Source organism: Zingiber officinale, chromosome 7B, assembly GCF_018446385.1.
Source record: "Zingiber officinale cultivar Zhangliang chromosome 7B, Zo_v1.1, whole genome shotgun sequence".
In the NCBI taxonomy this organism is placed as follows: domain Eukaryota; kingdom Viridiplantae; phylum Streptophyta; class Magnoliopsida; order Zingiberales; family Zingiberaceae; genus Zingiber; species Zingiber officinale.
The window spans coordinates 95,583,886-95,655,974 of NC_055999.1; the positions used below are offsets into that span (position 1 = coordinate 95,583,886).

General features: G+C 38.2%; 5 protein-coding genes across 11 annotated transcripts; 2 read left to right on the forward strand and 3 right to left on the reverse strand.

The window, feature by feature from the left end:
• Positions 1–14,815: 14,815 nt before the first annotated feature.
• Positions 14,816–16,545, forward strand: LOC122006381. 7 transcript variants are annotated; one of them, XR_006118688.1, is made up of 5 exons: positions 14,816–15,131; positions 15,225–15,343; positions 15,417–15,469; positions 15,698–15,767; positions 16,408–16,545. XR_006118688.1 is itself a non-coding variant. In XM_042561864.1 (4 exons), exons 1-4 carry the CDS (start codon positions 14,955–14,957, stop codon positions 15,709–15,711), a joined length of 363 nt encoding a protein of 120 aa, XP_042417798.1. In that variant the 5' UTR covers positions 14,816–14,954; the 3' UTR covers positions 15,712–16,073. The 7 variants fall into 7 exon arrangements, 3 of the variants coding, with proteins under 3 accessions (XP_042417798.1, XP_042417799.1, XP_042417797.1); XR_006118690.1 differs by having other exon boundaries at positions 15,703–15,767; XR_006118687.1 differs by lacking the exon at positions 16,408–16,545 and adding an exon at positions 15,871–16,073.
• Positions 16,195–17,338, reverse strand: LOC122006380 (E3 ubiquitin-protein ligase EL5-like). Its single transcript, XM_042561862.1, has one exon. The coding sequence runs from the start codon at positions 17,277–17,279 to the stop codon at positions 16,410–16,412; it is 870 nt and encodes a 289-aa protein (XP_042417796.1). The 5' UTR covers positions 17,280–17,338; the 3' UTR covers positions 16,195–16,409.
• Positions 17,339–21,929: 4,591 nt separating this feature from the next.
• LOC122006382 lies at positions 21,930–23,617 on the forward strand. Its single transcript, XM_042561866.1, has 3 exons — positions 21,930–22,158; positions 22,991–23,143; positions 23,224–23,617. The coding sequence occupies exons 2-3, from the start codon at positions 23,063–23,065 to the stop codon at positions 23,596–23,598; spliced, it is 456 nt and encodes a 151-aa protein (XP_042417800.1). The 5' UTR covers positions 21,930–22,158; positions 22,991–23,062; the 3' UTR covers positions 23,599–23,617.
• A 141-nt stretch (positions 23,618–23,758) lies between these two features.
• Positions 23,759–24,202, reverse strand: LOC122004565. The gene has a single exon (XM_042559430.1). It carries the CDS (start codon positions 24,200–24,202, stop codon positions 23,759–23,761), a length of 444 nt encoding a protein of 147 aa, XP_042415364.1.
• Positions 24,203–69,880: 45,678 nt separating this feature from the next.
• On the reverse strand, positions 69,881–70,716 carry LOC122004566 (LEAF RUST 10 DISEASE-RESISTANCE LOCUS RECEPTOR-LIKE PROTEIN KINASE-like 2.2). The gene is made up of 3 exons (XM_042559431.1): positions 70,689–70,716; positions 70,546–70,614; positions 69,881–70,320 (listed from the first exon to the last, which is right to left on the reverse strand). The coding sequence occupies exons 1-3, from the start codon at positions 70,714–70,716 to the stop codon at positions 69,881–69,883; spliced, it is 537 nt and encodes a 178-aa protein (XP_042415365.1).
• Between the last annotated feature and the right edge of the window lie 1,373 nt (positions 70,717–72,089).

The window sequence follows — 72,089 nt, forward strand, 5'->3', positions numbered from 1 at the left end:
TAAAAGGAGACCATGAGCAGATGCTTTGATACAACTCATCTTCGCGATCTTTCTCTTGCATGCTCCTCCAAAAGACGATCCAATAAAGTCATAACGCTGCTTCGACGACCGAAAGATCTACTTTCAGGATTCCACGTTGTTGGTATAATTTTAAATTACTGTAATAAAATTCTACACTTATAATTCTGTAATTTGTAAAGTTTTTTCAAAATTATAGTGATTTCCCAATGAAAGCGATCAACGATCGCGGGCCTTGGAGTAGGAGCCATCATAGGCTCCGAACCAAGTAAAACTTGGTCTTGTTAGCATTGTTTCTCTTTTCTTTCTTTCCGCTGCATTATTCTCTATTTTCCGAAAAGTGTGAAAAAGTCATAAGCCCTATTCATCCTCCTCTAGCACATCTCGATCGTATAATTGGTATCAGAATGAGGTCATTCTGAATTGGTGAAACTACCAATCAAGCAAGGAATTCCTTTTTTTGAAAAAGAAAAGTGTATATCGTTTTTGGTTAAAAAATATTCTTACGCCTTTCATCTTTTTTCCCTTCATTTTTTTAAAAAAAAATCAATTTCATTTTTTTACCATTAGTTAGAGTTGGTGAAATATTACATTTAACAAAATTTGTCATAATATTATTTTATTATTTTTTCTCAAAATTAGTGAAACACCCTTATTTTATTTTTCTACAGCACTATTAATCCAAAACCAAGTCTTGAGACATTTATCATTTTTTTATTGTGTGCAAGATTTTTCTAAATGGCCTACCAAGAAGGCTACAACACCACTCATCCACCTCTTTTCTCTGGTGAAGACTTCGGGTACTGGAAGAGTCGAATGGAGTATCATCTTAAAACGCAAGTGGAAATGTGGATAATTATCCAAACGGGATTCACATATCCCACCAAAGATGGAGCTCTCATTCCCTGCGACAAATAGGGCGCACCAAACTATAAGAAGATTGAAGCTAATGCAAAGTCAACCCAAACTCTTCAATGTGGCTTAGCCAAAGAAGAGCTGAACCGGGTCGGCCCCTTCAACAACACGAAGGAATTATGAGAAAAGCTAATCGAACTACATGAGGGCACCTCCAACACTAAGGTAAGAAAACACAACTTGATTTTAAATAAGTTATACAATATTAATATATAGGATGGTGAGTCTGCAAGTCAACTCCATGCTCGAATCCAAGACCTGCTTAACAGACTACACACAATTGGCTAAAAGGTAGAGAATCGTGACATTATCAAGTATGCACTTAATATCTTTCTAAGGAATACTCTGTGGGCATCCATGGTAGATGCTTACAAAGCATCTAAGGATCTTTCATTAATTAAATTTGATGAGCTATTTGTTGGTGCAACATCCCTCAGGTCAAGGTTGACCTGGTTGACCAAGCTGAGTCTTGGTTTGAGTTTAGATGTTTGACAATAAGAAATTGATTGAAGAAGAGTCAAGTAGGTCTAGGTTGACCGGATACTTGACTGGGAAGTCCTAACTGGGATGTTAGGTAGAATGGAAGTCCTGGTGAGTGAAGCCAGGCAGAAGGAAAGTCCTAGTGAGTGAAGCTAGGCAGATTGAAAAACCCTAGTGAGTGAAGCTAGGTGAAAGTCCCGGTGAGTGAAGCCAGGCAAGGGAAAATCCAGATGGATAAAGGATGATCGGACATCTGGTATTGGGAAGTCCAAGTAGGTCAAAGGATTGACTGGATACTTGGCACGAGGAAATACAGATAGGTCAAAGGGATTGACCAGACATCTGGTGGAAGTCCAAGTAGGTCAAGGGAGTGACCAGATACTTGGCATGAATAGAAAAGTCCAAGTGGGTCAAAGGGATTGACCAGACACTTGGTGGGAAGTCCTAGCAGGTCAAAGGAGTGACCGGATGCTAGGCATGATGTACCAACAGGTCAAGGTTGACCGGATGTTGGTTTGAGAGGCTTGGGACTTGGTTTTGGGCAAAAACCAAGTGCTGGATCGATCAGTGGATCGATCCAGGATCTGGATCGATCAGTGGGTCGATCCAGACCTTTCCCAGTGAACAGAAAGCCTCTGGATCGATCAGTGGATCGATCCAGATGTCCCAATCGATCAGTGAATCGATTGGGACGCTGCTGCTTCGCGCGATAAGCACTGGATCGATCCGTGGATCGATCCAGGCATTTTTCCAGAGCACAGAGGCGCTCTGGATCGATCCGTGGATCGATCCAAGGCCTCCCCGATCGATTGGGAATAATCGAATCGATCGGGATCCGACCGTTGGCGTCGATAAAAGCCGCAGGCGCACGATTCCTTCGGCATCTCTTCGCAGAGTCATCTCAGATCTCTCGCCAGCTTCTCCACAGCACTCACAAAGCTCAGATCGCCAGTTCTTGAAGGATCTTGGAAGGTTTCCAAGTCAAGAGGCGGATCAAAGTCAAGAAGAGAAGCTAGGGTTAGAGTTTGTACTCATTGTAAGCTTGTAAGCTTGTATTTCTTGTATCCTTTCCCTCTCTTCTTGTGTTGAGTCTTGTAGGGCTTCTCCGCCCTTGGTAGTTACCATAAATGAGAGTTTTACTTAGTGGAGGGTGTGTATGTTGGTGTGGATCATTGGATTAGTCACCTCTTGTGAGGTGGATACCAAGTAAACCAACCGTGTTAGCGTTGTGTGATTGTTTCTTTGTATTTCCGCTGCACATCTTTGAAGGAACAAGCAACGCCGACCACCGAGCGAACGCGACGAGCTATTCACCCCCCTCTAGCTACTTTTGGTCCTAACAAGTGGTATCAGAGCGAGGCCGCTCTTCACCGGAATCATCGCCGGAAGGGTCAAACATAACAAGAAAAGCTAGAGGGTGAAGAAGTTGGAGCAAATTCTTCAAGTTCAAGAATTTATCAAGCTCAACTTCAAAATGGAATTCCGAGATGGGCTCGGATTCGACACAAGGGTGGCTCCACCATACACTTCCACGAGCTTCGATTCTTGGAAATCAAGAATCAAAAATTTTCTTATGATGGAGATAGAGCAATGGTTTGCTCTTCTGGAAGACTTCAAGGCTCCAACAAACTCCAAGGGCAAACTTCTCAAGAAAAGCAAATGGAGCTCGGAGCAAGTTCAAAGGTGCGAGGCCAATGACAAAGTGACCAAGCTTTTGGTAAATTTATTGTCAAGCACCATCCTTTGCAAAATTGGAGAATTTGAAGATGCAAAGGATTTATGGAGCAAATTGGCCAAGCTTCATGAAGAGATCCCCTCCACTGTACAAGAGCAAGAAGTATCTAGAGAGGGTGACTCTTTGGAGCAAGACCAAGAGGAGGACTCCAAGGTTGAGAGATGCTCAACCTCCGAAGAAGAAGTCCAAGAAGAAGCTTCATCCTCAAGGGAATGCATCGAAGGGAACAAGGAGGGAGCATACTCCTTGTTTCATATTCAAGATGATGAAGCCTCCACCTCTAGGATTGAGGGGGAGAGATCCTTGGTGACGCCGGATCAAGAAGAAGGAGAAGCCTCTACATCCGGGTCAAGAGACGAAGAGGAGGAAGAAGATTCTACCTCCACAAGTCAAGAAAAATCAAATGGAGGGGAATCAAGGTCCGATCAAGAGGAAGATTCCACCTCCGGATCCAAAGGAAAAGATGCCACCACTACAAGCAAAGATATAAATATTTCAATTAATAATAAAAACCATATTATATGCTTTGAATGTAGGGAACATGAGCACTACAAAAGCAAGTGCCCTAAATTGGCCAAGAAGAAGGGTCAAGTGACACCAAAGGGCAAGGAGAAGCCAAAGGAGACCATTCCCGGAACAAAGAAGAGCAAGGAGCACATTGTGTGCTTCTTGTGCAACCAAAAGGGGCATTACCGAAGTCAATGCCCCAAGGGGAAGAAGATGGTCAAGGCTCAAGGAGGCATTAGTCAAGGGGGAGCCTCTAAGGTAAAGAAGAAGGTAACATTTATTGAGCCTACCCCTTTACACTATGGTAAAAAGCATGATAGTTCAAATTTTTATCATTTTAATGCAATTTACCATAAGAATAGAAAGCATGAGGGCTTTAAGGAAAAGCATGTGGCCCTACATGCCAAGACTACACCTAAGGTTAGGAATGTAGGTAAAAATCTAGGCAATAACTCTAAGGATTTTAGATACAAGCCTAGAAACAAAAATGCTCATGGACCAAACACTAAGAATTTAATGATAGAAAATCAAGTCTTGAGATCAAGACTTGATAAGATGGAAAAGACCCTAAAAAGGATGGAAAATATCCTAAAAGGGCAAAATGAGCAATACCTAGGGCTAGGAAAATCAAAGCCATCAAATGGCCATAGAGGTTTGGGATACAAACCAAAGGCTAAGAAGGATGTGCCCTCTTACCATAGAGTTTCATATAGTTATGGAACAAACCCTAGGTCTAGTGGTCAAGCCAAGAATACTAGGGAAGTCATCCCTAAGAGAATTTTTGCAATAAATGTGACTAAGACTTTTAAGAAGTCTAAGAAAGTCACTAACAAGGTCACAAGGGAGGCTATCCCTAGAGTTGACCTAGAAAATGTGACCAAGGCTTCTAAGAAGCCTAACAAGGTCACTAGGAAGGTATCTAGGGAAGTTATCCCTAGTGAGTACCTAGAGCATCCAAGGAGCACCAATAGGTGTTGGGTTCCTAGGAGCATCTTCTCTATCCCATAGATGAGTTAGAGAGTGTCAACTCCGATTAGAAGGGTAGTTAACCCAACTTTGAGGAAATTGACACTCAAGGAGCATTTTCAAGGTTTGTGTTAACCTTTGAAAATGGAATGGAACTAATGTTTACTCCTTGAAAGAGTAAAAGTGCCCAATGGTGGAAAAATTGATTTAATCTTAAATGACACATATTGGGAAATTCATAAGAACTACCAAGTTGGGATTTTGGTATGTTCTTAGGAAATTTAAGGCGATCCGGGCCTTAATTTAAAGGTGCTCCTCTTGTGGAAAAATGAAATATGCCAACATTTGAGGATATGCTTATTTTCAATTGACATACATTAATCAAGGGAATTAGAAATGCCAATTTAGGCTTTGGCATTTTCTTGAAGCACTTTAGGGCAATCTAGGTTTAAGTTGTAAGTTTAGCTAAGATTTTAAGGATACTTAGATAGTTAATCTAGGTATATTTTATTTATGCTAAATCTTGCCATGATTGTTTGTCCATCATATGCCATGACATCATGTCTATTTTTGCATTCATGTTTTATTATGAAAAATCCAAAAATACCATGTCATGACATTCATACATCATGTAGTTATAGGAATCTTTCTTTTGAAAATTATTTTATTTTGATGTATGCCATAACATTATCATGCACTAGTTTAATTCCATGTAATTAAGGACAAATGACATTTAACAACACTTATTAACAAGTGACATCCTAGGTGGATGTCTAGTATCTCTAAAATGCCTAGATAGATATGCATGATCCCTAGATTAGGGCAAAACCAAATCTACATCTCACAAAGACTATAAGGTGACTTGTATGTGTTTTAGTGCACATTAGATACAAGTGAGATGTTAGGATGATGAACAAAGCTCAAGATGTTGATTTAGTGCATTCTTTTGAGTTTTTAGGTTCATCAAAACACATAGTTATGTGTTTTCCCATCATTGGGAAAGCTAATGTACAAGTCATGTGCATTATGCCCAAGGAACATGATGGGATATTAGTTTTGAAAATGTTTTTTAAAAATGCTTTTGGAAAACCATGGTGAAGGCTATCTTTTGATAGTAATCACCATTGAATAGTTAGACACAAACTTGAAGAAAACGCTAAAGTTTTAGCAAGTTTTCAAGCTTATGTCAATCTTTGAAAATATGATGTATTTTCATAGAAAACTATTTTTCCATGATTAAGTATGCCCTAAATAATGTCTACACGAAATTTCATGTTTTTGGATTTTTGTGGAATTTTCTAGGGGTTTCTAAAGTTGACTGAAATAGAATTTCAGCAACTATCAGAGCTCCGATCGATCCATGGATCGATTGGAGTGCCTGAATCGATCCGTGGATCGATTCAGAAGACAAGTCTCCCGCGAGCAGAAGCTCGCTGGATCGATCAGCCGATCGATCTAGGTAGTCTAAATCGATCAGTGGATCGATTCAGAAAGGTTTAATCGATTGGAACCCAACTCCAATCGATCCAAGTTGCTGACTTTGGCTGGGAAGGTCTGATTTCAGCATCTTTGAACCTCTTTGAGTCTAGGTAACCATTCCAAACTCCTAAAATACATTTATATACATACAAAGGGTGTTTTCATGTGAAAACTAGGATGGATTGGTTAAGGAAGGCTTCATTGAAGTTTAGGTTGAGGTTTGTTTCAAATTTTGAGTATTTGAACCTCAAAACTTCTAAATTTGGGTTTCCTAAAGGTTTAGGGATTTTAAGTCATTGTTGGTGCAATGACAGAAGTTACCACCATGTCTTTACGGGGAGGGACTCTTTAAAGACATGAAAAATTATTTTTCATGAACCTTGGAAGGTGGTTAACCTTCTTTAAAGAAAATGCTCATGTATGAGCTTTTGAACTTGAAATGGGGAGTGGATATCCTCATTATTTCAAGTGGGAACTCAAGTGGTTAGAAAATGCTCAAGGTTGGGTATTTGTCTACATTGAGAGAGAAGTTAAGGAAAAATGAAGGGTATGGGACCTTCATTATCGTGTTGATCACAATGAGTGATGTTGTGAACAACGATGAGCAACTCTTCAGGGGAGAGTCGTCAACAAATGGATTTGTTGATGTGTACCCAAAATTGGGGCATGGGTTGATGTGTGACCAAAGATGGGTTGATGTGTGTCAATAGGGGGAGAATGAAAGGACCTGTGAATGGGTGTAAGTTAGGCTTTCATTACCTAGAGGGAGTGTGCCCTCTTAGGGGGAGAATGAAGAGCTTAATTTATGTGTTCATTACCTAGTGGCATGAAGATTGAGGCTATAGGATTAGCCTAACTTACATGTGGTATTGTAAGTGTTATTGTGGTATTGTCAAACATCAAAAAGGGGGAGATTGTTGGTGCAACATCCCTCAGGTCAAGGTTGACCTGGTTGACCAAGCTGAGTCTTGGTTTGAGTTTAAATGTTTGACAATAAGAAATTGATTGAAGAAGAGTCAAGTAGGTCTAGGTTGACCGGATACTTGACTGGGAAGTCTTAACTGGGATGTTAGGTAGAATGGAAGTCCTGGTGAGTGAAGCCAGGCAGAAGGAAAGTCCTAGTGAGTGAAGCTAGGCAGATTGAAAAACCCTAGTGAGTGAAGCTAGGTGAAAGTCCTGGTGAGTGAAGCCAGGCAAGGGAAAATCCAGATGGATCAAGGATGATCGGACATCTGGCGTTGGGAAGTCCAAGTAGGTTAAAGGATTGACTGGATACTTGGCACGAGGAAATACAGATAGGTCAAAGGGATTGACCAGACATCTGGTGGAAGTCCAAGTAGGTCAAGGGAGTGACCAGATACTTGGCATGAATAGAAAAGTCCAAGTGGGTCAAAGGGATTGACCAGACACTTGGTGGGAAGTCCTAGCAGGTCAAAGGAGTGACCGGATGCTAGGCATGATGTACCAACAGGTCAAGGTTGACCGGATGTTGGTTTGAGAGGCTTGGGACTTGGTTTTGGGCAAAAACCAAGTGCTGGATCGATCAGTGGATCGATCCAGGATCTGGATCGATCAGTGGGTCGATCCAGACCTTTCCCAGCGAACAGAAAGCCTCTGGATCGATCAGTGGATCGATCAAGATGTCCCAATCGATCAGTGAATCGATTGGGACGCTGCTGCTTCGCGCGATAAGCACTGGATCGATCCGTGGATCGATCCAGGCATTTTTCCAGAGCATAGAGGCGCTCTGGATCGATCCATGGATCGATCCAAGGCCTCCCCGATCGATTGGGAATAATCGAATCGATCGGGATCCGACCGTTGGCGTCGATAAAAGCCGCAGGCGCACGATTCCTTCGACATCTCTTCGCAGATTCATCTCAGATCTCTCGCCAGCTTCTCCACAGCACTCACAAAGCTCAGATCGCCAGTTCTTGAAGGATCTTGGAAGGTTTCCAAGTCAAGAGGCGGATCAAAGTCAAGAAGAGAAGCTAGGGTTAGGGTTTGTACTCATTGTAAGCTTGTATTTCTTGTATCCTTTCCCTCTCTTCTTGTGTTGAGTCTTGTAGGGCTTCTCCGCCCTTGGTAGTTACCATAAAGGAGAGTTTTACTTAGTGGAGGGTGTGTGTGTTGGTGTGGATCCTTGGATTAGTCACCTTTTGTGAGGTGGATACCAAGTAAACCAACCGTGTTAGCGTTGTGTGATTGTTTCTTTGTATTTCCGCTGCACATCTTTGAAGGAACAAGCAACGCCGACCACCGAGAGAACGCGACGAGCTATTCACCCCCCTCTAGATACTTTTGGTCCTAACACTATTTTCAAAATTTGAACTTCATGAACAAACTAATGCACTACTGATTGAGAAAGGTATTACTTTGGTTGTAGGTACAAGCAGAACGCGGGAACCAAAAATCAAGCATCAAATCTGTTGGATCGATACACCATGAGAGGGGGAGGGGGTGAATCATGTGGTTTTCAAATCTTTATCTTTTCGTTGTTTTAAAATCAGAGTGCGAACGTAGCAAAAAAAAAAAATACAAAAGAAGGCACGAGAGGAATATAAGCAGTTTACTTGGTTCGAAGCCTTCAGTGACTCCTACTCCAAGACCCAGGTCCCGCGGAGCTATCAATGGGTAATTCACTATAAACCTCTATCGGTACCTCTAGAAGAGGGAATCAAAGTACAAGGAAAGCCAGAACAAGTGCAACACCCTACACTTGTCCTTTTGTAGCATTTAATTATATTAAAACAATTTACCGACACTTTGAAGTTCGAAGTGGGAGCATTCATATCGATGTCGGTCTGCCGGCCACGATCGGAAGTCCTTGATGTTGGGGTTGTAAGGTTACAAACATAGTCCCACATTAAAAACACATGGGAAAGATCATGAGTTTATAAGAGAAAAGATATTTCCATTGACATGAGGCCTTTTGGGGAGAGCCCAAGAGGAAAACCATGAGGGCTTAGGCCCAAAGTGGACAATATCATACCATTGTAGAGATATCTAAATTCTTTTCGATCCAACAATTGATATCAGAGCTTGGACTATCAGAAGGTTTAACCACCGACTGTGCACAAGAGCTATGATCTGATTGAGCCATGTGGGTACAATATTGACCTCGAATAAAGAAAGTGGAGACTCTTATGTTCAGATCAAGAGAACCAGACACCAGGCAGGAAGTCCTAGTTGTGGCTAAGCAAGGAAGTCCTAGTAGGTCGGGTGGACTGAGGGGCAGGAAGACCTGATGGGTCGAGGATTGGATGTGGGAAGCTTGCGGTCCTTTGTCTGAGGGGGGGATTGTTAGGGTTGCAAGATTGCAAACATAGTCCCACATTAAAAACACATGAGAAAGATCATGAGTTTATAAGAGAAAATATATCTCCATTGGCATGAGGCCTTTTGGGGAGAGTCCAAAAGCAAAACCATGAGGACTTAGGCCCAAAATGGACAATGTCATACCATTGTGGAGGTATCTAAATTCTTTTCGATCTAACACTCAGAGCAGTTGTCAGGCACAGCAGTTTTGTAGCTGAGTCATAGCAGAAGCCTGGAGCAGTCCGAAGTTCCATCAGATGCACGGTATCTCATATAGGTGTTGTTAAAGAAGCTTTGGGCGAGCAACCTTAAATAGAGAATCGAAGGCACCTCCAATGAGGCAAATTTAATCCCGAATAGTCTAGGACTTATCTGATGCGACGCCAAAATTTTATCCTATGAAAGGCACTTTTTATGAACAATACGAAGGTGCCCTCAGGCACTGTTCATCCGAAGGTAATTTTCTTATTTTTCCTTGCAAGATAATGTTAGTCCAAAAATACCCTACAAAATAAGTATTAGGGCAATTTAATAATAATGTAGAGTAGTAATTAGTTATTGTCCTCCCAGGACTAGGAACTTGTCAATATTTCAGCTTAGGTATCCCAAATGGATCTAAACTGGACTGACCCCTACTGCCCCTTCAAGCGGGACGCGTCATCACTTGGTCACTCTCCTCTAGTGACTTACCTTAACTTACCAGTTTGCCAGATATCCGGTCAGCCCGTCGACCTGTCTGGACTTCGTGCCAGCTATATGGTCGACCCATTGACCTAGCTGGTCTTCATGCCAGCTATCCGGTCGACCCGTCGACCTACCTGGACTTCGTACTAGCTATCCGATATGCCCATCGACCTAGCTGGATTTTGAACCAGCTATCCGATCGGCTCGTCAACCTAGTTGGATTTCGTACTAGCTATCCGGTCGATCCCTTGACCTAGTTGGATTTCATACCAGATATTCGGTCGGTCCGTCGACCTAGCTGGATTTCTTGCACACTTAATCAAGTGGTTAGATTACAACAGAATCTAACTTAACTTGTTTGTCATTCATTAAAACCCGGGTTAGACCGTTAGTGCAAAACCACACTAACATAATCGAACCTGAGTCTTAAGACAAATTAGACTCAGAAGACGACGACGAGATCATTGCCGAGCTCGTTAACCTTGAATGAAAATTGTACAAGAAAAAGAAGAGCTTCACAAAATGCGAGATCAAGAAGGTGACCTAATCAAAGACGGTGCAACCAAGCCACAACTCAAAATGAAGTTTGAAGTCACCTGCTATGGCTACAACAAGAAGAGACATATAAAGGAAAACTGTCTAAACTAGAAGGAAACGAAGAAACAATGAAAGAAGAAGGTGCTACAAACAACGTGGGATGAATCGTCATTAGAAGACTCCGATGAAGATCTCGAACAGACAAGCTTCCTCGCATTTCCGGCCCGAGAGCAAGTCGTCAAATTTGAGTCCAAGACAGAATCAGAAGCTGAGTCCGAGAGAAGCCACAGATATGTATCCAGTTTAGAAGGTTCCTAATCCTCGGTAAGATTTCCTTAATTAGATCTTATAACCTGATCTCATACTTGTCTAGAAAACTGGCTAAATCCAACCTCCGAGTCAAGTCACTCCAAGAGGAGGTCAAAGCACTCTTTGATCGACTCAGTTCAAGTTGGAACTTCAACTCAAGTCCAACAACTTGAGAAAGAAAATTCTAACTTGAAAAGTCAAGTCAAGGAACTTAAAGACTCATTGGAACGGTTCACTTTGTGTTTCAAGAACCTTGACATAATTCTTGGGAAACAAAGGGCTATATACAACCGATCCAAACTTGGGTATAAGGCCAAATATAAATTTAAATCCTACATGTCTCTTATTAATCTAACAAATAGAAAGGTAGTCTAAGCATGGGTCGCCAAGTCCAACTTAATTAATCAAGTTGGACTTGATTAATATTGGATCCCTATGGATCAAATTCATTACCTTGATAGATCTTATCGAGGTTACAATCCATGGGAAGCCAATGAAAAAACCATCTTTATTATTAAATAAATTTATTTAATGTTTGATTTACTGCTTTCCTTATACTTGCCTAGATTATAATGGATAAGGACTTAGGCATGATCAACATTTGTTTAGTTAGATCAAGGATTCTCAGAAAGAAAATTAAATATTTAATTTCTTTAAAAGGCTTTGTCTAGGAGTGGTTGTTGTTTCAGTATCCAAGAAGATCTAGTGCCTCGCCATAGCCTGTAAGCCAATTATTGAAATAAATGTTTAATTGACTAACTGTTAAACTTTAAGCTAACTCAAATGTAAATCAATCCTTAGATTTTAATCTAAATTGAAGATTAAATAATCATCTCACAAAACCCATAAGGTTTCCTGATTGATAATCTAGAAGAGGGTGAGATGAATTTAGGTTAAAATAGTAAAATTAAAATTAAATCTAAATTAAATTAAACTAAACTTAAAATTAAACTCAAACTTAAATTAAAATTAAACCTAACTTAAAATTAAAATTAACCTTAAATTAACCTAAATTAAAATTAAATCTAAATCAAATTAAAATTAGCCCTAGACCTAAACCAAATTAAACTTAAACTAAATTAAACCAAATTTAAAGTAAACCAAACCTAAATTAAATTTAACCAAACTTAAAATTAAAATTAAACTAAAATTAAACCTAACTTAAATTAAAATTAAACCTAAATAAAATTAAATCAAACTTAAATAAAATCAATATAAATTTAAATCTAACTTAAATTAAAATTAAATTAAATTAAATTAAATCAAAATAAACTTAAGTTAAACTCAATAAAATATCCTACAATCACCCATAAGTGTAACATACTTGATAACCTAAACCGAGTGAGATGGAAAATAAGGAATTGAATTCAATCTATCTTATAATCCATTTTTATTAGATCCAAATCAAATACTTTATATGTAGGAACATAATGATTTAGACCAATGGATGTTGGATAGTGGATGCTCCAGGCATATGACTAGAGACCGATTGAAGTTCACCAAGTTAAAGCTCAAGAACCTAGGGTCGGTTGCGTTTGACAATGATAGAAAACATAAGGTTATCGGAACAAGTAATATTGAATTAAGTTCCGATTTCATTATTAGAAAGGTCTTATCAATTGAGAAATTTAAGTTTAACTTAGTATAAGTTAACTGTGTGACTCTGGCTACTTAATAACATTTTCTGACTCTAAATGTATAATTAAAAATATCAAAAATCTTGAAATTATATTTAAAGGAATTAGGAAAAATAATAATTACACAATTGACCTACTAACTTCCTCACTCAAGTATCTCTAGACACAACAAGAGGAAACCAAATTGTGGCATAGAAGACTGAGTTACTCTCGCATTGGACTCATTTCAAAAATGAGTCAAAATGACTTAGTTAGAGGTCTACCTAAATTAAAAAATTTAGAAAATATAATTTGTAATACTTATTAACAAGGTAAACAAGCTAAGTCAACCCATAAACTAACAAACCTAAATTGAACCAATTCAATACTTGAGCTCCCACACTTAGACCTATTTAATTCACATAGAAGTTATGTTTTTCTTAATTAAGTTTTTATAAAAATCTTTTTAAAGTTGATTTATAAATCTTTATAAAGATAAGTACTTAAACTAAGTTTTTACAAGACATCCACGAAGAAGAATTCACGAAAAACAATGACTGAATCAATTGACCAATCAATTCAGCCACTACTATTTGATTGGTCAATTGATTAGGCAGTGCTTTATCGTAAGAAGAGGGAATCAATTGAAGCAATCAATTAAGAAGGCTTAATAGATTGGGCTAATCGATTAAGGCTTTTTTGCGAGCGAACAAAGAGTTGCAAAATCGATTAAGGCTCTCTGAATCGATTGGGATGACTCACCAATCGATTAGGGTTCGAAAAAAGAGTCGTTCTATAGGTGTTGGACGATCGGATGATGTGACAATCGATTAGGGAAAAGCTGAATATGTTGGGACGAGTTGAGTGAATCCTAGAAAAGTGTTTTCGTGGACATTTTGAAGATAACTATCGCTCACAACTTCTCAACGACACACGACAAATTCTTGGAGACTTAGAGTAAAGTGCTAGTGCATTTCCAAGTTGATCAAGAAGTGGTTTCAAACAAGAAGAAAGCAAGCTAGGGTTTATTGTTGCAATCTTGTAAGATTTCAATTGTATTAGCTTCTCATTTCTTCTTCTTGTATTTCTTTGTGTGTAAGCTTGTACGAGGCTTCTCCGCCTCTAGTATATTTTCAAGAAAAAACTCTTTCATAGTGTATGTATGAGAGATAGCCAGATCCTTAGATTAGTCACCTCAAGGAGGTGGATACTAAGTAAATCTTTGTGTTAGCATTGAAAGCTTTTCGCTTCAAATATTCCGTTGTAACTCATCTTCATCGAAATGAGAAAAGCTATTCACCCCCTCCCCCCTAGCTCAATCGGTCCTAACATCTAGGTCCATAGTGAGTTTCGTTTGAAACTGACTGATGAATCTATTCAAAAATTTAATATTTTTTGAATCAAGAGAGTTCTATGAACCATTAGTGGTCTTGGTTGGTGAGCATTATTATTTTAGACCTTATAATGAGTTTGTGATAAATTTTATCAAACGTTTGAAAATGTACTCATCTCAATCTATGCTATCGAATTTAAATTTGATGGTATAAATATATAAGGGAAGTTTTCAAGAATATATTGATTTTAATGTGAAGTGATTCGGAGTAAGTTAGAGACCTTATAATGAACTTGAGAGAAATAGAGGTATTTCCGATTGTTCATCATGAACGCTTTCTGATTTATTCCGATAGTTCATTAAAATATTCATAGAGTCAGACTAATCGTCCCAAGTTCAATGTTACGTACTTAACAACATTTAAATCTTACGGTCTGTTTACTAAAGATATGTTCTAACAAACTGTGTGCATAGTTACATATTCTCTACTTTGGGAAGTTTGAAAAAGATGAACATTTCTACCTGGAGACTGGTGCTGAAGTGTCTTCAAATCAATCATAACAGTCCTTATTTTGTTAGATTCGAAATGTTTTGGCTCTTTGCTTTATAATTCTAATGCAGTGCTGAGTACATTGTAGTTTGTGTTCTGTCTTAGTTGTCATCCACTTTGTAATTATACTTAGGTCGCCATCTCTTCTTTTTCTCCTTATAATTTTAATATCTTAAATTGAAAAGTTTTTCATTTTCCCCTCTTAATTAATTTCTTTCATCTTTTACATTTTTCAACATCAACCAAAAGACAATTGAAGAAGCAAGATATTAATGAATGATCAATATGTGCATGATTGTTCCACCTCTCATGAGTGACAGGATGAAGATAATATATAAAAAACAATGGAAGATGGACAATTAATGAATCATCACCATTAACAAAGGCATCGGAGCAAACAAACAAAGCCGCTTGGAAATAGAAAACTGATTTCAGATCTCCATTTTGGATAAAACCCTTGTGTTTCCCTTCTTGACTCATCCTGAAATAATTGGGGAAGGAAGAAGAATGATCAGCATGGCTGTTGCCTTCTCTCACTCCAATATCATCATTCCCAGAAGCCAAACTGAGAAGATCAGGAGAAGATCTTGCTTGTGCCGCCACCACCACCACCACCACCACCACAACAACAACACGTCTGAAGCATCGGTTTCAGTCAATAAATTTAGCAGCAGAGGTGCCAAGGTACATACATACATGTAAATGACTTTCTTTTCTCTGTGAATTCTTGGATTTTAGAGAAATGTCAGAGATGTTTCTTGTTGATCTTCTGATCAGGTTTATGAGGATCAAGAAACGGGTGTCATATGCTTCAGAGATGATAAGGGAGAAATAGTCTGTGAAGGATTCGACGAAGGACCGCGGTTCGATCAACCCATTTTGAAGCGAAGCAGGAGGTGCAGTTGACTTGAACAAAACTGATTACCATGGTTTAGTACTTTAAGTGAGTTTTTTTCCCCTTCTTCTCAGGAATAGGGAGCTTCAGAGCATTCCAAGCTTCCTTCAAATATTGATGGCTGAAGGTGATGAGTTTTATAGGTTTACTTGCAATTGAGGATATCTGAACATGTGTATTGTGATTAATAGAATCAGAAGGGAGTTTTAGTTTGTGAATGATTAATAAAACAACAGCTTTGGATTGTGGAGGAGATAATTAAGTCAATGATCTGAATATATTCAGCTTAGTTTTATCTTATCTGGTTCTTCTAAAATGATTCTTTGATTCCTATGTTTTTTTTTTTGTTGCAAAGAAAAGTATCAATAGAATGAATGGTAGAGATTCTGAAGAACCATTGAATGATGGAAAGACCTTCTGATTTGGTGAGCAACATAAAATTCTCCCTCGTTTGGTTAAATAGAAAATTCATTGTTTTAGTCAATAATTAAGAAAATTCAAGTTGAAGCCTAACCTTGTTTTGTAAAGTTTGACAGAGAACAATTCTTCAACCTTTAAGACCAACTTTTCCTGGTCTTCAAAGTCAAACTTTGATCCTTCAAGAAGTTGCTGATTTGAGACGGAATCGATTGTTCTAACTTTTTATTTAATATATTCGAAATCATCAATGTTTATTTAATATATTTCTTTCATTTTGCAAAATATTTCTGCATAGGCTCCTCTTCAGGCATAAACCTTTCTTACAAGACAGAACAATGAATGGCGATTGATACATTGGAAGTAACATTTGCTAATACTACAAACAGATTCACGAACCCAAAACGATATATTTTTTGGATCAATGAATCGAATTAAATAACTGAAAATTGATCAATTGAATGAAAGAGATGAGAAGAATTCTTCTCCATCTCAATCGAATTACAGGGGCAGAGTATCGTAATTGTTACAAGTATGTTTACTTTTTGCTTTGTATACAGCAAAGAATCAAAATTTTATAACGAGTTCCGGTGACCGGCGAGCGGCCGGTGCAACTCGGAGCCCGATCTAACATTCGATTTCCGGCAGAGTCACGGCTTCGCTGTCGGAGTCTTGGGCGGAGGAGCTCTTCCCTCGGCCACTCCCTGTTCGACGTCGACGACATCAGTCGTGGAGGGGCCGGCACCGGTCCTCCTCCCCAGGCTCCACAGTCTCCGCAGCGACCGGAACCTCGCCGAAACCGGCGACCTCAGCTCCTCCGAAGCGGACGTCGTCGGCGACGGGGAGACTTGTGGCCCGAATCCGTCGACTGCTCTCCTCGGGATCTCGATCGCCAGTGCCCCTTCCTGACCTTGGCCGCCCCAAAACAACACGTTCGTCGGGAACGCCGGCGGTTCACGGGGAGAAGCCTCCGGCAGCGGCAGTGGCGGAGGAAGAGGATTCTGCGGCTCTGTTATCGGGGAGGACGGTTCGCCGGCGACGGGGCGGCGGCAGAGCGGGCAGGTGGCGTGGGAGTGGAACCACATGTCGATGCACTCCAGGTGGAAACCGTGGCCGCAGGCGGGTAGTACCCGCGCCGTCTCGCCTTCGGAGAGCTCGGTAAGGCAGACCGCGCACTCGAGGCCGCCGGCCTCCTTGAAGTCGGCGGAGCGGTAGACAGTGGTGGGCAGGGCGGCGAGCGCGGCGGCGTCGAGGCCACGGCGGCCGACGTCAGTAGAGGCAGAGAAGACGAAGCGGACGCCGTTGGAGCGAAGGCGGTGGCGGGCGTAGAGGTAGAGGAAGAAGGCGAAGACGACGACCATGAAGAGGAAGGCGACGGCGGCCACCATGACCTCGGTGCTGATCCTTACGGCTTCGACGGATCCGTCGTCCGCGCCGTCCATCGCCGGTACAAACGATGACTTGCATAAAAATCCAATCGATGCTGTGAATCGATGGAATCCATGCTTAATAGAAGGCATCGGAACGTGGAATGGATCAAAGATTGAGACATGAGAGGCTGCGGTCAACGAAAGACGATTGACTTTTGAAGCTTCTTTTTAAACATACCCCCACAGTTTAAGAACTTCCTTTAAGATACATTTAAGCCATCAAATTCATATTTTAATTAAATTATATGATAATAAAAAATTCAACCTCAATAATTCTTTTTAATGGCTTCAAGACTTGAGAGACATTGGATAAATTTGAAGGTGGTGAAATAATTTTTTCTTTTTTCCTTTGGGTATTAATTCATCGAGGGAGTCTTTGACTTTGACTTCTTGTGGGTTTTTCAGTTGTGGAAAGATTGTTTGAGCAGAATCTAGAGTCTAGATTGGCTGAGGAATTTTCTAGGAAACGGAAACGAATTAGTGGATTAAGATCCATCGCAATGCCTCTTTGACACGGCACGATGCTATGTGGAAGTCAGATAAGTGTTCTAGATTGCTGAACTTCATCTCTCAGGACTCAGAATGTCCACATACTCATGGCAGTTCATCTAAGCTCCTGTTAAATCTTTTTTTAGAATGTAAATCTTATTAAATCTTTTGTTTAAATAATTCAAAGTACCAGATACTGTCCATCATCTCTTGACAGGTAAATATTTATGTCAGTGTACTTGATAAACATCCTGCAGTGTCTTTATGTATCCTATCAACAAGTCATAAAAGGTAAGATCAGACTATTATCTCACAGTTTCACTTCCTGAAATGGTTGTAATAGTGTCTACATTTTGATGCCCGATGAACAATTCCCTGATTTTAGCTGATACAAATTGCATATGCCTACTAATCAAGTAAAAGTTTGAAGTACCAGTTGCTAGGGCACACAATTGCCTACATGTTTGCTATTTTTCGCACAATTCTATCGAACTTTATGTTGCAGCTGGCAGCCCTTCTGAAACTACAACAAGCAGATGCTCCCTTTAGTACTACATTGAATCTATTCTGGCATTGCAAGAGAGTTGGCACATTGAGAAGGTTTTCATTATCAACATCAAAATTTGGCACAAAGTTTACAACAACTTGATGCATTGGATCTTTAGTTTGTTGAAGCACATTTGCACATCAAAGTTTGGCGCGCGCGCGCACACAAAAAAAACTGGCATCTTCAGTGGCCAGGAGGTGGAAGTGTGTCCACGTGTCACATCAGAAATGAAATATAGGGACTCAATCCATTACCTAGAAAATGCTTTGCCATCACTCTCTGTTCCTTATCTAAACTGTCAAATCATGTCCAAAATGCTGAACTGATGTGCTAACAGCACATCAAAGAATGCCTTTCAATCACCTTTCACAGTTTATCTTCTTGTCAGTCAACTTCAGTTGTTGAGGTAATTGTGCAATAAATTCTCTAATACTGAAAAAAATTTATCCAGTTTGAGTTCCTAAATTATAAAGATGTTGTCTTCAGCTATTCAAAAAATTACAATTTGTATCTTTGAACCTTTCCAATATCAAAGATGTTGTTTGAACTATAATTCCTAAGGAACTATAATCAATAATGATAAAGTTTATCCTTGAGAAGATAAGAGAGTATGACCATTCGATCTTCTCAAATAAGTTCATCAGCCATTTGCAGGTCAATCATCAGGCTATGCACCATAAGATTCTTGATATCTCCTGAAAGATTTCCATCATATCTAATCAAAATACTGTTTTATTTTCTGATGTGATGTGTCATGTCGGATTCAGTGGCAATGAGATAGTTAGATTTGATTAGCCACCAGCCACACATACAAATGCATATAATCCCCTCCTGTCCTTAATCAACGTGTCCAAAATAAATCTGCATCTTAATTATTGTTAGGCCCCTCAATCACAGATGACAATCATGATATCTTGGACGTATATCTGTGTGATTAATCTCGAGCCAATTCACTGTTCCACTGCCCTTGAATGAGTGAAGAAGGAGAAGCCACACCGGCTGCGATAGGATGCATTGGACGCAATTTGATGATACAATTCTGAAACAACTTGATCGATACTTATTATCGAGCTACAGCTCCAAGATGACACAATGTGGCCTAAATTTTTACGCGAGGGGACAAGAGTTGGCTAGTTTGCTATGATTCTATTCGCAAATATAATGCGTGATCAATATGATATGACAAAGTGTGACAAGTTGATTGGAAATGTTGAGGTGAGATGTGTTCCAACCATGCAAGAACACATACAATTGAGGTTGCTGTGATTGATGATCAAGGTATCGAAGTCACCTGCCACAAACTTAGATTGCAGACAAGCCCATGAAGGTTTAATTTCATGCATTGGAAAGGACATGAAATATTTTGTGTCCCCAAATTAAGTAAGGGGGGACAGAAATAATTTAAGGGATGAAATTTACAGATACCTAACTAATTATAGATATCTCTTTTCATGTGATCATATTTTGAGAGTTTCATGTTTAGGTTTAGGTTTACAAACATCTTATCAATTTCGTTTGACACACACAAATACACACTCATATACACTTACATATATCATATATACCCTTATTAGTTTGCATAAAATATACTCTCAAACAAAATTTTTTCTATTTGATTTTTTTTTTTTTTTTACTTCAATTTTGATGCACATTCCTATTTATTGGAAATATCTAACTTTAATTGCATCATAGCTGGAAGTGTTGATTTATGTTGGGTAGGTGGTGTGTCAATTTAATCGCAAGAGGAAGAAACCAGGATTAGCTAAATGCCAAAGGCAACCTGTTGATCAATTAATTCTTCAATTTTCCTTCCAAAATATGAGTTTTTTCCTCAGAAATTGCATAAGAAATGAGAGGTTAGGTTGAAAAGATAAAAACAAGTTTGAGGAAGAAATGAATAAACAAACTGATCGACATGGTAAATGTTCATATATTCCTTTTAAATGTATTGATTACTTTTTAATTATATCTATATATTATTTGAATGATGATTGTCATTATCAAGTTTGCTATGAGTTAAAAAAAATGAGGAACATAGACTGAACAGGACAAATTATCCTTGCAATGATCTATTGCTTTCTTCAATTGATGATCTTGTTGTCCAAAATTCTGCCATTAATTGGTCTATTATTGCAAAAGCAAAAGAAATGTTACAGAGTTTTCTCCATAAATTTATCTCGAATTTATCCGAATTAATGGCACTGCAACTGCCTTCATTCTATCATATTGGCAGTTGAATATATGAGAAAAGAGGCCATTGTTTCATTCAGGAAAAAGGGTTTACTTTAACTAAGTTGCAGATATTAAGCACAAGGAGCACAAATCATACCTTATCTCGGTCGATCTGTAAAAAAAGAGATAGAGAGATTGTTAACGTTAAATAAAATAAGTTATTTGGCTGTCTTTGTAGTAGCGCATGTTAGCAGCCAAGAATGCAATGGATCAGCTAGATTTTGCTGTTAAAGAAGAAAACCAAGCAGACATTTGGCAGTGCCGGATTTACTTGGACCTTTCTGCATCAACGACAACGAAGTCCTGAACCATAAAGAAAAAGATGGATCTCCATTAAACTAATGCTGTAAAACCTTGGAGCATTAGATATTGGCATGTGGTAGGACAGTGATGGCTATCTGCTTCTCCTCATGTTGATCTGCCCATTATTGCTCTTGTTCTTGTTCCTTTTTTTTTGTTTGTCTAATTTTCCCTTTTTCTTCACCCGAATTCGCTTGGTAGTTGGACTTTGACCTGTCAATAAATTGTTAAGGTCAGAAAGTTCAGCGTTTCCATCACTTTGTGATGAACTCAGAATTCACATAAAGAGATAAGATAAGCTTGTTAGTTCCACTGCACAAAAGGATATCTTTTTCCTATTTTTCCTTATTGTAATCATCACCACTTTGAATCATGTTCTCTTTTGTTGGTAGATCAGTATCTGATTGATCCACTTACTCATCCCCCTTATGGTGCTTGTTGGGGACCCAAACCGCCCCCAGGGGCTGGATCAGTTGGTAAGTTGATGGTATGTTTGCAACATGGAGCGACGGTTCGAGTGTCGCCAGTTGCAATGTGGGATAATATCCCCGTCTGCTGGCTTAAAGCCTCGAACAACCATCAACTTGCCAACCCAGCATTCACCCTGATTTACCTTCCTCCTACAATACCATGGGGCAGGCGTAGGGGGCCGCTGGGCGGCGGAACCCGCCTTTTGCAACTTGTTGGGGACCCAAACCGAACAACAGCTCAATCAGCCGGAGATCATATGACCTCAAGTATGTGACAGTGCACATGGCTGGCTCCCCTTTCCTTTGGACCTGCAGGGTGCCTAAAACCTTCCAAAGAAGAGCGTAAACCAACTGGCGCTTCAGCTCAAGGAAGCCTCTGAAAAGCTCACAATCAATGGCATTCCTAACAAAAGCACACTGAGACTTTTTATAGGCTATCTAGATCTTTCACAGGACTGAACCATTCTGAATCACAAACCTTAACAGTGCAAAAAGGGACAAAAGAAGTGCAAAAACAAAAAAGACTTTGTTTTTAGTTTACTTTGGAGAAGGGGAGTGCCACCCCACCAAAGTAAAGCCTAACCTTTGTCTGGAATATTTGGATTACAGTTGGTTATGTGAAGGAGTGAGATTTGTTTCTAGGCCTTGTTGTGATCTGTCATGTACAGTTCTACCTGTGCTCATATATAACCTGCAAAGTACCATATTTTGATTTAGTATAGAATTCCTCACCATTCCCTTTGACCCAGTCTCTTCTCTCAGCGATTGCTTGCTTCTTCTTCTACTCCTCATCCAACTTCCAGCTTTCCTTTTAAGAGAACTATAATTCTCTGCGACGATTTGGATTCTTCCATGAAGTGAAATGAAAGAGAGGACCAGATGTTCATCATCTTGACTTAGGGAAGATGAGCAGTGGATTGCCAGCCTTAAGGTGAATATATACTTTGGATAAAGAACATGTTCCAAATTAATTGGATTTTGAGGCCTTTCCTCTGTTCATGTTTTCTTCTGCTTGATTCAGATATCAGTGCTGCTTTAATTAACCTGATTCTCTTATTTTCTTAGCAAAATAGAAGGTTTTGATCTACATAAATTATATCATGTCTAATTCTCTCTTTCCCAATTTTCTTAAAGAAGTTGTTTTTCTTCAATATCTATTGTTTAAGAACAATTTCATGACCATATAGTATCATTAAGTAGCTTGATGCTCCATCTTCTACATACCACTCACTGCAGATCGAACTAGCTTTGATATGATTGTCTGGTGCAAAGATTCTCCTCCTGTCCAGTTATAACACACACGATTACATGTATCGATCGGTTTTGATTGGCACACTAAAATGTATCATTCAATGATATGATACTTTTCATGAGCATAGGTAAAGTTTTTTTTTTTTTTTACGGTCTCTCAATCAATCAAAACCATTGGGAAAATTCTCTTATACTGATTCATCTTTTCAGTCAACTATATTGGAGAACAGATGGAGAAATCATTTCAAAACTAGATATCCTAGAGAACTATTTAATTTGTATATTAGGAAATTGTTAGTGTTTACCTCATTAGGGTGGTGCTTTGCAATTAACTTTGAATTGTTATCAGTTTATATCTGTAGGTAAACAAGTTATGTGGACAATAATTATAGATTAAAATGCATATATTTGAGTTAGTCTGTAATGATTGATCTCTACTACACTTTGCATCTTTGTGGATTGTAACATCTGAATCATTCTTTCGAGTTCTTTACGCGTTCTTGTTCTTCCAGTTATGGGAACAAAGCATGGCACTTCTAGATCGGCCAACGACTGCTGTAACGTAGCGCGTGGTCGTCGGATCGATGGACGGATTTCACAAACATTGCGGCAAGGATCGCGTGAGGAACACGATGATGAAGCAGGAAGAGGTCTTCAGGTTCCAGGTAAGCGAATCCATACAGAGTGAGCAGCAATTTGAGCTGTTTGAGACGATTCCGACAGGTATAATATAATTCTGCTTCAGGTACACGAGCTTCATCGCCTGTACAGAGTACAGAGGACGCTGATGGCTGAGCTTGAAAGAAGCAGCAAAATGAAGCGCCAATTCGACAGGAATCCAAACGCGAGAGCATCCGATTCCGCCCTAAATTTCACAGAGTGGATCAGTTTAGCGAGCTCAGAAGCGTGTGACACGCCATTGACAGAGCACACGCGCAGAGTCGTCGATATCAAGCGACCTGATGACGAAGAAGCATGGAGCGTTCAGGATCGAAATCTCTTGCTCGGGAAGAGCAAGGCCAAGTGCCCGCAGCCGCCGTGGCCGGAGGAAGAGAGTGACCTGCAACTGACATTGAGCATAGCATGTGGAACAGACGAGAAGAGATCGAAGAATTTCTGAGGATGCATGCATTCATGCTTTACTGAAACAGAACTCGAAGGCTGTTGATGATTTAAGAAATTTATCAATACAGATTTAAGAACAATCTTTGTATAAATCAACCTCGACAACAAAATTCATGCGATGAGAAATATATGATGCAGAATTAGCATCGAATCGATTAATTAAATTCGAGGGAGGGTGTCTTCTCCAAGCTCTTTGATTTGAGGTAGCTCAGCTCGAGCGAGACCTGCCTCTCCATCTGCAGCCGCCGGTAGAAGCCCTCGATGAATCGGTCCGCCTTCAAATTAATGTCCTCTCCGGAAGCGGAAGCGTCGCTGGTCGATCGCGACATCGCGGTCGCCGGAGTCTCCGGCGAGCTCAGGGCGAGCGACGACGCCCGGGAGAGCGACGTCCCTCGCACGACGCCGAAGGAGGAGGAGGAGCCGGAGCAGTCGAGCAGGCTCGGCCGGGCCTGGAAGCTGAGCCCGCGGCCCGGTGAACGTTTATTGCCGCTGAGGGAGGAGAGCATCCAGCTGGTGGCGTCGAAGGAGAGAAGGAATTTGACCTTCTGGACCGCTTGCTTCAGCTGGCTCAGGATCGGGATTCTTCTCTGGGAAGCCATGGTTGATTGGAAATCGGAAGGGATTGAGGGGGGATATATAATGTGTCTAATAAAGGAAAGATCCGAGGAATCTTCTTGCTTAATCATATCAATGGTTGGTGACGTGAGGACGAACTGAACGTGTCGGAGATGGATTGCTAAGTCAACTTTGATAACGCTGAATTTAGTCAATGGATTCGGAATCCCACGAGTTCGCATACGTGCTGCTATCAAATCTAGTTAGATCGATCAGCTGATAATTTGATTAATGGATTTGGAATGTCAACTCTTCCTTGTTCTTTTCATATAGAAGAAAAGAGGAAGCTGCTAATTGATATTTAATATGCAGTAACGCGGGATTACTTGGACCTGGTCTCAAATAAATCACGTTTTAATTTTGCATGAAAATTTATTTATTTATTTCTGTTGTTGATGATGTTGAGTTTTTTCTTTTCAACTGCCTGTAAAGAAGTGGACCGGTATCCAGTGGCCTAGCTACCCGGGGACGGAGGGACGTGTGCGATCATCTTGAGATTTTTTTTAAAAAAAAATTAATATTAAATCCTCAGTCATTTTGAACGGCCGATCATAGAAAAATTAAAATTCTATCATGATATGACCAACCATTTATCCCCCTATCTCGTGTAGTTAAAAATTATATTGAGTTATCAATCAAAGTATGTTGTATAAAGAGGGGATAATACCTCTCAACCTCTAAAGTGGAAGAGAGAAAGAGAAAGAGAAAAAGAGATCGCGTTGAGCAATAAAATAAAGATGCACAAAAAGAAAACAAACACGAGGAAGGAGAAGAGGAAAAAGAAGAGTTACCGTAGTTCGACGACGTACCTACTCCACCAAAACGGCTGAAGCTTTATTAGAATTCTCTCTATACAAGAAAATCATATTACATGATTATTGTGATTGTTGTTATACAATATGTTTACAGTGATCCCTATAAATAATGCATAAGTCTCAGACCCGATAAAATTGTAATAGAATTTTGTCATGAAAAGTCGCAATAAAATTTTGTTATGAAAAACAGTAATAGAATTCTGTTATATAAAATTGTAACAGAAAAATCTTAACAGATTTTTCTTCCATAGCATTCATCGCATTGACCTTCATCCAAATATGAGTCACCCATCAACAATCTCTACCTTAGCGAATATTCACCCCTTCGACGAATACGAGTATTTCAATAAAGCTTCATCTGGATTTCTAGGTCTAGACTTCCTTCCTCTAACATATAGAGATATGAATTAAGTTCAAACAATGCTTGAACTTCTCTGTGGTCACTGACTTTGTCAGCATATCTATAGCATTGTTTGCAGTGTGAATCCTCTCAAGTTAAATTTTTCCGGAAGCAATCAACTCTCTGATCTTGTGAAACCTCACACCAATGTGCTTGGTTCTCGCATGATACACCTGATTTTTCGCTAAATAGATAGCACTCTGACTATCGCATAACAATTTGACTCCACCTTGCTGAACACCTAGTTCTCTTATCAACCCTGTAAGCCATAAAGCTTCCTTCGCTGTTTCAGCTGCTGCCATATACTCCTACTCCATAGTAGACAATGCAACAACATCTTGTATCATAGATTTCAAATAAATAGGTCCTCCTGCCATATACTCCTATTATGTAGTAGACCTCCTGTTATCTAAATCCTCTGCATTGTCCGCATCTACATACCCAGCAACTAAAAGATCTTCCGGTTGTCTACTAAACATGATGTCATAATCAGTTGTATTTCTCAAGTATATGAAAAATCCACTTCACTGCATCCCAATGTGGTCAACTAGGATTTGAGAGAAACTTGCTTACCATACTAATTGCTTACACTAAATCTGGTCTTATGCAAACCATGACATACATTAGACAACCAACTGCACTGGCATAAGGAACATTTGACATCTCTTAGATTTCGTGATTCGTCTTTGGACACTGTGTACTGGATAACTTGGAGTGATGTGCTAGGGGTGTGCTTATTGAATTTGCATTCTTCATGTTAAACCTATCCATCACCTTCTCCACATATCTACATTGAGACAACCATAATCTCCCTGTAGCTCTATCCCTGTGAATATTCATCCCAAGAATCTTCTTGGCTTCTCCCAAATCTTTCATGTCAAATTTCTTGCTCAGTAGCCTCTTCAATTTGTCAACCTCTTTAATCTTCTTCACAACAATGAGCATGTCATCTACGTATAGTAATAAGAAAGTTAGTGATTCATCTTCAAGGCTTTTCACATATATGTACCAGTCATACTCACATCTCTTATATCCATTTTGAATCATGTATGAATCAAAATGTTTGTACTATTGCCTAGGAGAATGTTTCAATCCATAGAGCAATTTCTTCAACTTATAAACCAATCGCTTTTGTCCGGACTGACTAAATCCCTTAGGCGGTGATATAAAAATCTGCTCGTCCAAATTTCCATGAAGAAATGTCGTCTTTACATCTATTTGTTCTAGCTGCAAATCGTGATGTGCCACTAAAGCCAATACCACTCTAATTGACGTATGTCTTACCACTGGAGAGAAAATTTCTTTATAGTCAATCTCTTTTCTTTGTGAATACCCCTTTGCTACCAACCAAGCCTTGAACTTCACTTCTTCTTCCTCTGACATTGCTTCTTTCTTCTTGAATATTCACTTGCACCCTATAGTTTTCTCTCCTTAAGGAAGTTTCACTAGATCCCACGTTTGGTTCTTATGCAACGACTCCATCTCCTCTGCTACAACATCCATCCACCTGTCCTTCTCAGAGTTGTGTATCGCCTCCTGAAAAGATGTAGAGTCTCCGCTACTAGTGATAAGCGCATAAGATACCAAGTCTTTGAATCCATATATGGTGGTTGGTTTTATGACTCGTCTCGTTCTACTACTAGCTATAGTGTGATGCCCCATGTGCTCTGAGCTATAATCATCGAAGTCATGACGAGAAGCTAAAGACTTCAAAAGGCCTCCGATCCTAGCTAGGCTTACTAAATTATGCTCGGAGTTATATTCCTGAGATGGGTAAAATATTAGGCCCATTATATTCCAAGACTAGCCCAACGGGAGAAAAGAAAATGAATTCTCAAGATTGGGCCTTGATCCACAAATTAAAAGCAGCACCATGGCTACCCAATGAGATGGAAGTGGGCCTTCTAGCCCAAATCGAAGAAGCAATTATTCAAGTCAAGAACAAGCCCAACCCAGTAGCAGTACAATACTTGGCGAATATCATCATCTCCATGACGAATACTCATCCATTATCGGCAACACCTCATCAAAAGGAATCTTCTGCCCAGAAGAACATGACAAAGCAGAAAGACTCGCCGAAATTGAATACCAGGCATGTGGAGAATTATTGGAAGCACTCAAAGAGCTCGAACATATCCTCCAGCTCAAAGAATATCTTTTCAGAAGAAACCAACAAAACTGTGGCCCTGACAATCAATGGGGCAAAGAACTGCCAGCTATCCAAGAACAGCGAAAGAATCTCTTTAAGACATATGTGCAACTACAAGAAATCACCTAACAAATCTGAATGACACCACCATAAACGAATTGAGCCTCGGGGAGCCGTTCACTAGAAAAAGTAACTTTAATAAAGTAGCTTTGATAAAGTAGCTTTAATAAAGCAGAGAGTCGAATATAAATGAGCTGTAAAGAATGTTGATGGGGCCTAATGAGCACCCAATTCTTATCACCTCATCCCTATATAAGACTCCCGACGTTATGCATTGCAAGACACGAAGGAAGTAATCCTACAAGTCTTACTTTGCAAGCTTTGCAAGCCTTAGAAGTAGTCTTAGTCCTGTAAGTTCTCACTAGTTCTTTGTACATTATCTAAGTTTTTTTTTGAGAAGACATTTTCCGCAATATATGGTATCAGAGCTGTAAAGAATGTTGAATGGGCCCAATGAGCACCCAATTCTTATCACCTCATCCCTATATAAGACTCCTGACGTTATGCAAAGTAAGATTTGTAGGATTACTTCCTTTATGTCTTGCAATGCATAACGTCGAGAGTCTTATATAGGGATGAGGTGATAAGAATTGGATGCTCATTGGGTTCCATTAACATTCTTTACAGCTCATTTATATTCGATTCTCTGCTTTATTAAAGCTACTTTATCAAAGCTACTTTATTAAAGTTACTTTTTCTAGCGAACGGCTCCCCGAGGCTCAATTTGCTTATGGTGGTGTCATTCGGATTTGTTGGGTGATTTCTTGTAGTTGCACGTATGCCTTAAAGAGATTCTTTCGCTGTTCTTGGATAGCTGGCAGTCCTTTGCCCCATTGATTGTCAGGGCCACAGCTTTGTTGGTTTCTTCTGAAAAGATATTCTTTGAGCTGGAGGATATGTTCGAGTTCTCTGAGTGCTTCCAATAATTCTCCACATGCCTAGTATTCAATTTCGGCGAGTCTTTCTACTTTGTCATGTTCTTCTGGGTAGAAGATTCCTTTTGATGAGGTGTTGCCGATAATGGATGAGTATTCATCATGGAGCTGATGATATTCGCCAAGTATTGTACTACTACTGGGTTGGGCTTGTTCTTGACTTGAATAATTGCTTCTTCAATTTGGGCTAGAAGGCCCACTTCCATCTCGTTGGGTAGTCATGGTGCTGCTGTAAGGAAGCAAACAAGTCGTGATAAAGAGTCAGCAAGTAAGTTGTCCTTATCATCGATATGCTGAAAATAAACAGGTACTGCAAGGCCAGTAATAAAGTCAGTAAAAGGAATCCATCTGACTCTTGAGGGTTTATTTTTGCGCTGATTTATTAAAGAAACTGATAATAGCCTAGCAGTCTATGCGTACAGTTAATTCTTGTTTGTCTAGATAATATATCTTGAAATTGTTCAGGCTATTCATAACTACACAGATTTCTGCATCAATGGTGGATTTGATGGGATTAAACTTTCTGCTAGCATATGCACAAATTTTTTCTGCTCCTTTTGGATCAAATATTTAGGGCAAATTTTTGGAGCTTCCATTTGCAGATTCCTCCCCACCCTTCCATACAGCCATCAGATTCTATGATAATAAAACAATTATCAGGAGGGAGATCCAATCAGGAAGTTTAGTGATTAAACCTTTTAGTTTGTGGATCAAGGCCCAATCTTGAGAATTCATTTTCTTTTCTCCCGTTGGGCTAGTCTTGGAATATAATGGGCCTAATATTTTACCCATCTCAGGAATATAACTCCGAGCATAATTTAGCAGGCCTAGCCAGGATCGGAGGCCCTTTGTAATCTTTAGCTCCTCGTCTTTGAAGTTTGCAATTTTTCTGATAATATGCTCTTGAAGTTTGATTTTTGAATTTCCTATAGAGGCACCTAGGAATTCAATTGTGGGACTTCCAATCTTCATTTTGGTAGGACTCAAGATAAGCCTATTTTCTTACAAATAGTGAGTATTATCTTAAGATGTCGTTCATGATCATCAGCTGTTTGAGAAAATACAAGAATATCATCAATATAAACTGCAATAAACTGTTCAATACCTTTGAAACATAGGTCCATTTTGTGCTGGAATATGGCCGGAGCGTTCTTAAGCCCAAAGGGCATGACAAGATATTCATAAAGACTATCAGGAACCCAAAAAGTAGTCCACTTAATTGAGTTAGGATCCATGGCGATTTGATGAAAACTACTTTTGAGATCAAACTTTGAATATATCTTGCTTCTTCCAACCCTTCTGATGATGGTATTAATGCCAGGGAGACTATATTGATCTTTATATGTATTATCGTTTAGTCTCTTGTAATTAAATACCATACATTCCTTCCCTTTTACCTCTTTCTTGGTGATGGGATCTATTGTTGTGCCAGAATGAACTATAATAGTTGTCGTCCTGTGGTGGCTTGTGCTTGGTTTGATTACTTTCAGGTCTAATAATGCCTTTATATACCTTCGAAAGGAATCCTGCATTGCTGGAGTTACATGCTTAAGGGGCCTATCTTCAATAGTCAGATCAGGATTTTTAATTTCCAGATGGCATTTGACCTGGTTTTGATACTAGAACTTCATAGGATCATTCCCAATATGGTATGTTTCAGCAAGTTCTTTCAGGAGTTTATTAAACTTCATACCTTGGCCTGAATTATATTGGCCTACATTATCTGCAATGTAGATCTGCTCCTGAATTTGAATATATTCTTCCTCTTCTAGGTTTAATTCTTCTAGTCCAGGGGTTGTTGTAATCTCTTGCTGAGTTGTAATAGTGGTAACATTTTTATAAAATGTTACTTCATTTCCTTCTATTCTGAGGACACCATACATCGATCTTATAAAGTTGCAACCAAGTATCATTGAGATATTGCCTAATAATAAAGGAAAGGCATATGTGTAAGGAATACAAAATACATGATAATTTATTCTCATACCTCCATTCCTTAGCTTTGTGGTGGCTTTGGTTTGTGAATTGATGCCACTGAAATTTACCATAAAGGTGTTATCTTCAATTGCTTCATCTGGGACTGTATTTTGATCAATGCAACAAGTGGTAGCTCCTGTATCAAGTATCACATTGACTTTGAATTTTTTAATCCCTGGTATATCAATCTCTACTATCATGTTATATAGTCCATTTGTCCTCCTTTTAGGATGCGACGCATCCTCTACATAAAACACCTTTTCTTTTTCTTCAATAATAACATTGATTTCTTCTTCAATTTCAGATAATGCTTGTGCCTTTTTCAAATCATGAACTTCTAACTCCAGGGCATCATTTTTGTATTTTAATTCTTTAATTTCTGCATCAAGCTCCATAAGTTCTGAAGATATATTTCTTAGTAGGGCCTCTTTTTCTTTAGTGAATTCCTGCTGAAGATTTTCTAATTGTAAAGAAGCCAGTGTTTTTCAAGCGTCTAGCTCCTGCTGTAACTTTTCATTTTTGGTTTCTAACAAGGCTATGTAAGCTTGTTGTTCATGAATGAGTGATGTTGGGCCGAAAGGAATATGTTTTTCTTTTTCTACTGGAATTCTTATATCAAAGTAATTCAGAGAACACATACCACATGAGGTAAGGGTGCATTTTTCACAATGCATTCGATGCTTTTTCATTGTGTCTCTTTTACAACAATGACATTTAAGAAATTCTAGAGTTACTTCCTGATTCATTTTCCATATGTGGTTGCATTCATGCTGCTCCTTAGTTACTTTAACTAATGGTTGCCAACTACCAGTTTTTCCAATCATGTAACAATTTTTCTGCTAAATGAAAACAAGAAGGTACTCATTAGTTAATAATGAACTAACATTTTGTACCTGTTGATCTTCCCCTTTTGAGATACTATAAATGGCATCGGATTGTTCATCTCCTTCTTGTACTGACATAATTTCATAATCTTCAGGAAGTTCTAATCCTTCAAACACTGCCACTCTTTTGATATTTTTATATTCTCTTGGACAATCTCTGGCGAAATACCCTTCCTCTCCACACAAAAAGCATTTGCATTTCTTATTTCTCTGCAGATGTTTCTTCTTTTCGATTCGGGCATGTGAGTTATGTGGCTTACCCTTATATGCTGTTGATCGTCTAGCTCTGAACTTTCTACGGGAGTTTTGATAATAACCTGGTATTGGAATTTGATTATAGAATGATAAATCTTTTAGAGATCGACTGAAAGCCGCCTTCTTGCATTCTTCTTCCAGGTATTTATAGGTGAATAAAATTCTTGGGTGTACACCAATTGTATTTCCTTGGTACTTTTCTTCAAATGCTAATTTGACCCTCCTGCCAAGATCGCGAGGTAATTTGAACCAAAATTTTTCAGTTAGCTCAGGGCCTGTAAAGAGCCTTCCAGTTTTTGCTGTCAGGTGCATATAATCATTCATAAAAGGAATTATATCTTTAACTTGTGAACAAGAGAACGAACAAGATAATCATTCTAGGTCACGATAAGCATGATCCTGAATATCTGTAGATCCCTGAAAGGGGTCTTCTAGCATAAAGACTCATCTAATTTGGGAAATTATGTTTTGTGTACTGTTTCGTCCTTCGGCTGAATTAACATGCTCCTGATATTCTGCTGGAAATGCCATCCTCCATTGTATCCATGTGAGTCTTTCCGTTTCTCCAAGCAGGTTTTCAATAAAATCAACTTTGTCCTGCGTATCAGTAAAATTTTGAAGAGCTACAACATTCTTAGTAATACCTTCCCATCTGAGGAATACGTCCTCCATTTTACCAATTTGGGTTGGTAAAGTAAGTAGTGCTCCTATTTGTTGGTGAGCAGTAGGCAAGTTCCACCATTCATTTAGATCTTTGTGTTTGAATCGCCCTCTTCTGGGTTATGTTGGAAGATTAGCATTGCTAATTGGTTCTGATTTAAGGCCACGATTAGGAGGATACCCTACAGGATTCATTGTTATGTCGGCATGTAATCGGTATTGAGAGATAGCCTCCTGTGAATACACTTGTTCCGCTACCCTTTGAAGTTGAGGATAGTCCATTAACCAAGCATCATCCTGCTCCTGTTCTTTTCCTGCGGCAAGAATACATGAAGAAGAGGAAGCCTTATTATTGCCTTTTTCTACTGCAAATGGGTTAATAAAGTCATCATTTTGTGATGATGTTTCTTGTAATGTCAGGTATTGTAAATAATCAGCATATTCATCTATATAATTGTTAATGTTGTCTTCAAATCTGGCTGTGACAACATTGGTAGAAAGGGCTTGTAATTCATCTTGAAGCTTTTGTATATTTTTGCAATTTTGACTTTGAATAACTTTGGTATCTTGAAAAGCCTCAAGAAGATTATAATAGTTTGGTTCATCCAGTGCTTCTTGAACTAATAAGGCTTCTTTTGCCATTTTTCTGTCTTTACTGGTAACTAGTTGATGAGCATTAACTGGCATATATGGTTTATATTGGTCGTCTTCATTTGGATGATATTCAATGTAATCATTTTCTTCATCATCACAGTTTGTGCAGTCACAGCAATATTTACAACCATTACAAAGGTTGTTTGCTTTTGTTGGAGTGCATATGCTTTTACTTGTAGATTTAAAGCCTTGCGTTCCTCGCTGTGTTATTTCTTCAAATTCTTTGACCAATAGTAAGTCAGGAGTAGTAATCACCTCCACTATGATTTGTGCTATTCTATCATGCACTGCGAGGTGAATGTCATTATTGCTAAGATTAAACGCAATAATTTTTATCTCACCTTGATAATCAGAGTCTATAACTCCTGCCCCAATGAGAATTCCTCATTGTGATGCACTTGAGCGTGGTGCAATACGTCCATAAGTGCCATGAGGTAACTTTAAGCATACTCCAGTATCAATAATTGCCATTCCTTTTGACGGAATTGTTTGTTGTTTGATGACTGTCAAATCATATCCAACAGCTCCTGAAGTTTTTCGTTCAGGAATAATTGCATCTGGATGAATTAGCTTAACAAGGATTGGTGATTCCTTAATAAGAACTGATATAATATGAGACCTTAATTCTTCTTCATCACTTTGTATTTCTTCATCACGATCATTATATCTTGGAGGCGCACTTGTGGTAGTAATATGATAATTTTCAAAATGTAAAGAAACACTTCCATCTAATAAGTTTCTTGTGTTTACCTCTGTTGGTTGCATAGGAATGTTTACTGTGGATTGTCTAATGATCCAATTTTACCCCCAAAATATCTCGGGTGTTGTACCTTCATCCTGGGAGAGCGCGGACTCCATGGCTGGCGAGATAGTCAACCACATTTTCTACTTCATATGCAAATCCAACGTTTGGTGTATTAGAGAGCCTTCCAACTAATCCCCTTATGATTAGGAGATTTGCTTCGCCATTTTGCCAATGTTCATATCCACGAGTAAGAATTGAGAGTTGCATATTTCTGTAAAAATCAGAATTGTTAGCATGGTATCAGGGATAACATATACCAGTTGGCTTCCATGAGACATGTCTATTTCCATAGTTGCAAAGATTGCTTGGTCTCCTTGCCACCTGTTATCTCGAAATACTATTAGAGCCAGTGTTCCTTCTTCCTGTCGATGAAGAATTTGGATGCGTACTTATATTACCCCTATGTGAATAAATCACATACCACTTCTCTGTAGCTCATTGAAGCTTTCAGGCTGGATAAAAGCACGATCAACTTGGTTTGTTGTGACAAGAATTGCTTCTTCAGATCGGTGTACATACACACGATGATTAATATCATCATGTCTGGAGTGGTATAAGACTTCAGCAGGGACTATGGATGCTCGTTCCTGCATAGAAAGCCTCAGTTGTACCTGAGGGTCCATTTGTTGTTCTAATGTCTGATTGTAAGGACTTCTCCCTGAATTTGTCATGCCATTCTCTGTATAGCCCTTTGCGCATTATATCGTCTTCATTGTCCTTGTTTATAACTTTTGACTTGATCCTCAAATAGTGGAGTTGCTTCCTCTGTTCTTCTGGTGATTGTGGTAACAGGAGGATCTGACGTTGAGCATCTAGTAGTCATTTAGCTTTTTCTTCTTCAAGGATTTTAAAAGGATCTTTAAAGACCAACAATTTTCCTAATTTTTCTTTTGGGTTTTCAGAGATGTTTAAGGTTCTTATTCTTTCGTTCAGGCTATTGATGACTGTGTCAGGAATAGTAGTAGCTGCCGGTGTTCTTGTTTCTATCTTATTTATTCTTTCTTCTAAAGATTCAAGTTTTTCTAAGATTGTGACAAGCAGTTGGATTTGGGCATTTGCCTATTTAATTGTTGCAGCTGAACTAGTCAAGGGACCTTTGTGTTATGATGGTTTACAAAATCCAAGAGAAGGTGCCTCAATATTTTCTGTGGCCGTTAAGGCTTCCTTATAGCTGTTTGTTGCTTGAGTGTTTATATAACTCATGTAGAGGTCCAAGCCTCTAGTTTTTGTAATACCTTTTCGACCCTATTAAGTTTTCCTTTCAGGTCCTCAAATAGCCTTAAAGCTTGTTCTTCCAATAGTTTTGGTTGTCCGATAATCTCTTTTATATGCTTTTCTGTTAAGGGTATGTCTTGTATAACTTCTTTTGTCAAGTTTTTAACAGACTCTTCTAGCTTCTGGTTTTGCAGTTTGAGAGATTCTATTTCTTCAAGCAAAGTTTTAAAATGTTTTATGTGGACTTTGCTAGACAAACATGTTTTGTCATAGATTATGGAGAGATTATGGGCTAGTTCTTTTGTGGTAGACTTTGTTTCGATAAGGTCAAGGTACTCTAGGTTCCCAGTGTGTGACTTAATATATCATTCTTGAATAGCCTCTTCCCATTGTCTAGACATATAACTCACTTTCCAATAGACATGCTTTTGGCTATCCACCTATCTCCTTATCAAAGCTTCTGGCTATCCACTTTAACAGGTTTTTCTAGTGGATTATAAGTTTTGACACTTTAAAGAGTAAACTAGGTTAAGGTTTTATATTCTCAACTGCTTACGACTTAGAGCAGGGTATAACCTTCTTTAGCTCATGTAGGTGTGCCCTTGGACTTGCGGTATCCTTCCATTGTCCAAGTTAGGACATACCCTTTTGCAATCCAGTTAACCACCACTGGTCGCTTTATCACAGTTTACCTTTTAAAACCTTATAACTAGCATACTTAGAAGTTTATTTTGTTAAGGAAGAGAACTTATGAATTAAGCATTATCACAACTACTTGCTAGAGAACCTTGAAAATAAATTTACTCAGCCAGAGAGTCGCTCTAATACCATATATTGCGGAAAACGTCTTCTTAGAAACAAACTTAGATAATGTATAGAGAACTAGTAAGAACTTACAGGACTAAGACTGCATCTAAGGCTTGCAAAGTAAGACTTATAGGATTACTTCCTTCGTGTCTTGCAATGCATAACGTCGGGAGTCTTATATAGGGATGAGGTGATAAGAATTGGGTGCTCATTGGGCCCCATCAACATTCTTTATAGCTCATTTATATTCGACTCTCTGCTTTATTAAAGGATCACATATTTGGAAAACTCTCGGCCTAAGCTATCCATTGGTACCACTTTATAAGAAAATATTATGATTAAAATGTTAAGTATTAAATTTAAAAATAAAATCTATAATAATAATAGATAAACTAAATCATAGAACACAAAGTGAGAAGGCTAAATTAAAATTGAAATGAGTTCGAATTAAATCTAACGAGTAATCATAGAGATAAAGATTATGTTCATTCAAACCAGGACTAATTTATAGTTTATTTAGTCAAGTTATGGTCAAACTAAGTTTAAAGTTTAAATGAGTTTGATCGGTTTAAAATGAATTAGGCTATTTTTTAGGAAATGTTCTCTTTCCTTTTTTTTCTCCTTACTCACGCAGCAGCCACCGCCATGTCATACACCATAGTCATTCCTTTCCTTATCCCTTTCTTTTATTTTTCCTTCCTCTTCTTTTCCTTTTCTTCTCTAACGGCAGTAAACTTGTAGTTTTCTCCTCTCCTTTCTCAAGTACAAGAGCTTTCTTTGCTTCTCCTTTCTCTTCTTCATAAAGCAAGAAGCACAGCATCATCTAATACCCTCTTTCAGTAACAAGAGCAGCCCTCACATCTTTTTCCTCTTCCCGTGTTTCCTAGGAGTTTGTTGGCACCACAAAAATAGTCATGTTTTGCCTTACCTTGATCTATTTGTGTCATTGCGTAGCTTACCGAAGCTAATCGAGATTACTAACGAAGAAGATAAAGCTTGTTGGGAATACAATTACAGTCCTACATTGAAAATATATGGAAAAGATAAAATATATCTCCATTAGTATAATACCTTTTGAGTAGAGGTTAAAAAATAAATCCATGAGGGCTTAGGTCTAAAGTGGATAATATCATATATACCATTGTAGAGATATGTGAATTCTTTTGGTCATAATAAATAGTATCAGAGTCATGGTCCAAACTAGTTGTAATATGGGGTGTCCTTAAACGAAGTTTAAGAGGAGGTCCAGAGCAGGTCAAGAGTGACAGAATGCTTGAGGGGAGGACTGGAGCAAGTCAAGAGTGACTAGATACTTAAAGAGAGGCTTGGACTATAAGAGTAATGGTGATCCTTCATTTGAGAGAAGGATTGCTGGGAATACAGTCAAAGTCTCATATTAAAAATACATGAAAAAGATCATAAGTTTAAAAAGATAAAAGATATCTCCATTGGTATGAGATTTTTTAGGTAGAGCATAAAATTAAATCCATGAGGACTTGACCCAAAGTGAACAATATCATACCATTATGAAAATATTATAGGATCATAGACACGTGAGAGGAGGGTGTTATGTTTGAGAGATGTTCTAAGGCAATCGCCTTATGATTTCTACTATTTATTTCGATAAATAAATATTCACTATTTGAATACACATTACTTATGTGTTTGAATGGTCTTAAACTCACTTACTGAATGCCCACAATATAATTCATAGATTGAGAGAACTTGTGATTAGATCACAACTAATCAATGTCTCTACATGTGTAATTATTAAAGTATTGAAATATTCCCTAATCAATGAATTGATGTATTCATGCATCATTAATTTTGTGAGATTAATATGGGTTATACTCGTTCTAATCAAGCAGCTGTTACTCACTAGCTGAAGATATTAAGATGTTGAGAGTTATACGTGGATGTTAGTTATGATAACTAGTTCATTGGAGTGACCTGCTGTAAGACTTCATATGATTTTCTACATATATGGATATGTCTGTGAAGTTCTTACTATAGCTTGAGTGCAAGTTTCCTTCGACTTGAGGTATTCAAGTCACCTTGGTCATGGAGGTTTATACTTTGACATCTTAAGCAAAGCATCTCCTTAGAGATGTGAACCTGAGATGATTGGATATAAGTAGAATTACCCAAAGGTGCTTAGATACTCCATAGAGGATTCACCACTCCTTACAGGGATACTTATACCCTATGGTCACTTGTCAAGATTGTTATTCAGAGTCTTTGTAAAGCATTAGACACATGTAGGAGTAATTTGAATTCACATAACAAGTTAATATTAATTAGGCTAGGTGTGACATAGTCATCCTAGTGGGGATAGATACATAAACCATATGCTAAACCAAGTGGATATAAAATAAGAGGAAAGAATGAGACACGACTCATTGTAGATCCTGAAGGGTTCAGAACTAGTTCTAGAATCAACTACGATTTTTTGGTTAATTGAGGATCATGATGTACTACTAGGTGTTACTCATGATCAATCCATAATTAAATAGTTAATTATGGACGACAAAGATAAATTAAAAACTTATTGAGTCACACACACTACAAGTATCTGAAAGATATAAAATAAATTTGAGAATTTGATTTTCAGATCAAGAGATAAGATATTTGATTGGACCAAATGAAGGGCAAATATGGAAGATATTTTATCGAAATAGAAGCGCGGATGAGCCACATCTCTTATGAAAGAGTTAGATCCTATTTGGTTTATTCATGAACTAAATTGGTTTAGTTTAAACTAAGATAGTTTGGTTGTGAACCAAACCAAAAGGTCAACGAGCCAAATTTTGGTTAAGAAATTTGGGCTGAGTTTGTTTTTTTTTTTAGTTCAAGTCATCAAAAGGAACTATATATTGATATAGTAAAGAGAAATTAAAAAAAAAAAGATAATATATTATTTATTGGTTTAGGTTTTTAAAACCTAGCATCTCTCTCTCCTCCCTCTCTCTATCGCCGCCCAACAAGAAGCCAAGGAATAGATTTTCTTCTTCAAGCTTCTTCGCTTCTTCTTTCTCTTGGATCGCATCGCCTCCATGCTTGGCTAGTACCAATAAGAGGTAAACCTTGTTACTCATTGGAGTTGTCTTAAAGATCTTGACGTGGATATAAATAGAGGCGAAGTTTGTGAACGTCACTAAGTTGATGCCCTTTCCCCTTCGCATCATCCATAAGGTACTCCTAGAATAATTATTATTCTTAAGTTTTTATTTTATGATTATATCTACATGAGTTGTATACTACATGCGTGTGGTGTGTGTCTTATAATAAAATTAGTTTTATTATTGTATTTATTACTTCTGATGCATGTTTTATGAAACATGTTCAGTGCCCACCGCATTGGACTTCCCAATAGTGGTATCAGAGCCTGAACGTACTTTAACATGATCGTAAAATCTATTTTACCAATTATAGTAATCGTAGTTTTATTTTTTGGGGTTTTAGAAATTATGGAGGTGGAAAATTTTTCCCGGTTCGAGATTGGAATTGTCATAGAATCGATCTTAACCGATACATCAATTAATTGATATGTTTATCAATATCGATTAGCGTTTGAGTCAATCGATCAGTAGTTTAAATTTATGACAAAAAGCTTCTCTCAATCGATTGAAATGGTTCTCAATCGATTAAGGAGCTAGAAATTATGAAAATAAACCTCTGGATTGTTTGGCCGATTGATTCAATGAAACCCAGTCAATCGACAAAGCTTGTTAATCTATTAAACAACCTACAATCATGTACAAAAGACCTCATAATCGATTGTTGAATCAATTAAGAGCCATGATCTCGCGTATAGAAAGCTTCATAATTGATTACTAAATCGATTAAGCATCTTAATCGATCAATGAATTGATTAAGAGTTCTGTATTCGCAAACAAAAGGTCCCTAAATCGATTAAGGGTTATTTTGTTGGAATAGTAAAGGGTTGTAATCGATTGGCACAACTTGGGCTGATCCAAAAAAATTCCAATTTTGGAAATTTAGAAATAATTAAGGAAATTACAATTAGGAAAACTATTTTCTAATTAGATTTACTTAATTAAAAATTAGTTTCTTAAGATAAATATGTGGTTAGACTTGGGAATTTATTTCCTAATCTAAATTAAGAAATTTTGATTTATGAAAATCAAATTCTTAAACATATTTTATATCCAAATAAAATTATGATAACTATAAATTTATTAATGTCATGTCATATTGTATGTCATATAGATGCATTAATTAATTCTTAATATATGTCATAATTAGATATAATTATGTCATGCGTGTGTGATGTCATATCATCATATTTGTCATACATGTGATGTCATATAGATAGATTATATGCATGATGATGATGAGACCTAAATCTCTTACAAAATATTATAGCCTACACCTTCCCTCAGTATGGTAAGAACTAGAGTTTGATTATTTATTTGAGTTATTGTGCCAAAGTTAAGCTTAACTTGAAATTAAACATATTCAAACCATTGAGATATGTCTCATGATTAATAGGTTAGACGTTGATTTGTTGTGCCAAAGCCAAGGTCAATGTGGATAGAGGTAAAGTTGGGTGATATCATTTGATATATACTTGTTAATATGTTAACAACTCGATGTTTATACAAATATCAATTGATTGATAGCATAATGTGATAGTTGCATATACGCGATATGTAATCGGTATATTTGATACCTACCACTACAACTTAGAATGACTTGTTGTGCCAAGGCCAAGGTTGTTCTTATCTGAAGTGGATATTAACTCACTTGGAGAAAACGTACCATCTCCCGAATTCATAAGTAAAGGCTCTTAAATTTGATAAATAAGTGGGAATTTTATTATATATAAATTGTTTACATAGTAAATGTTGGGATATTCTCAATGCGGTGTGTGCTAAAACATGTTTCGTAAACATGCACAATGGAAAATAAAAAAAATCATAAATTATTACATTACACGCACCACACGCATATAAGGATATAACATGCCAAACATGATTACATAATTAAATTTTTATAGAAAGTAAATTTACGTTAGGTGTACCTTACGGATGATCTGTAACGAGAAGGGCACCAACCGTAGTGACGTTGTCGAATCTCGCCTCTATTCGTATCCACTCCGAGCTCTTTAAGACAACTCCTTGAGTACAAGTCTCTCCTTCGGAAGTTACTAGCCACGAGCGAAGAAGAGAGATCAAGAGGAAGAGGAAAAGAAGCACACAAGGAAGAGATTTCTTCCTTCTGGTGGTCACGGTAACAAGGGGAAGGGCTTCCCCTTGTTGGCGGTGGTAAAGAGAGAGGGGAGAGGGAGAGGAGAAGAGAAATTGGATTAAGATTTTTCAAAAACCTTACAAGTCAATTAATGATCTCATGTCTATAATCTTCTCTCAACCATATCAATATATAGCCCTCATTAATGAGTTGGATTAGAAAACCCAAACCAAACCCATTATCCCTTAACCAAAAATTAGTCTATTAACCCCTTAGTTTGGTTCACAACTAAACCAAGTTGATTCATGACTAATTCATGGTTAAACTAAATATAGTCCAACTCTTGCATAAGAGATGTGGCCCATCCGCTCTTCCATTGCGACAAATGTTTCCATATTTGTCTTATGTATGGTCCAACCAAACATTTATCTCTTGATCTACGAATCCTATTCTTTAACTTATTTTACATCTTTTAGAGACTCGTTAGTGCATGTGATCCAATAGGTTCTCAGTTTATCTTGATCGTCTATAATTAACTACTTAATTATAGATCGATCATGAGTGGCACCTAGTAGTACATCATGATCCCCAATTAGTCAGAAAATTATAGTTTATCTTAGAATTAATTCTAAACCCTTCAGTAGCTACAGTGAGTCGTGCCTCTTTCCTTTCACTCATCTTATACCCATTTGGTTCAGGACATGGTCTATGTGTCTTGTCTCTACTAGGTTGACTACATCACACCTAGCATAAGTAATACTTCCTCATTCTATATATTCAAATTACTCATACATGTGTACAAGAGTCTCGCACTCTTAACATGTGATGCTTTGGACAAAGACTTTGAGTAATAATCCTAACGAGTGGCCATAGGGTAACGTCTCCTCGCAAGGAGCGATGAATCCTTTATGGGCTATCCAAACACCTTCGGGCACTTCAACTTATACTCAATCATCCTGGGTCCACACCTCAATGAAATGCTTGCTTAAGATGTCAAAATATAAGTCTCCATGACCAAGATGACTTGTATACCTCAAGTTGAAGGAAACTTACACTCATGTTGCAGTAAGAATTTCATAGACATATCTATATATATGTAGAGAACCATATGAAGTCTTACAACGAATCACTCTAATGAACTAGTTACCATAACCAACATCCACATTTAACTCTCGGCATCCCAATGTCTCCAGCCAGTGAGAAAATAACTACTTGGCCGAACCGAGTATAACCCGTGCTAGTCTTACATAATTGATAATGTCCGAATGTATCAATTTGACGACTACGAAAATTTCAATATTTTCATAATTGGACATGTAGAGATAATCATTAGTTGTGATCTAATCACAAATTGTCTCATGCTATGAATTATATTACGAACATTCAGTAAATAAGTTTAAGATAATCAAACATAGAATATGCACTAAAATAGTGAATCTATACTTATCAAATAAATAGAAAAAAAATCGTAAGGCGATTGACTTAGGACATCCCTCAAATTCTAACGGTAAAATCACCACTCTTATATATTTTCATTTTTATATTTCTAGGTTAATTATTTAATTAAGACATCTTTGAATTTGTGTTGTTAATGGACTCAAACAAACTGACTAGGTTAAACTTCTCAGACTGGTTTCAAAATATGAAAATTGTTCTCAAGGCTGAGAAATTTACATATGTCATTGAAAAGGCACTTCCCATAAATCTAGCAGACGATGCAACACCAGACCAAATGTTGGCCTTTGAAAAGCACATGATTGATTCTGAGCCTGCTAGTTGCATCACGCTAGCCTTGATGTCTCATGAATTGCAAAAACAACATGAACATATGGATGCTTATACAATTATTTTTCATCTACGTGAGCTATTTGATGAGCAAGTTAGATCTGAACTATTCGAGGTCACCAAGCTACTCTTTTGCTCAAAGATGCAGGAGGGTTCATCTGCGATACAATTTTTACTAAAGATGAATCGCCTACAGTGAGCATTTGAAATCACTTGGATTTGGATTGGATAATGAATTAAGTATTGACTTAATTCTGCACAGTTTACTCAGTAGCTATTCACAATTTATAAAGAACTATTGTATGAACCACATTGAATTCACAATTCCAGAGTTGATTAACATGCTCAAAGATGTAAAACCTTCTATAAAGAAAGAATAGAAGATATTGATGTTGGTAGACTCCTCAAAGAAAGATTCTAAGAGGAAGCCAAAACATCAGGCCACTAGGAGGAAGAAAAGGCCAAGACAATATAACTGACAACAAAAGGCCCATGCCATCATTGTGGCAAGATGGGACACTGGTGAAAAAACTACAAGATTTATCTTGAGTCTGTAAAGAAGAAGAAGGCACCTAATGCCCCATCTGCTTTAGATATTTTCATTATTGATTGTCATGCTATTTCCTAACACACTTGGATATTGGATACCGAGTATGACTCACATATATATAATGACATACAGGGGCTAAGTGATATCATAAGACTTGTTAAGGAAGAAACAAATCTGTAAGTTAACAATGAAGCAAAATTTATAGCTGTTGCCATTGGAACATATTTGTTAAAGCTTCCTAGTGTACTTGTCTTAAAACTGGATAATTGTTATTTCATTTCTACATTAATAAAGAACATTGTTTCTATTTTTTATTCAAATAGAAAGAGTTTCATTTGACTTTTAATAATAACTGTTGTTATATAACTTTAAAATATGTTCTTTATAATACTAGAACTTTATGCAAAGATATCTACACGTTAGATATATCTAGCGATATATTTAATATCGAAATGAGCAACAAATGTGCTTGAAAAGATGATCAATTTGTAAGTACCCCTTGGTAGTTTTGATGTGATCAATCAAGTCAAGTTAGGTCCTATAGTGTTTCGATCCTTGTGTATAAGTGTGTAGGAACTTAGGAGCACAAGAGGTCGAGCGAGAGATGCACCTAGCGAGAAGGATGTCACGAAAAAGAGTCGAAGAGCTCGGTGCGTCCGAGGGATGAGGTGCTACAGATGAAAAGGGTGTGCACGACATTTCCAAGGGATGAGAAACCAAAGCAGAAGATTGCTTGAGAAGAAGGATGGAAGATGGGTTCGAGTGAACCCAATTTCGGATGGACGAGATCACCTAAGAGACTGGAGGAGGCACCAGACCAGCCAGCCAAAGCTGACTGATCCAGGTGCTTGGACCACCAAGGTGCCCCAAGGGGCGCCTTGATGCTCTGGATTATCTTTTGGTCTAAGTCAGCAATGGTCTGGGTGGCTGGAGCGAATCCAAGCGCCTAGAGAAGGATAAAACTTTATCTCTTATCCATTTCATAGTCGTTTGTGAGAAGATGAGTTTTGCCATGCTGGGGGCGGCTGGAGAGGGTTTGGGCGCTAGGACTATGCCACATTAGCAAATAGTCAGTTTCGACCAGTGGATTATAAATAAAGCCCTGGTCTTCTTCATTTTGTACAATACACTTCTGTACTTCGAAATTCATTCTGTTCTTAATTTTTGAGCTTCATTTTCGTGTACAAGGCTTCTCCGCCTTCGACGTTTTGTTTGAGAAGGAGATCTTCATAATGAGCTTACTTTCCTTAGAGTAGAAATCCTCTTATTGCAAACCAAGTAAAAAATGTTGTCTCGTACTCTTTTAATTCTATTATTCTTTTGATTAAGTATGTAATTATTTAAAGCCCGATAGTTTGAAAAAGTATTTGTTGTTTTGTATTATATAGGGAAATTCACCCCCCCTCTCTTTGTTGGAGCAATCCCAATGGTTCGTGGGACCATGTGTTTTGGTGTTTGGGCAAAGGGTTTAAGTTAGGTTTACCCTTGTTATTTGATATGTGTACTTGAGTTGTGCAGGACTGCAGGTGACACATGTGACTCAGGTTGACAGCTTCGGGTGTAACGACCCGCCTTCTACTACTAGGCTGTAAGGCGAATCGCTACAGTTATTGCTAAACTATGCTGTGCGGAAGACTGGGCTAATTAAAATTTTTCTACTAAACTGATCAAAACTTAATGCTCTGGGTGTACCTAAGAGTTGTACACTTGCTAGGGGAGGTATTTACCACTGGTAACATCCTCCGGACTGATCCACAGACCGATCTGCTGACACTGGTACGGTCACAAGACCCTGGATCGGTCGACTGTCCGATCCCGAAGCTACATCGCTTCTGTCCCTAGCTGGATCGGTCTACCGACCGATCCAGGAGTGTCCTGATCGGTCGGCACGACCGATCCAGGTATGTCTGGATCGGTCGGCTGACCGATCCAGGAACCTGGAAATCGGGGACTCGCTACTGTGTTGTACTGGATCGGTCGGCTGACCGATCCAGGAGGATACAGTAGCATACTGTATCTGGCTGGATCGGTCGGCCGACCGATCCAGTGACACAGCCAGGCCCTGATCGGTCGGGAAACCGATCAGAGTCTGATTTCACCCGGGGAACTCTGATTTCCAACACTTTGGCGTGCCGAAACCCCACATAACATCTAACTAATGCATCATAAACTATTCTAACAACATGTAATAACATTTTAACGACATAAACTAGTAATCTAACTTAACATAGGGCATAGTTTAGGAATTCGTGACAACACACAACTAAAAGTGCCTAGAACATGAAAACCCAAACCAATAACTAAACTGCTAAGGTAAATGCTAAAGAGTCCAATGCTCAATTTGTTACGTCCCCTAAGGACCTTTGATTCCAGTTCCATACACACCCACCATCTTTGCATTGCCCTCCATCTTCCTCTGCTAGTCCATTTTCCTTTTTCCTGTATCTGCAGTATAAGGAAAATAGTATCTGTAAGCCAAAAAGCTTAGTAAGAAACCATCTACCTCACAAAAACATGCGACGATGCAAATATGCTTTGAAATCATGCTGTTTAAAACATATGCTGAATGTACTGAATAAACTGAACATGGCATGGCATATAAGCACACAATCATGACATAACATATAAGCATGGCATAAGCACTGAATCATGGCAAAGCAACCAAATAAACACTGAACTGAATATAGCTAAACTAACTGAAACTAGATCTGTAACTGGAAACAAACTCAACTAGCATAATTGATTTTGAGTTTTTGAAATCTAATACATAATAGGTGAAAATACTAAACATGCTGTTGGGCCCGGCAACTGTACTTGCTGTGCGCGCATCCCTACTAGCCCCGGGGTTGCAAGTCCCGAATTTAGCAGGGTTGTCTAGGCTATCTGAACCTAGGGACGACTGTGGGAGTCCAACCCAATGGATATCTAATCCAGTACAGTGCCACTGAAAATAAAATACTGATATCTATAGCTAACTGATATAACATGCTGTTTCTAGGTTATCTGAACCTAGAGCTAGGTTATCTGAACCTAGAGGCGATTGTGGGAGCCCACCCATTGGACCGTAGTCCCATAAAACTGAACTAAACTAATGTGCTGGTTTAAATGCCTCTAATGTATCTAACTGAGCTATTAAACATAACTGAGGTGGTATTTAGCTACACTAACATTTTACCGAACACTTGGTGTGCTCCAACTCTCTCCTCTAATGGGGAGATCACCTCTAGGCACCCGACAACGTCTAGAATCTCCAACTAAAGGGGAACAACGTGTCCGGCCCATCTAGAGGTGTTCAACTAGATCCCTAAATCCTCGAGGAGGGTTAAAACACACCCTATGTGCCGAAAAACCTGCATATAGCTAAATCTAACAGTATGCAATCAAACGAAAGCTATTATACTGCAGGTGAGGGGTTTCTTACTTCTTGATCGTAATTTCTTATGATTCTATTCGCTAGAGTTCCGGTGGAGATGATCCTCTCGACGATCCGATCACGTCTTCGCATTCCTCTCGCGGAGAAGAACCTCTTTCGTGTTGGAGTCGTCGCCGGAAGGTGAACCGATGGACCTTGGGCTTGGTGTGCCGTGCGTGAGGAAGAGGAGAAGAAGAGGGGCGCCGGCGTGAGGGTTTGAGAGGAGAAGGTGCCGAACCAAAATAATAATAACCCAACTCCAACTTAAGTTTATTATTTATATTAAGTGGTTTACTGAACCCAACTCTAATATAAATATATTTGGTTCTCCTTTCTTTCAGCACGGCCCTGCTGGGTTCACCGGTTACTAATCTTATCTGTAAACCATAGGTCTCGGGTTCGATTCCCGCCTAAGCTATTTTACGGTTCTAATTATTTTTGCTACTTCCGATACTCGGAAAATTCCGGAAAAATATCTAAAAATTCCAGAAAAATCTTAGAATAACTCTAAAATAGTTTTGAGAATTTTCGGGCGTTATAATCCCCCATACCTTATAAAAAGTTCGTCCTCGAACTTAGAACAATTCTGGGTACTTCTGTCTTATGTTGGCCTCTGTCTCCCAAGTCGCCTCTGCTGCTTTGCCAGGTGACTTTGACTAATGGTACTTCCTTGTTCGTAATTTCTTTACTGCTCGGTCTATTATCCGAATAGGCCAACTGTCATAGCTGACGATCTGTACCAACTGGGGCTCAATCACCTGGTGGCGTCTGGGATATGCTTCTTGATGGAGACATGAAATACGTTGTGGTCATCTCCCGAGGTAGCTCTAACTCATATGCTACCTTGCCCTCTCTTCGTGATAAGGTATGGTCCCACATATCCGGAGCTAGCTTGCCCTTCTTCCCAAAATGCATGACTCCCTTCATGGGAGCTACTCTGAGGAAAACTGTATCCCCAACTGAAAACTCTAGGGGTCTGCGTCGTGTATCAGCATAGCTTTTCTGGCGACTCTGTGCTGTCTCTATCCTCTGGCGGATCTGCTGGATGGCTGCTGTGGTATCTGCCACTAGATCTGTCTGAAGCTCTAGTTCCTTCTGTTCACCACTCTCATACCAACAGATTGGTGATCTGCACCTCCGCCCATAGAGTGCCTCATAAGGTGCCATGCCGATAGTGGCCTGATAACTGTTGTTGTATGCAAATTCTGCTAAGCTCAGATACTTGCACCAACCTCCCTTGAAGTCTAGGGCACACGCTCGGAGCATATCTTCGAGTACCTGATTTACTCGCTCCGTCTGACCATCTGTCTGAGGATGGAATGCTGTGCTGAATTTCAATTTGGTGCCCAATGCTGACTGTACGCACTTCCAGAAGTGTGATGTGAATCTGCTGTCTCTGTCTGAAATGATGGTTCGTGGGACTCCATATAGTCTGACGATCTCCTGGAGATACAACTGAGCTAGCTTCTCCATGGAGTAGGATATCTTGATAGCTAAAAAGTGGGCTGATTTAGTCAATCGGTCTTACCCGGATGGCATCAAAACCATTCGTGGTTCTGGGTAGCCCACCTATGAAGTCCATCGAGATATCCTCCCACTTCCATTCAGGATCAGATAGGCCGCGAACTCCTCACGGTGATGTTACGCCTTGACCCTCCGGTGAGGCGGATGCTAACATATCTGGCGATGTCTCGCTTCATCCCGGCCACCAAAACGTTTCTTGGTCTTGATACATTTTGGTGGAGCCTGGATGCATCGCATAGGGAGTCCTGTGAGCCTCATCTAAAATCTTCCTCCGTAGCTCCGAACAGAGTCTATCACCAAAATACAACACCCCGCTATCGGACACTCAATTCTCTACTTGATTCTTAGCCCTTGCTTGATTTTCTGAATTTCAGGGTCCCGATCCCGAGCTGATCGAATATCACCAAGCAAGGTAGACTCTAAGGTCATAGTAGAGACTGTCCGACGATGAGTTCGAGACCAAAATCCGCGATCTCCATCTGCAGGGGTGGTGACATGGCTGCTAGAGATAATAAGGCAGCACTGGATTTTCTGCTAAGTGCATCTGCTACCCTATTGGCTTTCCCTGGGTGGTAGTAGATGACTATGTCATAATCTTTGACCAGCTCTAGCCACTGCGCTGTCGCATATTCAGATCCTTCGAGTGAAGAAGTACTTCAGACTATGATGTATACACTCTGCACTGAGCTCCATACAAGTAATGTCTCCAAATTTTGAGAGCGAACACTACTGCTACAAGCTCAAGATCATGAGTAGGGTAGTTCTTCTCATAATCCTTGAGCTGTCTGGAGGCATAGGCGATTACCTTGCCATCTTGCATCAGCACTGCTCCTAATCCCAATTTAGAGTCCAAACTATCTACGTTTCTGGTAGTGTCAGAATAGGTGCACTAGTCAATCTCCTCTTGAGTTCGTTGAAGCTGTTCTCTGTCCCCTGAAATTTCTTGTTCTTCCGGTGAGAGTTGTCGGGGAGGTTATCCTGGAGAAGTCCTCTACGAATTTTTGTAATATCCTCGCTAATCCCGAGCTCCCGATCTTCGGCGTTCTTAGGTCTCCTCATTTATCGCTTCTATCTTCTGGGATCTACCATAATACCATCCTTTGAGATGACGTGACCCGTGAAGGACACTGATTTAGCCAAAACTCACATTTCGTGAACTTGGCGTATAGTTGGTTCTGATGAAGGGTCTGCAACTAGTTTCAGGTGCTCGAGTGTTCTTCCTGAGTTCTGAGTAGATAAGAATGTCATCGATAAACACAATGACAAACTTATCTAAATACTCCCGGATACCCTGCTCATGAGATCCATGAATGTAGCTGAGCATTTGTCACGCCAAAGGCATGACTACGAACTCGTAATGTCCGTATCCGTCCACGAATCTTGTCTTCAGATATCACCCTCCTTGACTCGACTTGGTGATATCCTCGATCGAGGTCAATTTTGAGAACACCTGCTCCTTTAAGCGGTCGAGCAGGTCATCTATTCGGGAAGAGGATACTCTTGATCGTGACTGATTCGGTGCTCGTAGTCTATACATAGCCGCATGCTTCCATCCTTCTTCTTCACGAATAGCACAGCGCTCCCCATGGTGAGTGACTAGGGCGTATGAAGCCCTGGTCAAGTAGCTCCTGTAGCTGCTCATGAAGTTCCTTCAGTTCTGCTGCTTTGGAAATAGGATTGGTGCCGGGGAAGAGCTCTATCTCAAATTCAATCTCCCTGGCTGGTGCTAGGCCTGGTAACTCTTCAGGGAAGACTGCTGGGTAGTCACATACAACTCGGACCTCTGTTAGCTGTTGGTCCTCGTCCTGGCTAGTAGTGACTACATGTGCTAGGTACCCCGCACATCCCGAATCCATCAACTTCTGTGCCTTCATAGCTGAGAGAAATTTTCTGGCTTTTCTATTTGGTTCTCCGATGTACTCGAACTGTGCTTCTGCTTCGGGTTGGAATACGACTTTCTGTTTACGGCACTCTATGGAAGCACCGTATTTGATCAGAAAGTCCATCCCAAGGATGACGTCGTAGTCAGTCATTTCCAGCAGGATCAGATCACAGAAGAGTTCCCTGTCTGCTATAATGACTGGCACTGCTCTGAGCCAGTGCGTCGATGCCATGACCTCTCCTGAAGGTAGTGCCGTCAGAAACTGACCACTGAGTACTTCTGGGGGTATTTCTAATTTCTCGGAGAACATCCTGGCTATATATGAATGGGTTGCCCCAGTATCAAATAGAACAGTAGCACTATACTGAAAAATGCTAATCTGACCTGTGACGACTGTCGAGGCATTTGCTACGTCCTCTCTGGTGAGTGAGTAGATCCTCGCATTCGCCATAGCTGGAGGGGCTTCTAATCGGCCCTGGCTGATGAGTGGACCTTCTAGAGCGGCCTGCATCTGATGTAACTGAGCTGGCTGGCCTGCATATTGGATCTGCTGTGGCTGAGGAAGACCGGTCTTGTTCGGGCACTGCTTGGCCATGTGCCCTTCTTGTCCACATTCAAAGCATCCTCGTGTGCCCTTGCGACAAACCCCTGGGTGGAATCTCCCACAAGTGGCACACTTTGGATAACTGGGTCGCTTGCTAGATGGTCCTCCTTTTGAGTCACTCCCTGATTTGCTGTTGGAGTTCCCTTTCCAGTTAGAGTTGTGGCCTTGCTGCTTTTGAGTGTGAGAGTTCCCGGCCCTTGGACTCGAGGAGACTTGCTTCACGCCTCATGCTGTTACGGTAATGCTCGTGGTCAAGGCACCGCCACCAATTCCTCCGTGGTTTGTGGCCATGTATGCCACCGACCACGTTATCGCTATCTCTGGCCTCAGCATCTTGAGCATCAACCTGATCCGTTCCTTTTCTGTGCTGACTAGCTCTGGGCATAGACGAGCCAACCTGTTGAACTTCTTCACGGCTTCCTCAACTGAGAGGTTGCCCTGACGAAACTCCGTGAACTCGTCATAGTGGCGATTTGTAACCCGCATATGAAAGAACTCCTCAAAGAATTCTTTCTCAAAGTCAGCCCATGTCATCTGGTTCACTGGGCGCTTCGTTCTGATTCTTTCCCACCACATGTGTGCGTCTCCTGTCAGGCAGAAGGAGGCACACTTCACCTTCTCGTGTTCTGGCCAGTCCAGAAGCTCCATCGTGCTCTCCAGTGTTTTGAACCAGGCTTGTGCATCCCATGGTTCACTAGCGCCTGAGAAGTTCTCTGGCTTGACTCGCTGCCACTGGATCAGATAGGCTTCCTTTCTTGGCTCAGCTGCTGGGGCTACTGGTGCTGGTGCTGTAGGCTGAGCTGGTGGAACCTCTAAGACTACCGGAGTCGTCAAATTCGGTTCCGGGGTGACTGTGGGGGTATTCTGCTGATTAGCCTTTAAGGTGGCTATTTCCTGTTGCTGTTCAGCTAGTTGCTGCTGTAACTGAGCCACTAGTGCTGTAAGGTCTGGAGGAGGCACTGAACTGCCTGCCTCTTGCTGGGGCTCAGTAGCTAGTGCCCTTCTAGCTGGGCGTCCTCGTGCCATTTCTAAAGACATAGAGAACATAGGTATAACTAACACTATCACAGTTATCTAACTACTGATATCATGTTTAAACTATCACATACTAACAAGCAGTAGGTATATAAACAGGAACTGTAATAAATAACAAGAAGCATAAATAAAGTAGAGGTGTTCTTACTTGGAAGCTGTAGGCACAATGCTGATGTGTGTGTAGGAAGTATGGAACACTGCTCTGATACCACTCTGTAACGACCCATCTTACAACCTAGTAGTAGAAGGCGGGTCGTTACATCGGGTCCGGTGAAGGATGGAGCATCCGAGGGACCATGGACAAGGCAGCAAGGACAATGGCTGAGGGAAGCGACTTCGAGGCATACGCGAAGGATGGCATTGGAGACAAGCCGCGGGCTTGGATGCATCCGAGGGACGAGAGCCAAAGGAAGTAGGCTTGAAGGCAAGAGGTCAAGGCTGCAAAGAAGAGTCAAATGAGTCGTGAGGGTACGAGTGCATGAGAGATTGTACTCGGAGTAAAATCCTAGTTTTAGGGCTTTACTGTAGCGCACTGTAGCAGTTACTGTAGCGCACTGTAGCAGTTACTGTAGCGTAATGTAGCAGTCGACTGGTGTATGGACCAGTCTACTGATGCACTGTAGCAGATAGCCGTTGAGAGAGCTGTTGGGCTGGCATCAGTCGACTGGTGTAAGGACCAGTCGACTGGTAACGGGCAAATCAGGTTCTGATTTGTTCCAAGCTCTATAAGAAGGAGCTTGGTATGGCTGGCCAAGGTGACGAAATTAGACTTGGTTAAAGCCTAATTAGTAGTCACAAAAGTGCTCAAGGTTTCCCTTGTGTCCAAGAGGTCTTGGTGAGTTTGTGGTGAGGTTTGAGCTAGCCGAAGTTTCCGGGGACTAATCCACCGACGGATTGAGGGATCGTCCACCTTACGGACACGTCGTGGAGTAGGAGCATCATCTCTGAACCACGTTACATCGAACGTGTTAGCGGTTTGGTTTGCATTTCCTTTCTTGTTCTTTGTATTTGTATTTAGCTTTCTTATTTGTGTTTGTATTATTTGTATTCCACTGCGCAACTAACAAATACGTAGAAAGCGAACGATTTGGGGGTGCCGTCTATCCAACCCCCCTTCAAGCCGGCCACCGATCCTCCAACACTCTTATCGGCCGCAAGAGACTTACAGTTGATATCAGAGCCCAACCACTTCAGAAGGACTAACTGTCGAACGAAGCACAAAAGACGATGGCCGGAACAAGCATCCATCCACCAAAGTTTGAGGGAGGCTTCACCCACTAGAAGAAGAAAATAGAGATATATTTCAAAATTGATTTTGATATATTTCTAATTTTGAAAAATGATTTTGGAGTCTATTGGAAGCAATAGTGAGCTAAAGGAAGAGGAAAACTAGATGGAGAGGAACAATCCAAATTTATGGTCAACAGAAATGTAGAATTCCATCTTCTAAGCGCGCTACCTCTACAAGATGTCAACAGAATCGGAGTATACAAATCTGCAAAAGATCTCTGGGAAAAATTCCTAGAGCTTCACAAAAGATCCTCCAAATCCAAACTCGCAAGAAGAGATTTACTTCAGAACCAACTGACGAATCTTCGACTGAAGGAAGGTGAAACGGTCCCTCAACTGCACACCAAGCTAAAGGAGCTAATCATCGAACTCACAAATCTCGAAAAAAAGGTAACCAACCAAGATTCACTAAGGTATGAGCTTAATGCTTTTTCAAGAATACCTGAATGATCAACTCTAGTTGATGCATATTACATCTCTAGGGACTTAGAGGTAAGTAACTTAGAAGAATTATTTTCTACCATTGAAATTTATGAGTCTAGATGTGCAGATCTACAGAAGGAGCTGAAGTAGAACATATCCTTAAAGACAAAAATGGACGAACTAGATTTAGAAACATCTCCTGATGATGACAAAATGACATTTATGGTAAGGAATTTTTTTTTAAAAATAAATCTAATAAATTCAATCAAGTTCTGGCCAAGAAAAGGAAAAAAAAGTGAGATGCTATCATTACAATGAAGAAGGGCACATCAAAGATAACTACCCAAAACTGAAGAATAAAGACAAGGATAAAAGACTAAGCCAGAAAAAGCACAAAAATCTAAAGGCGGTGTGCGACGAAACGTCGTTAGAGTCGGAGATTGAAGCCCTCGCTGGACTTGTGCTGATGGCAAGTCACCAAGAAGATGATGAAGCAAGCTCATCTGAAATGAGCATCGAGAGCATTAATGAAGGGGGAGCAATGTCAGAGGGAAGCAGCACTACAGGGGGAGCATCAAATAACGAAATCAACAAGGTAAGTTAGGCACGGTCTCTACCTCCTGACCAGTTATATAAGTTTATTAAAATATTATCTAAAAATTCCTATCAATTAAAAAATGGTAATAATAAATTATTAAAGGAAAATAAAGAGCTAAAAGCAACTTTAGCAAAATCATGTCGACTAGAAGATTTCGACAAAATAAAAATGAAAAATGAAAAATGAAAAATTGAAAGAACAAATAGACAATTTGAAGAATTCTGCAAGTTTGAATTTTGTTACTTCAAATCTTAAAAATTATCAAAAACTAAATTGATATTTCAGATATTATAAAGACCAAATTAGAAAATTATCATGACAATTTATTCCTAAAAAGTATCTGATTAATCAAGTAGGAAGAAACCTATATTGGGTTCCCAAATCATACATAGATTAAAAATCTTTATGCAATGTTTTATTTTAAATATTTTTTACTTAAAATTGTCTAATAGTTCAAATAAATTATTTTGTATAATTTTTGTTTGAAGCTAATTAGAAATTAATTTTTTTGAGAAAGAGGATTTTATATCCTATTTGTGGAAAAAATTTCAAAATTTTTTGACCATTGTATTATTTTTTATAAATTTTTTAATAATAATTTAATTTTTTAATTTAAAATTATTTCATAGAGTTATTTTTGAAAATTTTATTTTTTTAAATAAAATATCATATTCTCTATCAAAAATAATATTTTCAAAATTTTATGACCATTATTTAATTTTCTATGAATTTTTTTTATCAAAATACTAATTTTTAATATTAAATATTCTTGAAAATTTCATTTTTAAAAATTTATCTTTTTTTTTTGTAAATATACATGCTCTATTATATTCTTAGAAATTTTTTAAATATTTTTCGAGCTTAGAAACTATTTTTTAATGAAACTACATTTTACTGTAGAAAATAATTTATTACCACTCAAAGTAATTTTAGTTTTTCATGAAAATTTTATCACTACTTTGGATATTTTTGTTTAACTGGTATGAAAATTTTCAGAATTTTTAAACAATTAAAAATAGTTTTAAAATTATTTTTCCAAAATTTCTTTATAAATCATAAAAGTTTAGATTTTTGAAATTTAAATTTCATAATTTTTCTAAATGTTAATTATTTTTTTTTCATTCAAAATTATTTCATATTTAATTCAATTTTCACTATTTTTAATGTGATGAAAGGGAAAAAAATTAGAGATTAAGTTTAGGGGGAGAGTACATTTTTTATTTTGCATTACATGTTATTAATTGCAAATTATGTACCTGTTATTTTGCTTCTTTTTTTTTTTAATTTTATTTTACCCTAACTTAACTTGAATTGCTCACATCAAAAGGGGGAAATTGTAAGTACCCCATGGTAGTTTTGATGTGATTAATCAAGTCAAGTTAGGTCTTGTAGTGTTTTGATCCTTGTGTCTAAGTGTGCAAGAACTTAGGAGCACAAGAAATCGAGTGAGAGACATAGCTAGTAAGAAAGATGGCACGGAAAAGAATCAACAAGCTTGGTGCGTCCGAGGGACGAGGTATAACGGAAGAGTACACTAGTGGATGAAAAGGGAGCTAGTGTATAGTGTTTTTGAGGGATGCGAAGCCGGAGAGAAAGATTACTTGAGAAGAAGGTCGGAAGATGGGTTCGGGTGAGCCCAATGCCCCAGGGGGCACCTCAACGCTTCGGATTAGCTTTCGGTCTGAATCAGCAATGGTCCAGGAACCTGGAGAGGGTCCAGGCGCCCCAAAGAAGGATAAAACTTTATCTCTTATCTGTTGTGTAGTCGTTTGTGAGAAGATGAGTTTTGTCATGCTGGGGGCACCCGGAGAGGGTCCAGGCGCCTGGATCGGGCCACGTCAGCAAACGGTATGTTTCAACGAACGGGCTATAAATAGAGCCCTGGTCTTCTTCATTTTGTACAACACACTCCTATACTTTGAAATTTATTTTGTTCTTAATTTCTGAGCTTTATTTTTCATGTATGAAGCTTCTCCGCCTACAACATTTTGTTTGAGAAGGAGATCTTCATAGTGAGCTTACTTTCCTTAGGTTTGCAACTCTCTGATTGCAAACTAAGTAAAAATTGTTTGTCTTGTACTCTTTTAATTCTATTATTCTTTTGATTAAGTGTGTAATTATTTAAAGACCGATAGTTTGAGAAAGGTATTTGTTATTTTATATTGTGTAGGACAATTCACCGCCTCTTGCCGACCACAAGGAACCTACACAATTGACCTCCTACTCATGGCATTGTCGCCTTGACCATATAAATAAGAAACGCATGTCCGAATTACAAAAAATTTAAATTCTAGAATCATTTGAACTAAATTCATTTGATACATGTGATTCATGTTAAAAGGCAAGATGACAAAATTACCTTTTATTAGAAAGAGTGAACTAGTAACAGAGCTACTTGGTCTCATACATATTGATATATGTGGACCAATGTCAACTCATGCACTAGGAGGTTATAACTACTTCATTACCTTTATCAATGATCACTAACGATTTGGTTATGTGTATTTTATGAAACATAAGTTACAAGTCTTTGAAAAGTTCAAAGAATTTAGAAATGAAGTAAAATTTTGGTTAAGGAATTTGGGTTGGATTTGTTTTTTTTTAGTTCAACTCATCAAGAGGAACTATATATTGATATAGTAAAGATAAATTTTAAAAAAAAAAGACAATTCATTATTTGTTGGTTTAGGTTTTTTATACATAGCCTCTCTGTCCTCTACCTCTCTCTCTATTGTTGCCCACCAAGAAGCCAAGAAAGATATTTTCTTCCTTAAGCTTCTTCACTTCTTCTTTCTTCTCTTGGATTACATTGCTTACATGCTTGGTCAGTACCAATCAGAGTTGAACCTTGTTGCTCACCGAAGTTGTCTTGAAGATCTCGGCGTGGATATGAATAAAGGCGAGGTTCGTGAATATCGCTAAGTTGATGCCCTTTTCCCTTCACATCATCCATAAGGTACACTTAGAATAATTATTATTCTTAAGTTTTTGATTTATGATTATATCTGCATGAGTTGTATCCTGCATATGTGTAGTGTGTGTGTTATAATAAAATTATTTTTATTATCATATTTATTGCTTTCACTGCATGTTTTGTGAAATGTGTTAAGCACTCACCACACCGGGCACCCCAATAGGGGTATTTGAGAAACTCGTTCTTTTTCAATTTTTGAAAAGCAAGTGCACAACAGAATTAAAAATAATAAACAAGACACAATCAATTTTACTTGATTCAGAGTCTTCGACGACTCCTACTCCAAGACCCAGGTCCTTTGAACCTTTTTGATGGGCAATCCACTAATCAATCATAAAATCAGTCTAGATAAAAGAAAGTGTAACGACCCTACACTTTCTTTAGAAATAAATGACTTAATTAAAATGTTACCCAACACGTGAAGAAGAAGATCTGGATTGAGTTTTGGAGTTGGATATGGTCTAACTATAGCAATCAGGTGTAGTAGCATTGCAGCGGAGTGGTAGCATGAAGTCGAAGCAACTAGATGGTCGAAAATAAGTGTAGAGGAGCTGTAATAAAGCCTCTATTCAAAGCCTCCTTTTAAACAACATTGGAGGCGCCTCCAATAGTCCAAGGCACCTCCGACAGTGCTTATCTAATCCACAGTCCCTGATTTCTATCTATGTGAGAATGCCCTCTGAGACGCCTCTAATATGCTCTACGACGCCTTCACTTAGCAAACTTCTATCCCTAATGTTTATCAATGCGAGGATGCCTCTGCCATGTCTAGGGCACCTCCATCTCGCTCTAAGGTGCCTCCCTGTAGCTCCGAGGAGCCTCAGATACTATTCATATGAGGATGATTTTTTGCACTTTAACCCTGCAAAATGTATTAATTCAAATAATAAATATACCTCGCAAAATAGAGTTAGTAGATGAATAACATAAATAAATTTATAACTTAAATCCTATGTTCCCATGACCAAGATCTACTCATGATCTCAACTTAGACTTCTAAAATGGATCTAAGTTGGACCAGCACCCACTGTTCCCTTAATAGGGAATGCGTCATCACTAGATCTCTCTCCTCCAGTACTTATCTTTACTTACCTGCTAAACATATGGTCATCTAGACCTATTTGGACTTTCTCTGATCTTTCATAGTGTCTGATCAATCTGATCTACTAAGACTTATATGCAAAACTAAGTTAGCATAATATATATAAAATAGTAAAGAAAAATAGTGTTTATAGTATTAAGAATTTGTTGGTCCGGTCGATCGCCAGTCAGTCACACATGCTTGGAGTTTACTCCTCTAAGACTTCTCATTACCTAGGGTTACCTTCCCCTATGGTTGATTGGCTTCTCTCACTTGGACTTTCATTGTCTAGCTTCACTCACCAAGACTTTCACCACTTAGCTTCACTAACTAAGGCCTAGTTTCACTCACTAGGACTTCCATTGTCTAGCTTCACTCACTAGGACTTCCACCACCTATCTTCACTCAATAGGACTTAAAGGACTTTCCCTTTCCTAACCTCTAATTAGGATTAGTCACTCATTAGACTTTTCACTTACTTAACCTCCAGTTAGGACTTACTTTTGTCTAACCTCCAGTTAGAACTAATCATTTAGTAGACTTCTCACTTTCCTAACCTTTGGTTTGGACGTACCCTTGCTAGTCATCTACTCCTAACTAGACTTTACTCTTCTAAGCATCAAGTCCTATTTAGATTAACCCTTAGTCAACTTGTCCCGATATTGGTATATTCTCAAACATTGAAACTTTAGAAGTTGATTGCACCAACAGATATGTGAATTCTTTTAGTCCTAACAAATCTCTCTTCTTTTGCTTCTTCCTCCCTATCTTCTCTTCTATGTTTTTCTTAAAAGTAGTGATCTTGCTTTTATTTTTTCCAACGAGCAACCCTTTACAAGTAACTCTTTTTCCCCTTTATCCAACTATAGCAACAACAAGAGAAGTAAGTTGTTCCTTTTTTCTTTATGTTTCATTAATTGAAGGAGAGTTGTAAAATATAAAATTTATTTTATTAGGTTACTAGTTAGGACGATTATTTAGATCAGAATGAAAATCTCATATATAGGAATATTAAATATTATAATAAAGTAAGATCACAAATGATTTTTAAATTTTGAGTCATAGATAAATTTTGAATATCGACGAATCATTATTTTAACTAGAACCAACAGCTAAGGTCAAAATTTTTGAATTTAACTTTATTTCAACTCCTTAAAATTGAAATTTAGGCTTTTAAAATGTGAAAAATTGACCTATTCTAATGTTTAAAATTTTTAAAAATTTTAACTTATAGTTTTTTAAAGTATTTTTTAGTTTTTTAGAGTTTGATAATTTGATGTTATATTGTATTAATTTTTTTAATTTGTTAAATTCGCACCCAACTAAAATTCTAGCTATGTCATTGCCTGTATCATCTCATGGAAGAGTAGTGTCCCTAATTCTCAAAATATGCATATCCCTTTTGATAAAATGCCACTAAATATTTATGTCATTAATCAATTACCCATCGCAAGACCACAAAATTACCTCGGCTTAGACATGTTGGGGTTGCAAGGTTGCAAACATAGTCTCATATTGAAAACACATGGAAAGATCATGGGTTTATAAGAGAAAAGATATCTCCATTGGCAGGAGGCCTTTTGGGGAGAGCCCAAGAGCAAAGTCATGAGGGCTTAGGCCCAAAGTGGACAATATCATAAAATTATGGAGATATCTAAATTCTTTTCGATCTTACAATTGGTATCAGAGTCCGGACTGTCAAAAGGTTTAACCGCCGACTGTGCACAAGAGCTATGGTCTGATTGAGCCATGTGGGTACAATATTGACCTCGAACAAAGAAAGTGGGTGCTCCTATGTTCGGATTAAGAGGACTAGACACCAGGCAGGAAGTCCTAGTAGGTCGGGTAGACCGAGGGGCAGGAAGACCTGGTGGGTCGATGATCGGACGTGGGAAGCCTGTGGTCCTTTGTTTAAGGGGGGATTGTTGGGGTTGCAAGGTTGCAAACATAGTCCCATATTGAAAACACATGGAAAAGATCATGAGTTTATAAGAGAAAAGATATCTCCATTGGCAGGAGGCCTTTTGGGGAGAGCCCAAGAGAAAAGCCATGAGGGCTTAGGCCCAAAGTGGACAATATCATGCAATTGTGGAGATATATAAATTCTTTTCGATCCTACAAGACAAACCTGGGACTTTTTGCCCCTACGGGCATAGCTGAATTGGTAATTGGGTGGTAGATTACCATATGAGAGTAAGGATCGAATCATCATAGGAACATAAAAACCCTCCCACCTAAAGAGGTTGCTCGGTCACTATGATTTACTCCCTTCATCTCACTATGGGGCTGATGGTGAGGGATGCTTGGGGTTGTTGGAGCAATCTAGGTGCCATAGGTTTTGATGTTTGGGCAAAAGTTTAAGTTAGATTTATTGTTATATTTGATATGCATTGTGAGTGTGCAGGATACAGGTACAACAAGGAGAGTCTAAGTGTGATCTTGGCAAAGGAGGAAAGTCTAAGGATGAATCTTGGCGGTGTAGGTCAAAGCATGTAGTCTTGGCAATGTAAGTCCAAGTGTGATCTTGGCAAAGGAGAAAAGTCCAAGGGTGAGTCTTGGCAGTGTAAGTCCAAGCATGTAGTCTTGGCAATATAAGTCCAAATGTGACTTGATAATAGATGAAGTCCCGGAGACGCGACCTCTTGGCAAAGGAAGACCCAACATCAAGGACAAGGCTGAAGAAAGTTCTAGAAGGAAAGGCGTGAAGGTTGGGGAGACATCCGAGGGACGCGAGGTTGATGGAGGAGGCTAGAAGGCTAGGTTTAGGTTGGTCGGGCAAGGACTAGTGCTGAGTGAATATACTTGAGGGGTCAAATTCTAGGATTAGGGTTTGACCAGTTGATTGGGGTAGGGCACAAAATGTTTCTGTGCCTGACGGCTATGAAAATAGTCGAGTGGCGCTGTAGCAATCAACCGGTATTGTAACAGTCGATCGGGTACTGTAGCAATTGACTGATACATTGTATCAGTCGACTGGTGCACTATAGTAGTCGATTGGTGCACTGTAGCAGTCCATTGGTATCGAGATGTTGATTGGTGCTTTTACCAGTTGACTAGTGGCTGGAAAACAGCTTGGTTTTTTCCTCCCGAGCTCTATTTAATAGAGCTCAGGGTGCTTGGGCATGGTTGACAAAATAGGCTTGGTTAAAGTCTATTAGAAGTCTCCTAAGTGCTCCAAGCTTCTCTTGTGATCTAAGGGTGTTTAGATCAAGGTTGTGGTGAGGTTTCTCTACCAATAAGGAAGTTTGAGCTAGCCGGAAGTTCTCCGAGGAATCATCCACCTTACGGGCAGTCGTGGAGTAGGAGTTTTATCTCCGAATCATGTAAACGAGCGTGTCTTTGTGGTTTACTTGTCTTCATTCTTCTTGTTTTAGTTTAGCTTTCTATTTGTTAGTTGTTTTGTATTTCATTGTGCACTAACATTATAGGAAGTAAACGATTTGGGTGAGACACTATTCACCCCCTTTAGCGGCGTCAAGGTCCCAACAAGGGTGAGCGAGTCACCTTTTACCGCAAGGGAAAAAGCTCACTTTTTCTGATTCTATTGAATGATTTGTGTGTATAGCTACTGATTTGATCTGAGATTAGGGATAGATGATTGTTTAATAGATTAGTGGCCAAGCTCTTTCATGAGGTAGGATGTGTGTTTGGACAATTCTTTTGAGGTTGGCTTCTGTTGAACTGGCTTTTATCGAGTCGACTGTAGTCATATTGATTCTTATCAAATTTAGTGATTATTGAGTTAGCAATCATTGGGTCATCTTTTGTGGGTTAGAGTGACTGGAAAGATGGCCTTTGTCAGTTAAATCAACATAATGACTTTGGTGAAGATCTCCGGTATCCATGACTGAAAAGACTGTAAAGAGGTTAGAAAGGAGGACAAGGTGCAGCTTAGCGTGACTGATAAAGTTTGTTTTTGCTATGAAATGATATCAAAAGAATTTAAGTACCGAACCCATCTAACTATACTAATGCAGTATAGAAATGACTCAGGTGTCTTCCAATGAATGCAATGATAGAATGGTAATCTAAGATTATATGTTATTCATATTTTTAGAGTTTTTAATATGGAAATGGGGGTTTTGGGTTTTGATTCTAAACCTAACAAATGAGAAGCAAAATAAGTAGAAAACTAATCTAATGCTTGAATGAAATCTAACTAGGTACCAACAATTAATCCACAACGCATTGTCACTCTACGCTATGATTTCACCATTAACACAATTAAACTAAGGAATGAAATAGTAAGCATTGAATGAAACCTAATCTAGTAAATGAAAGACAATGCAAGTAAAGGAAAGCTAACCTAATCTAAATTATAATTGCACTAGAATTAAAGAAAACATAAAGTGAACAATTAACGAACTAAGCATTGAACGAAACCTAGAGCATGTAATGAAACCTAAGCTAATCTATCCTAATTGCATTCAATAAAAACTAGAACTTAAAGAAATTGGAAGAACAAGACTAAGCAAGAATTAAATAAAGTAAAATGTGTCAAATTAAGCTTAACTAATGGTTGAAGCAATTCATCGAACACATTATAGGCATGAATTAAGTTGAACTAAATGCGTGCAAAGTAAACATGGAAGATCAAGTTTGCTACAAGCATTCAATAAGAAACATTGACACAAGGAAATTGACATAATGAATAAACATTAACATCAATAAAACTAAGTTACTACTCCACCATCCACACATCAACTTTAATTCCAAAGACTATCCTCGTTCTCACACGAAGGCTCGGAGAAAGAATCCTTAACTCCGGTGAACAGTAGCACACTGTCGAATTGTTGCTTGGTTCGACAATGATGAGGATGATACAAATCCTCCAATGAAGAACCCCTCCAATGGAAGTTGACTGTAAATGAAGATGGACTACCACCACTACCTCCTTGCTCTTCCACCTGAACCCCAAATGGTGGAGCTGCCAGAAGGAAGCCAGACGGTGGAGATCACACCAGAGAACCCCTCCCGCGAGGTGGATGATCAGAGCTCGCTGCCAAAGCTTGCCCCACTGAGAATACTACTGTCACTCACCGTTGGAATCAAGAAGTAGAGGAAATAGACTGTGGTTGGCCGATCGGTGATAGTGAAGAGAAGAAGCCGTCGGTCGATGGTGAGGAGGAAGAAAGGAGAAGTGGTCGGCGATGTGTGGGTGTCACGTGCCCTAGCAAAAATGTGAAGAAGGGTCACGATCTAGAAGAGAGGATCTCTATTCATCCATGTCAAATGGGACTATAGCTTCTTATTGGGTTGATGAGTTATGGGTATAGGTTGAGAAGAGGAATCCGAATTCAATAAGAGAAGTGAAATTGGATTTTTAAAATTGGGCTTTAAGAGTGGGCTTAAGGATTGGGTTCTTGCATACAATTGAGCTCTTCTCTCTTGGAATGAGGATAATCTCTATGGACGATCTAGATAGCTTTAAATTTGAATGGAGGGTTGGATGGCTTAGATCTGAGTGAAGGAACAAGATCTCTCTCGATCGGGATCAATAGTTCATATGGATTCAGCTTGATCTCCTCCGCTTGACCTCCAAATCAAGCCAAATTTGATCTGATCAAACCCTAATTCATGGCTCTTTTGATTTCCTATAAAATCATAATAAAAACATGAGATTAAATTCCACAATTTGTAGAAAATTTACAATTAAGTCTAAAATAAATTCCTACTCAGCACATAATATAAATACAAAATTAAGCATACGAGAAGTTAAAAATGCTAAGTCTAAGAGCCAAAATAATGCACCAAAATACTCATTATCAGTGACCCCTCAGACGCTAAGTCAAATTTAGAGTAAGAATATTGAAGACAAAAGAAAATAAAGAAATGAAAAATAGTAATATCTCATCCCCTTTCCTTCCACAGTTATCGTTATCTTATATAGAGAGCGAAAGGATAGGCAAGACTTTAAAGGACATGCCTTCTGTAACTGGCGTGCCCCTTCCTTTAACTAGCATCATTGTAATGGCCAAGCACTTCTATGTAACATGCATCTTTTCTATAATAGATGCATTCTCTAACTGGGGCTTTCTCTATAACTTGCCTTGTCGTGTCTGAGGTCAAGCGAAGCTTGGGTTAAGCCTAGTCATAAATCCAGCTAGCCGAACTTAACTTGAACAAGACGCGAGCTGATTCACTGTGTGCTCGAATACCTAGCCGAGTTGACTTGATTTGAGTGGCTCAAAAGAACTTGTTTGACTTGACTTGAGTTGACTATAAGCTAGGCTTTTAAATCAGTTTGATCCAGATTTACTTTGACTGTGCTTTGAATCAGATTGATATAGATTTACATTGAGTGCATCTTGGACTAGCACCTGTCGTTATTGCCACATGATTAGCTACTAAGAACTTTCAGCAATTTACCAAATGGATACGCTGAATACAGAATTTACCAAAAGATGTATGATGGTTTTATATTTACCAAAGGGCATAGTAAAATGTATGAAAATTTCCTTCTACCCCTCCCGCCAACCTCCCCTTTCCCACCCCATTTTCCAAAGCATCCGAAGCACACTAGAATTATTTTAATTTAAAATTTTATTGATGGTTCAGATGTTGATGGCGTCAATATTTTTCTCTCTCCCTCTCTCAGCGCATGCAAGCTTCACCGCTTTTCTTAACTCTCCGATTGTGAAAATCTTTCACTCTATTTTAGTTGTGAGATCATCCTCCCACTGAAAGCCTACGTAAGTGTTTTTGTGTGTCCCTCAGGTAACATCAAGGGTTTCCAATAAACTAATCACATCTCCACAGTGAAGGGTTTAGGGTTTCTATCAATACTCTCCTTTCAGAATGGCGCAAGGAAGTGGGTTGGGTGTTTCATCCTCTACTATTCAATTATCTGCAAAGGTATCACCTTTGAAACTATTGGATTTGTAAAAGCTCAACCAATTTGTTAGTTTTTTTGTTATTAATTTTTTTTTTTAAATTATAGGGTTCAATTGATGTTTTGTAGAAACTGCATTGGACGGTGTGTTATGTCACTTTAATAATTTTTTTGAAGCATCCATAAAGAAAGGAAGACATTATGAATCTATTATTTTACATGATCGACATATAGTAATAATTAAACAGTCCCCCTTTAGTATATTGGTCAATATATTTCAAAATTGGGATTAAACTTCTCAAACCTTTAGATTCTCATGTACAACTTATAATTATGAATTTTAAGCATGAAGTAGTAGTATAGTAAAATAAAATAGTTTGAAAATCTTAATATTTATTCATTTTGGCCAACTGATGACTTTGGTATTGGGATATCATGGCAAACGAGAGCATGAAATCATCCCATATAAGGATCAACAATGGTATGATATTTGTCCACAATGGTATGATATTTGTCCACTTTGGGCCTAAGCCCTCATAGTTTTGCTTTTGAGCTCTACCCAAAAGGCCTCATGCTAATGGAGATATCTTTTCTCTTATACACCCATGATCTTTCCCATGTATTTTCAATGTGGGACTATGTTTGTAACCTTGCAACCCCAACAATCCCCCCTCAAACAAAGGACCACAGACTTCCCACGTCCGATCCTTAACCCACCATGTCTTCCTGCCCCTCGGTTCACCTGACCTACTAGGACTTCCTTTCTTAGCCGCAACTAGGACTTCCTGCCTGGTGTATGGTCCTCTTGATCCGAACATAGGAGCCCCCACTTTCTTTATTCAAGGTCAATATTGTACCCACATGGCTCAATCAGACCATAACTCTTATGCATAGTCGGCAGTTAAACCTTCTGGCAGTCCGGGCTTCCTCTTGATCCGAACATAGGATGTAACACTTTTTTTTGTTCAAGGTGAATATTGTACCCACATGACTCAATCAGACCATAGCTCTTGTGCACAGTTGACGGTTAAACCTTCTGGCAGTCCGGACTCTGATACCAATTATAGGATCGAAAAGAATTTAGATATCTCCATAATGGTATGATTTTGTTCACTTTGAGCCTAAGCCCTCATGGTTTTGCTTTTGGGCTCTACCCAAAAGGCCTCATGCCAATGGAGATATCTTTTCTCTTATAAACCTATGATCTTTCCTATGTGTTTTCAATGTGGGACTATGTTTGCAATCTTGCAACCCTAACACATATAAGGCCCAACATGGGATTGATATGATCGCATATCAGGCCCAACATGGGCCTAATATGATCTCATATCAGGCCCAATGTGGGCTTGATATGATCGTATATCAGGCGGCCTGATATGATCTCATATCAGACCTAATGTGGGCCTGATACATTGGGCATGATATTATCCTATATAATATTTACTTTGTCATAGAAGTTAACTAATCATTTAAGTTTTTCATGTGTACCGGTTGCCTTCATTAGAAGAGATGTTTCTTTGTTGCTTGGTATTGCAGATCGAGGTGCTTCAGTTCTAATCAATTCAACTGAAGCATCGGGTGACCTCTTTCTAACTTGCTTCTCAAATAAAAAAAAGCTACCAGATCAAGAATTGAGGAGTTGCTTAAATTTTATGCCAATCGTGTTAAAGTAAATAATGATGTTTTATTATTTTGCAAATTCTACATTTTGTATATATTTGTTTGTCTTATTTTCTTCTAGTATATATAAGGTCTCTTTATGTCTTATAAATATAGTAGATGATTTTGACCATCTTATTAGATTCAACTGAATTGAAGTCATCCATGAATTTATGGCTCCATAATTACCTAAGATTTGGGACATATTTTCATCAAATTAGAAAATACACTTCAACACCAACCTCCCTAACCTAAAGAGATTTACTGGTCTTTTAGAAGTGAGTTTATTTTTAATGGAAAACTTGAAAATATTTTGTGGACATGTATGAATATGTAACACTTGTGATGATTTCTGAAACTGCATTCCTTTTCTAAAACTACATTTGGCACATAATTCTGCTAATGCATCCCACTAAACTTTTGTCATCCCACTAACTGCATTAAGACCCATTAGAAGAGATTAGTACATTCCCACTAATTCTGCACATGTAGGGACTTGATTCACAAAGGTTTCTAGCGGCAGTTCAAGATACTATGAGTTTACAGCCAGCCAAGCTAGGAGTTAATATAACAAGAACTCTAATGAAGTGCTGATGAAGCCATGATTCAGTTTCAGAACATAGCACATTGTCTAATTAGTGAGTTTATTAGATACTGCATTTCAGAAATTAGTAGGATGCCTTCCTAACAAGTCGCATTTGGCAACGTGCAGTAATGAGGTTATGTGCCAAATCTAGATTCTGAATCCGGTTTCTAATTTCTGAAATGCAAGAGTTTTTTTTATAATTTCTTTATAATTTCATTATACTTCATCTGCAATTGCATAGAGTTTTTTTTTTTACGTTTTTAACATTTTTAAAATTAATTTAAGTTTTTTTTAAGTTGTTTAATTTTTTACGTTTTTTACAACTTTATTTTTAAAATAAAATAGCACATATTTTATCTTTTTATTTAATTTTTATAATTTAAAATGAAATTTTTGTTATAAATAATTTTAGGGGTATTTTGGAAAAAAAAAAAAAAATTGTTAATCCTGGAATCAAGGAAAATCTTACTTTTTTTGAGGTATTCCAAATCCGGGTTGCTTACTTAGGAATTAACTGCTTACCTAAACCAAACAGGGTTTTCATTAATAACTTTGGATGGATAACCTGTAACCAAACGTAACCTTATGGTTACGAGGTATTTAATTATGATTCTCTTATAAAATGTCACTTAGTTTACATTAATTTTTATTTGTTTACAATATAAGCAAGGCACAAGGTTAAATCTTAATTACATGTCTTCTTAATTTGGATTGTCATTAGTTATTGAAAATGTGTTGCATTGTATCAAATCTAACCTCGTTATAATTCATATTAAAATCATAGGAAACAAGTCTGGATTATTTTTTTAGTTACGATAGTGTCCTTAATTATTTACATTCCCTATTATTTTTATTGTTATTATTATTCTTTTTGTTTAATTTTATTAAAAATGATAAATATAATTTTTATTTTTCGCGCTAATTCATATTTTTATAAGTTTATTTGTTATTAGACATTATTAGTGCTATTATTACATTTTTATTTAAAAAGAAAATAATAGTGTCAAGAAGATTGTGTTGTCGTACCGCATCAAGTTTTAACCTAAAATCGATTAAAAATTTTAATTATTATTATTTTTATTTAATTTTATTTAAAATATTAATTAAATAAAATATTAATTTTAATATAATAAAAATAAGACTTTATACTAGTTTCCCTCACTCAAACAACACCCAAAATTGATAATTACAATTTTTATTTTTCATGATAATTCATATTTTTATCAATTTATTTGTTATTAGACATTATTAGTGTTATTATTATATTTTTTATTTAAAAATAAAAAAATAGTGTCAAGAAGATTGTGTTACCGTACTACATCAAGTTTTAACCTAAAATTGATTAACCATTTTAATTGTCATTATTTGTGTTTAATTTTATTTAAAATATTAATTAAATAAAATATTAATTTTAATAAAATAAAAATAAGACTTTATATTAATTTCCCTCACTCAAACAACACCCAAAATTACCCAAAATTTCACGTTCCCACTACATCTCCTCCCCTCTTCTTACTCCCGCTATTTCCTACCACGCGATTCTACCAAAGTGCTCGTCGCTGCTGCTATGTTTGCTGTTGTGCCCTGTTTCGTCGATCGGATTCATCCCATCGCTAACGACGAGTCTCCGACCTCCGCCTTCTTCTTCCAGTTACACAGCTAGGAGAACCTCCGTTTCCTCCCAGGTACGCAGCTAGCATAACCTCCTCCTCCTTCAAGGAACACTATTTGACCTAGCTATCGTCGCCAATTCCTTCCATCACTGTTTCCAAGTTTTATTTATTTTTTTACTTATTGATTTTGTAAGCCTTCTACAGAGGATTCGACCTATCTTTAATTCCTATCTGCTGTTAGGGTTTTTAGGTCTTGCTTCATGTGTCTTACAAGAGCCTGTGATTTCCTGATGCATATAAGTAAACCTATCGTTGTGTCTTCCTGATTCCTATCTGCTGTGTCCTGTGTCCGCGCGATTAATTATTGTTTGAACAATAGAAAAGAAGCAGAGGAACAATTATGTAATCTTTCTAAGGATCTTGGATTTTTAATTTGACAAATGAAAATGCTCCTTTTGGCTTCTACTGAAGCAGACAATGAAAATGCTAAGTCTATGCACTTGTTTTGAATAACCAATGTTTCCATGTTTATATTGTGATGATGGATGTTCAGTAACTTTTTTGTTTTTAACCTTTATGTTTGATCAGATATTTCTATATTGATGAATAGGCGTTTATTATTTCCAACTGTGATATAATATTTTGAAACACTGAGCTACTTAAGTGTTTAGTAATTGCATCTATAAGTTGTCTATGTGTAGATACATAAGGGCTAAAATCAACTTTCTCTCTAATTTTTTCCTTGATAAGAGTTTGTCAATTTTGATGTATTAATTTCAATCATGTTATACTAGATTGTGAGTTATGTTAATTACAAGCTTATTATAATAACAAAGTCTTATTGGCTCATCCCACTTGAACTTCAAGTATTCTATGATGATATTACCAAACATTCAGTTATCAATTTCCAACGTGGGTTAGTTGTATATTGCCATTTATTTTCAGATTTTATTATAATCTCACTACACAAGTTAGGATTACTAATGATCAGTTAGCAAGTGCAAGACAAATGTCATTCTTATCAAGTGATCCATTCGACATGAACTCGTAAACCAGAGCCCTCTTTGATCTCTCCAAGCAAAATCCAAGAAGAGTAACAATGTTGACATGAGAAGTTCTACTGATGCTTCCTACCTCATTGATGAAATCTTCTCCATTGCCATTAGTTTCACTTAGGATTTTAATAGCGACCAAGCGGCCATCTTGGAGTGAACCCTTGAATACAGAACCATAACCACCATTCCCAAGCTTATCGCTGAAAGACTTTGTCATTCTTTTGATTTCAGTGCAAGTGTATCTCTTCGGAGTTGTGGACTCGTATTGAAGTATGAAGTCTTGAATAACTTGGTCTTTTTTCTCGTTTGGCTGTCTAAAACATAGAAGGTAGCTTGAGATGAAACATGCAAGTATAAATCCAACCATTGTCCCTGCAGTTTACCATGTTCATCAGGATTATAAAAAATGGACAAACTACATATGTGTGTCATGTGTGTGATTGAACCCAATATAAGAAATTCTGGATATGATTGAGCTATTTTGGGAATTCACTACTTATATTTTGTCCATTAGTAATCATTGAATAAAAGGTTTTCACAACTAACACAAACTTAAATAAGAATATTGATTAATTTTGAGCCAACTTTTTTACTTGCCTATTACAATTCCAATTATCAATTTTGTATACTTCTTCTTTTGAGCACCTGCAGGAGGCCTTCCAGCACCTGCAAGAGACAATCAGAATTTTTTTTTTGAGAACATCAAAAACAATAAGGCCAACTTTTTACTTGCCTATTACAATTCCAATTATCAACTTTTGTATGCATTATACCTCCCTATTGATCCAGCTGTAATCTATTTGACTATATTGATGATGGATGTTCATTCATATTTCTATATTGTGTTATGTAGGTAACTTTCAAAAATGGCAAATAAAAGAATGCGAAAGCTAATCCAAAATAGCCAAAGACGATCTAGGAGAGAAGAATCAAGTAATAGAGGAGTTAATGATGAAAATGAATCACAATACACAACATCCCATTCACCATTGGAGATACAAAATGAGGAGGTTAATGAGCAAGGTGAAAATTATTTTTGGATATGAATAGTAAATTATTTTTGCAACACTAAGTGCAAATTATTTTTTTTCAGTTGAAAATGAGGTCATGTCTTATCCCAAAGTCAGCAAAGAAAACGTGACAAGACTATCATGAGAGATATTCATGCATTACATCCCGATCATGTTCTTGTTGTTGAATTCAATGAAAGGGGACAACCTTATGGTGATTTACAACCGACGCTTGCAAATTTTATTGGGACTATTGCACGGAATGGACTTGTGTTACCCCTACACTTTTTAGATTGGAGAAAAATACGGACAAATCGCTTGAATGATGCATGAAAACTTGTTACCGTAAGTTTACAAGAGTTTAGCTTTAATTTTAAATTTAAAGCATGAACATATTTCATTTTATGTTTATAGGCACGTTTCTATATCCCCAATCACCATAGAAGAGTTATAATGCAAATGATGGGGGCCGCATGGAGACGGTGGAGGACTGAAGTGAAAGCTACATCTTATGATTCAAATACTCCACTAGAAGAACTTGTTGCAATACAACCCATTCTTCATGGATTGACACCTCAAACTTGGGAAGTTTTATGTAACTATTGGAAGTCTACTGAGGTACTACTAGTATGAATTATTTTTGACATAAGTTTATAAATGTTATAATTTCATTATAAATTTTTGTGCCAGAAAACTTCAAAAATCAATAGAGAAAATGCAAACAAAAAGAAAGGGACTCATGCATAGGGACGCACTAATATTCCGTCATTGGAATATAAATTTGTAAGAGTCAAAATTATTTCTTTTCTTCTTTATAATTAGTTTCTCACTGTCCATTTATTGTTTTACACTTTAATGCTCTTATCCTTGAAGTTCCAAGGTTTTATGAGATTCTAAATATTGATTACAAGCAATGTAATGTATATTAGTTAGCTTTTGATGGAATGTGTAAATTAGCAATATAAGTTGTTGCACATATAGAATAATTTATTCTATTAATATTTTGTGTAAAATGTGGATTTCTTATCTTGTTAGTCTCAAGAGAATGGTAGAAAACCAAGTTGTATTGAAATACAACAATTGAGTCGGAGAAGTAGAAAGAAAGAAGATGCCGCTATTGACGATGAGGCA

Bases quoted from the DNA above. Each gene is read 5' to 3' on its own strand.
- LOC122006381 (XM_042561863.1), top strand. From the start codon at position 14,955: ATGATCAGCATGGCTGTTGCCTTCTCTCACTCCAATATCATCATTCCC. The intron at 15,132-15,224 runs GTACATACATAC...TCTTCTGATCAG, and splicing joins TTAGCAGCAGAGGTGCCAAG to GTTTATGAGGATCAAGAAAC. The intron at 15,344-15,416 runs GTGCAGTTGACT...CCTTCTTCTCAG, and splicing joins ATTTTGAAGCGAAGCAGGAG to GAATAGGGAGCTTCAGAGCA.
- LOC122006380 (XM_042561862.1), bottom strand. From the start codon at position 17,279: ATGCCTTCTATTAAGCATGGATTCCATCGATTCACAGCATCGATTGGA.
- LOC122006382 (XM_042561866.1), top strand. From the start codon at position 23,063: ATGGACGGATTTCACAAACATTGCGGCAAGGATCGCGTGAGGAACACG. The intron at 23,144-23,223 runs GTAAGCGAATCC...ATTCTGCTTCAG, and splicing joins AAGAGGTCTTCAGGTTCCAG to GTACACGAGCTTCATCGCCT.
- LOC122004565 (XM_042559430.1), bottom strand. From the start codon at position 24,202: ATGGCTTCCCAGAGAAGAATCCCGATCCTGAGCCAGCTGAAGCAAGCG.
- LOC122004566 (XM_042559431.1), bottom strand. From the start codon at position 70,716: ATGCATACAAAAGTTGATAATTGGAATT. The intron at 70,615-70,688 runs GTAATAGGCAAG...TGTCTCTTGCAG, and splicing joins AAAAGTTGATAATTGGAATT to GTGCTGGAAGGCCTCCTGCA. The intron at 70,321-70,545 runs GCAAGTAAAAAA...GGTAAACTGCAG, and splicing joins GATAATTGGAATTGTAATAG to GGACAATGGTTGGATTTATA.